The sequence below is a fragment of the Vipera ursinii genome, assembly GCF_947247035.1.
Source record: "Vipera ursinii genome assembly, chromosome: 4".
NCBI lineage: Eukaryota > Metazoa > Chordata > Lepidosauria > Squamata > Viperidae > Vipera > Vipera ursinii.
The window spans coordinates 90,145,514-90,217,602 of record NC_139514.1 but is presented as its reverse complement, the minus strand read 5'-3'; the positions used below and the strand labels follow the sequence as shown (position 1 = coordinate 90,217,602).

General features: G+C 37.7%; 4 protein-coding genes across 4 annotated transcripts in view; 3 read left to right on the top strand and 1 right to left on the bottom strand.

Moving 5' to 3' along the window:
* Positions 1–22,701, top strand: part of CDC16 (cell division cycle 16) — a 23,388-nt gene extending 687 nt beyond the window's left edge. Inside the window, exons 2-18 of the mRNA XM_083361628.1 lie at positions 530–584; positions 1,708–1,805; positions 2,302–2,340; positions 3,021–3,161; positions 3,572–3,731; positions 4,023–4,117; positions 5,491–5,624; positions 7,570–7,649; positions 9,422–9,471; positions 10,797–10,870; positions 11,051–11,176; positions 12,160–12,312; positions 13,307–13,370; positions 18,633–18,694; positions 20,842–20,977; positions 21,377–21,467; positions 21,954–22,701. Of these exons, the coding sequence (XP_083217754.1) occupies positions 530–584; positions 1,708–1,805; positions 2,302–2,340; positions 3,021–3,161; positions 3,572–3,731; positions 4,023–4,117; positions 5,491–5,624; positions 7,570–7,649; positions 9,422–9,471; positions 10,797–10,870; positions 11,051–11,176; positions 12,160–12,312; positions 13,307–13,370; positions 18,633–18,694; positions 20,842–20,977; positions 21,377–21,467; positions 21,954–22,216 (1,821 nt within the window). The 3' untranslated portion in view covers positions 22,217–22,701. The remainder of the gene's footprint in view (positions 1–529; positions 585–1,707; positions 1,806–2,301; positions 2,341–3,020; positions 3,162–3,571; positions 3,732–4,022; positions 4,118–5,490; positions 5,625–7,569; positions 7,650–9,421; positions 9,472–10,796; positions 10,871–11,050; positions 11,177–12,159; positions 12,313–13,306; positions 13,371–18,632; positions 18,695–20,841; positions 20,978–21,376; positions 21,468–21,953) is intronic.
* Positions 22,702–27,041: 4,340 nt separating this feature from the next.
* UPF3A (UPF3A regulator of nonsense mediated mRNA decay) lies at positions 27,042–45,668 on the top strand (the record flags this gene model as incomplete). Its single annotated transcript, XM_083361762.1, has 10 exons — positions 27,042–27,191; positions 28,245–28,351; positions 30,171–30,277; positions 31,493–31,591; positions 31,692–31,802; positions 35,743–35,798; positions 35,890–36,048; positions 37,244–37,401; positions 42,181–42,419; positions 45,471–45,668. 10 exons carry the CDS (start codon positions 27,042–27,044, stop codon positions 45,536–45,538), a joined length of 1,254 nt encoding a protein of 417 aa, XP_083217888.1. The 3' UTR covers positions 45,539–45,668.
* A 3,259-nt stretch (positions 45,669–48,927) lies between these two features.
* LOC310640622 (F-box only protein 36-like) lies at positions 48,928–56,044 on the bottom strand (the record flags this gene model as incomplete). The annotated part of the gene is given in 5 exon segments (XM_083363030.1): positions 48,928–49,092; positions 49,347–49,517; positions 55,426–55,428; positions 55,431–55,538; positions 55,945–56,044. Coding segments are annotated over 5 exon segments (543 nt in total). The 5' UTR covers positions 56,041–56,044.
* A 5,992-nt stretch (positions 56,045–62,036) lies between these two features.
* Positions 62,037–70,531, top strand: CHAMP1 (chromosome alignment maintaining phosphoprotein 1). The gene is made up of 2 exons (XM_083362483.1): positions 62,037–62,198; positions 66,664–70,531. The coding sequence occupies exon 2, from the start codon at positions 66,690–66,692 to the stop codon at positions 69,774–69,776; it is 3,087 nt and encodes a 1,028-aa protein (XP_083218609.1). The 5' UTR covers positions 62,037–62,198; positions 66,664–66,689; the 3' UTR covers positions 69,777–70,531.
* Positions 70,532–72,089: the final 1,558 nt, after the last annotated feature.

Below are 72,089 nucleotides of genomic sequence, written 5' to 3'. Positions count from 1 at the left end.
ATTTGGTTGAAAAGAACATGGTGCAAGACTGAAGATAGCGCTTGTCTCTGTCTTTGTGGATCTAGAATACATTGAAGCATCATTGTTCCAGTACAGGTTTATTAGAAAAATGTCTTCTACATAGCAATAGGTGATCACACGATCCCAGGACACTGCAGCTGTCATAAATGCAGGCCAGTTGCCAAGCATCTGAATTTTGATCACAGGATCAAGGGGATGCTACACTGGTCATGTGAAAAATGATCATAAGTCACTTTTCAGTGCTGTTTTTAACTTTTAACTGTCACTAAACAAATGCTTGTAAATTGAGGACTACCTGTATTTTCATGAAAATTACTTAATAATCTTTAGCCCTATCAAAATTTCTCAGCTTAACCCAACTTTCAGGTTTGCTACAAAACTAAGATGCAGGAAGGAGTGTGGAATTCTGTATAGAGTTTGTTGATTAGAAGATATGTATATACCGTAATATATACATATATATTTATTTACTAATAACAAATTGTAACTGTTTATTTCCCCAAAACAGCAACAGTATCAAAGTGCTCTATTTTGGGCAGATAAAGTAGCATCATTGTCCCATGGTAAGTTGCATATTTTATCTTACATGTGTATGTGTTTTAAAAATACTTTGTACTTTCCTTTTAATTTTCCCTTACTATATACTCTATGGGTTGGCTATTTTAAGTGGGAAAGTTGAGAACTGATGAGCTATACAGGTAGTCCTCACAAATAATTTGAAATTATGACAGTACTAAAAATAAATTTATGATCTATTTATGACTTTCATAACATCCCTCAGTCATGTGATTGCCCTTACAATCCATATATGTTGTCCTATGCCGGGCCTCTGGTTTTTTTTGTGTGTTTTTTTTGTTTGTTTTCTTCCCTTGCAGAGCAGAGAAATTGAAGAGAAAAGATACTGTAAGAAAATAAGCTGTTTACTCTTCTATACATCAAAAGCAATGTGGTTGTATTGGCAGCCTGGGGTGCTAGGAGATTTCAAGAGAATAAACTGTTAGTTCTTCTACACCAGGCATGTCAAACTCGTGATGTCATGTGACATAATGCGACGTATCATGACTTTTTCCCCATTGCAGCAATGGGGTGAGCACGGTTTTGGTGTGACGCATCCAGCCCACTGGCTGGCAGTTTTACATGCCTGTTATACACATTAAAAGCAATGTGATCATGCCGGCAATGGGAAAAGGTCAGGCAAGGGGAAATTGCTTACTTAAAAAAAAAAACATCCCCCAGAGTGGAGAGATTGGAGATTTCCATCTGGAAAGCTCTGTTGCGATCATGTGATTTCCCACTTAGTGAATGCCTTAGCTGTGTAATTGCTTGTCACAAGTAGGGTTGTTAAGTGAGGACTACTTGCATAATACGTGTTCTTGTAAGTGTTAGATGCCTTGTCACTATATCACATACAGTCAGTATAGCTGCTTTGTCTGGATGCCCTGGCTTTTGATACTCAGATCACACAGAATACCTAGTTTGCTTTCATATGGTTGCAGTGTTCATGCAGATGCATGTGAATTTCAATGCTAAGAATTTATAAATGAGCTCAATTTGTATGCAATAGAAATGTTGTGAATAAAACAATCAGTGTGTATTGTATTGTGAATTAATAGTAATGTGCAAATAAAATACAACTGATAAGCTATATGTAATATTGTTTTTATATGCCTTTATGATTATTTTTAGAAGATCCACAAGATATTTATTGGTTGGCTCAATGTCTTTACCTTACATCACAATATCACAGGGCAGCACATGCTCTTAGGTCAAGAAAATTAGATAAGGTAAGTAACCACGGACATACTTGTAGTAATTCAGCTTAAATTTATTTATTTTATAGCATGTGTGAGAACTCTTTCTTTCCTGGTTAGAATATATTTGCTGGGAGCAGTGTGTTAAAAGTCAGATGCCAGGAACAGAAAAGCTGGAGATAAAAATTAGTTCAACCATACCTCCACTTATGCTACCACTGTTATTTCTTTTTCTCTCTTTCCCATAGACATCTTTCTCTTCCACTGGGCTATAATTTTGCATTTGGTAAAAAGTTTCTCATTAATAGAGAATGTATAGGATTCTTTTGGTGTTTTGTTTAAAGCCAGAAAACATCTCTGTAAATGCAAACAGATAGTTCAGTTAAGTTATAGAAAAATTTATAAAATAAAATGAATGTAGAACTGGATAAATTGAATAAATAAGAGATACAAAGGGCATATTGAGCATCGTCCTCTTAATACAGTTCATCTTCAACTGAAAACTAATTAGAGTTTCTATTTTCTTTAGTTACATGAAGCATGTCAATACCTTGCAGCTAGATGTCATGTAAGTAATTAGTGACATACAACACATTTCTAGTAAATTGCCAATGAGAATAAAAAAATTCCCAAATCAAAATTTAAAAATTTGATTTTGTCTATCTTCTACTTTTAAGTAAGCTACAGTTCAGATGATACTTTAAGCATTATAATTTTTCTTAATCTTTTTCTTTTGCAAAGATACAAAACTACAGTAATAAAACTGAATTAATATAAATATTTATATAAACAATTTTATTTATTTTGGTTATTTATTAAATTTGGTTGCAACAAGGCAACACAATTATAGCTATGTGAGTTGGTGTAGAAGCATGAGAATAAATAGCTATCTTCAGTTTATTTCTGAAGATAATTTTTAGAGGAAAATAGAGAAATGGGGAATGGAATTAAAAAGCATGGATAAGATAATTAGAATTCAATGAATGGAACAAGTGAATAGAAATTGAAGCATTGTATACTAGATTATGAGACTGAAGAGATGAGACAAATTAGTATAATGTGGGGTAGGTAGATGTATGAAGGTAGAGTTGTGTTTAAACATATGTATGAATTAGTTAAGCAATACTTCTGGGTAGATGTATGAAGACAGAGTTGTCTTTAAACATAATGTTTGAATTGGTTAAGCAATATTTTCTATGCACTGCTGCTTCAATCACAAATGTTCATACTCTGAGTTTCTCTGTGTAGTATGCTGCAAAAGAATATCAGCAGGCTCTTGATATACTTGATATGGAAGAACCAATCAACAAAAGATTGTTTGAAAAATACTTGAAGGATGAAAGTGCAGTGAAAGACTGTTCTAATGACTGGGAAATTTCACAAACTTCAGTAAGTGTTACTTGGGAGTAAGTTTGGGAGGATTATTAGAAGATCTAACTTTAGCTAGATGAAAATCAAGTAAAAACAAAGTATTTTAGGAATCTCCGTTGTGTCTACATAGACCCATATTTTATTCATACCAACTTCAGTCTGATGTCCTCTGAAAAAACCTTTCCCAACAAAACTGGAGGTCCGTAAGAGGGGGAAAGTAATCTTACAGTAAAAGGATATAAGTGGGTATAATCTTTTTTCTTCCTAATTTAGATAGACAATGAACCAATTTATAAAGCTCTATAAAAAAATCTGTTGAAAGGCACATATTATAAAAAAACAGTGTATTTCTCAAATGTAATTTGGGTTCAAATTCTAATTGAAAACCCGGATTTAGTCTTTGGATTCTAACCATTCTTTCTTATTAGATCAAGAGCTCGATTTGCCTTTTGAGAGGAAAGATCTATGATGCTCTTGACAACAGAACCCTAGCAACGTTCAGCTACAAAGAGGCTTTGAAACTTGACGTTTACTGCTTTGAAGCATTTGACCTTTTAACTTCGCATCATATGTTAACAGCAGAAGAAGGTTTGGACAATATTTTTCTTCTTCACTTAATTAAAAAAAACTTTATATGACATTCTGTGTATCAAATCCATTAGTTAGCATATGCAAACTTCACTAATCTTTTTACAAGATTTAGGTTTTAGGACATTGCCAAGCACTAGGAGAAAGATTTGCCAATAGCTGCTTTTTTGCTGTGTCATAAAACAAATTACTGAGATGGTAATGAAATGTAAAGCCCTTATATATGAAAAGAAAGGACCATCCGGATGCCATATAGTTTTTAAATCTTTATTTACTTCATTTTATTTTAAGAAAAAGAACTACTTGAATCTCTACCTCTTAGAAAACAGTGTACAGAAGAAGAACAAGTATTACTACATTTTCTGTTTGAGAACAAATTAAAAAAGGTAATCTTTTAAAAATAAATGTTACAGATAATCCTTGACTCAATGAGACATTGTTCATATACTAGCTTTTTATATATTTTAAATCAGTTAGAGCCTGCTCTTCTGAAATCATCAATCATAAGGGTTCAAAAGAAAAATGCAGAATGAATATTGAAATTAGAAAACTGAAACTGAGGGCAAATACATATGTCCCAGAAATTAGGGAAAATAAAGATATAAGATAGTATTAAGCTATATTATGGTGACTCAGCATGTGAGGGCTCAAATGATGGAAGCTGATAGGAAAAATGGAGATTTAAATCATTATTAATTCATTATATTTGTATCTAGCCATCAGTGACTCTTAGTAGTTAACAAAATATAAACAATTCAAAACATATGCAGTAAGCATTAAAAAGTAAATAATACTCAAAATTATAACTCCTCAAAAAGGTCCTTGGTGGCTGTCATTATCATCTCTATCAGACATAATCTGGATATGGTAAAAGGTGATCAAAATCCTTTCACATGCAGATCACATAATATCTCTGAGTAAATGAGGCACTTACATAAGATAGGCAGAGATTACTTGAGAGAAACTGATAGAGGCCTTACCAGATCCACTAAATGGGTCATGAAAGTCTCCCAGGATGCTGGGCAGTTAGATGCACCTCTAGATCTTTAGTGTATCCCTGTGGCTCAGTTTCACACATAGGTACTCACATTCCAGATCAGTGTCCCTGATCCCAGAGTGTCCCTGAACATCAAGCCACCCCCACCCCCACTATAGCATTGAGGTTTCTGAAGGACCTGAAACTTGGAATAAATTCAGCTTTCCTTTCTTCCTGTATTAAAAGGGTCATTCTTAGCATCAGATTTAATTCAAAGAAAAGGACAGGAAAAGTATTTCCTTGGCCATAGAAAGGGTTTATTTAGGCAGAGGTCAAAATGGGTGGAAGTGCAAAAAAGTAAACAAAGCTGGGAGTTCAAAGGCAGATTTTATTTTCTCTAATGGTTTTTTTCTAGAATTGTCTAGAGCACAAGGGCCTAAAGAAACAAAAATCTCCGTTTTTAGCAGGCAGTATGGTTGATACTGGATGGGATGAGTAAGGAGATCAAGCATTACCTGTGACAATGCCATTTGAGGGAGATACTAAATGATACTTTCAATAGTTGAACTGTTGAAAGGATCAAATGTGATGAGTAAATGCATCTCAGTAAACATATCCATTGTTGTTTGCAAATGTGTTTTATCTTACTAAGCAAATATCTCTAGAGAAAGCAGACTTTTTGAACTAAGGTGATGATATGAAAATAATCTGTTTTCTCTGATAAATTTTTCTATTCTTCTGAGGTGCTATTTGTTTCTCAACTGAAATTTCTTATGCTTGCAGTATAATAAGCCCAGTGAAACACCGATTCCTGAATCTGTAGATGGTCTTCAGGATAACCTCGATGTAGTAGTGTCTTTAGCAGAAAGGCATTATTATAACTGTGATTTTAAAATGTGCTACAAACTTACTTCTGTGTAAGTATTTGCATTTGTAATAGTAGCATTTATTTGTGATCATTCTTGCATATTTTAGCATTCTTGTGAAATAATGGTTTGTCGTGTTTATTAAAATGGTTAAAAGCTATCTGTTTTAGTTTACAAATACAAAGCAATTAATTATGTGCTTATATTCTTTGCAATGTTGGATTCAGTTAAGGATTTGTAGTGCAGTACAACTAGGGATTATCATGCAAAAAGTTAGAGTAAGTGGAGATACCCTTTCCTTAGCTTCTGGTCTTGGAGAGGAACTTCACCCATGGAGAGTTCCATATGGATAAGGCCACTTGGGGGAGTGTCAGAAGATCTTGAAGGAAACTGCTGCAAAGACAGGCACTTGGCCTATGGCAGTGGTAGGCAACCTTGGCTCTTTTATGACTCGTGGACTTCAACTCCCAGAATTCCTGAGCCAGCATAAAAGAGCCAAGGTTGCCTACCCCTGGCCTATGGCATTCCTGAACTGGAATAGGAATGTTCTCTTCTAAGTCACAGTATTAATGAAAGAATTCTACTGGGACACAGAATCAATCATGTCTGTAATGTCTTGTATTTTTTGTTCTTTTGGGACAGTTGTTCTTAAGTTGTTCGACCCATTTAATTTTTTCTCAGTCTTAAATAATGCCATTCCGCTCACAAAGAAAAGCAGATTCTGCATAAGCATCTTGACAGCAACTGTCCCAAACTGGAGCCTCAACTCACAAACAAGCAATTACTATTTACTCCTTTAACAAGATATGTTGAAATGTCAGCCCTGTAAGGTAGACCAGATTAAGAAACCAATGTCATATAGGCCAATGCTACTTTGTTGTAATAGCTATAGTAACAGAATTTTGCATTTCCCCCTCCCTCACTTTTTCTCCATGTCAACTAAGGAGGGGTCTCTTTGAGAAGTTTAATGAAATTAGTTTCTTGGAATGGGCTCAAACCCTGCTTTCATGGTGATTGCCTTGGAACTGGCTCTTCCTCCTGTCCTTCGTGACCATTCTCTATAGCCTCTACATCAGACATGTCAAACTCGTGACGTCACACAATGTATCGGGACAGTTTTGCCATTGCTGGCAATGGGGTGGGCATGGCTTCTGGATGATGCATCCGGCCCGTGGGCCGGCAGTTTGACACCCCTGCTCTACATGAATTTACCTCCAATTTAAGTACAAACATTTTAGAATGTATCCCTCAACTGGAATCCCAATTCAAGAACAGTGGGTGTTCTAAGGGTAAGGTGCTTCCTTTCCTCATTTATACTGCTGTATAAAGGGACGTGGTGGCTCAATGGGTTAGGACGCTGAGCTTGTCGATCAGAAGATTGGCAGTTTGGCAGGTTGAATCCTGAGTGCCGTGTAGCAGAGTGAGCACCTGTTACTCGTTCCAGCTTCTGCCAACCTAGCAGTTCGAAAGCACGTTAAAAAAAATGCAAGTAGAAAAATAGGGACCACTATGGTGGGAAGGTAACAGCATTCCGTGCACCTTTGGCATCTAGTCATGCCGGCCACATGACCACGGAGACGTCCTCGGACAAGCGCTGGCTCTTCGGCTTTGAAACGGAGATGAGCACCGGCCCCTAGAGTCGGAAACGACTAGCACACGTGTGGGGGAACCTTTACCTTTACCTTTAAATGAGCATACCAGTCGCAGCTATTTGCCTTTAGATAAATGTCATTCTGGCTTTCCAAAGTTTCATAGCTATAGAATCTCTATTCCTGACTAAGGAATTAAGGAAATTTGAATGAAACTGATTATTTGGGTTGGTGTATTTTAAGAAACTGCAGTCGTTTAGGGTTTCCTCTGGATCCTTTGAAGGAAGGCAGGATGCAAAAGTAACAAATTCTATAATTCTACAATCTGAAGTTCAATAACAATGATTTGGTTATACTTGAAGTAACTTTCTAAAAAATTATAAGATCTTATTTGGGCTTATTTGTAGAGTAATGGAAAAGGATCCATTCCATGCCAGTTGTTTACCTGTACATATTGGGACACTTGTGGAGCTGAATAAAGCAAATGGTGAGAAATTGTTTTATGTATGTTGAAAATGAGTAGATTACTTTTAAAGATTCCAGGCATTTCCTTTATTTTTATTTTCCTAATGTTACTTTTATTGTGAATCATGAACAGGCACTTTATATCTAAGGATACAAATAATTCATTATTGAGAACAAAATGGAGGGGGAGAAAAGAGTTTTCAGAGGGGAAGGTGATGTAATTGAATGTAGTAGGCTGGATTCCCAGAAGAAAGGGGCTGCACTGGAGAGGAATAAGAGACAATTCAATCCAGATATTTTGTGTGGAAAAAAGAGACAGCACCTCCCTAATTGTTCTCAGAGTATATAGTAGATGCAGATAGTGGAGGTTTGCCAGGCTTAGTTTGGCAACATTCAGGCTATAGATGTAGAAACAATAAAGAACTCACCTGTCATTCTTAGTTTTGGGGCCTGACAGCTGCCAGGCTGTAAGCATCTTGGCTTGACCTATGCCTGGAGCTAGGCTTGTGAGCTTAGCAGTAATTATAGCTACAAAACACCAAGACAGCACCCAATTCCCACAAATGCAAAGACCTTTGAAGAAAGACAGGAGCTGTATGACACTTTTCAAGACTTTTAACAGCTGAACCTCTGAAACTTGTTTATGTGGCTCAGCCAACTTGCAGAGATATAATGAAGTTAAATCTGTTTCGCTGAGACAACAGCCTACAGGTAGTGCTCAGCTTATGACTACTAGTTCAGCAACCAAATTTATGTTGGTGTGAAATAAGGACAACTTATAACTGGTCTTGATGTTGCAGTAGTTACAGCATCGCTGTGGTCATATGATTGCAATTCAGATGCTTGGCAACTGGCTGGCACTTAAAGATGCAGCACCCTGCAGTCTCATGATCATCATTTGCAGCCTTCTTTTCAATGGGAAGCCAGCAGGAGGTTGCAAATCTCTCTTGTAAGTCACTCCCATTCCTGCCACTTTTTCTACTGAGGAGCCCCTGGGCAGCCAGCTAAGTGGGCCCTGGGTGGGCAGGCAGTATGTTTTCAACAGCCACCCCTTCATTGTACTTCAGCCAATGGGCTGAGAGAGGTTCTGTTTCCTTTCTATTTGTGAGGTAATGATTTCAATATTTAATGATACTAACCCAAGAGTTTGCCTGTAAGATTTAATTATTTTTTCAAATATTGCACCATACTTTTGGGTCTGCATTAAGAACTTTAAAAAAGATACTCCTTTTACAAGAAAAAATGATTTTGTGTTTCATAATTTATAATATGTAACTAAAATGAGTCAATATTGCACCTAATTTTACAGTATTTTAATTCACCGTTTTCTAGGTAAGCATGTAGATTTCAGTGCAAAGTCACCAAGACACTGTAAAATTGTTTCATTTGTATTGGAAAAAAACAAGACTTAAGTTGGTAGAGATGAGACCCGTTCAGACACTTGTTTCTAACAAAAAAGTCGTCATCTTAAAAAATGGAAATTGGAAGTTGATCCAGTAAATGAAAATTATACCTATACTACTTTTTAATTAATATGCAGCTTGCATGTTATCCTGTTAATTAGACTAAAGTAAGTGATGTCTTCGTATGTTTTTGAAACTTAGAAAGTAGGTTTGGAAATTAGATTTTATAGTGTAACTTTCTACCATTTGTTGGATCATTTTATTATTTTAATCATTTAAAAATATTTTAGTCTGGTTTCTTTTCAGTTTACATACTTTTTAAAATCATGATATAATTTCTCTATTGTGTTTGACATAAATCTTGCTGAACATATTCATTCTATTTTTCTAGAACTTTTCTATCTTTCTCATAAACTGGTGGATTTGTATCCAAATAATCCTGTAAGTTATATATTTTTTATTTTTAATAGCACTGCTATAATTTAAACAAAAGATAAGCATTAGACTGTATACAGTGAAATATACAATTTGATATGTCTAGGTGAGGATATTAAAGCTGATTCGTGCACAAACTGTGCAACACTCAAGAAAGTGTCCAATATAAACATTCCAGACATTCAGACACAATTTATGTGAGAAAGTTGCAATAAATATAAATATTTTAATTTGATCAATCTGCCATGATGAGGGACAGCTGTATTATAAATGTGGAAGTGTATATTAGAATAATATTCTTTTTTGTAAAGTCGTAAGGCACACAGGCTTTGGACCCTTGCCATGTAAAGAATTTCTGACTTTGGCATTATATTCTCCCCAGATTTCTCTCTCTCTCTTAGTTTTCTGATTCTGGGAAATTAAACCTTTGTCTCTGATATTTATTCTAAGCTTTGGAGCAAAAATTTGCTCCATTCCATTGTCGTATGAAATATTGTGGTTGCTGAAGTGCAAGGTGATGACAGATTTTCATTAATTAATCAGATGCTGGAGATTTTTTTCCTAAAGGACATTGTTAATAAAAATGCAAGTAATATAATAAAGCAATGCTGAGAAGATCAGAAAAAGAATATTCAAGCATGTAAAAAAGCAGTTATGTTTCCAAGGCCTCAGAAAAATTCTAAGGAAACACAGAATGGAATGGTAGCATAGCTAGGATTCTGGTAGGATATTCTTATTTAAACTAAAGTTACCGATATTACCAAGTTTAATGTAGAATGCATCAGAATGAAAGAGAAGGAGTTATGTTACTTACCAGCATGCTGTCTTAAATACACACAATACTTATAATGTTATTAGAATCCATTCTGCTTTCTGCTTGCTATGTGAAAAAAAGGTTTTCTCAGCAACAAAATGCTATGGATTCAGCACTGCGAAAATAAGGAATTGCCTCAAACAGGAGCAAATTTTCAAGAAAATGTACAGAAAAAAATCACTGGCAACTATGTATGTACTTGTCAGAGCAAGGCTATCAAAATAGTTAACAGAGTAATAATAATGTATTAAATTTGTATGCCACGTGACTCAACAATTTTGAACAGCTCAGTATCAAATAATTACGATAAAATCAATAAAAGATTAAAAGATTAATATAAAACATGACAAGTGAATGAAGGGAGGAGTATTGTATAAACATTTGCATATATGCCTTTTAAAGACACAGAACCATATATGGCTATGCATTTATATATTGTAGTATTAGATTCATGAAGTGTTCGTTTTTCTAATTTATATTTCTGTAATACTCTGTTTAATTTAATTTTGGGTTTTAGGTCTCTTGGTTTGCTGTAGGATGCTATTATCTCATGGTTGGCCATAAAAATGAACATGCCAGAAGATACCTCAGGTAAGTTTTACTTCCTGAGAATTTGAAACTAAGAAGTATATTTGTCATTTCTTTTTAAAAAAAATCTATGTTTTGAAGTATAGCATTTCTATTAAGAATTTAATTATTTATTAAATAGTTATAATATTGCAAGCTTACTAAGCTGTTGTTTTGGAAAATTGTTTTTTCTCTCTGTTTCAGTAAAGCCACTACACTAGAGAGAACATATGGGCCAGCATGGATAGCATATGGACACTCATTTGCAGTTGAGAGTGAGCATGATCAGGCCATGGCTGCGTATTTCACAGCAGCCCAGTTGATGAAGGGGTACGTCACAATTCCAATTCCCAGGGAATAGGAATGCAAGTTCCAATCTGGGTTGATCACCAGGACCAGAAGTTTAATCTTCTGAGCTTTCGGGCTTATGCTAGAGCCCATCCTCAGGGGGCTTCTCTCTATTGGAATATGTTCTTTGGACTATCCTATTAGTCGTATTTATGTGGTGCCCTCTTATTGGTTCATTGGGGTGTTGATGGCTGATGATCGGCTATTGTTTTCTTGTGTTGCCAAGTCCTTGGCTCCCAAGTACCTGATAAGCTAGTGGTAAATCAGTACTCCTGTTGACTGACATTTCCCTGGCTATCTTTGTACCTGCACAGCCAACAATTTTAGCTTGAATGTATACATTGAATGTATGTCCTTGTTCATTGCAATGTGAGGCTACCAATGAGTTTGTCTCCTCATCTGACTGCTCATTTGTGTTCTTGCAATCTGGTGGTTAGCTTCCTCCCCATCTTTCCTACATAGTCACAGGGATAATCCATGCAGAGGATCTGGTAGATTACATTAGAAGTATCTCTCACTTCCAAGCGATCTATGTAGTGCATGATTTGTCCTTCTATGGTAGCCCCTGCAATGCCCACTTGCAGATCTTGGAAGCTATATTCTACTGCATTATCCTGGGACACATATATTTGCCTTCATTCGTGATATCAGTGCAATTTGATAGCAATGTCTTAATGAGGGAATGTTCATATGTAAAGAAAATGGAATTAAAACAGGTTAGCATTTACACTAGGATACATATTAGCCTTGTATAACTGAACTTTGTAACTGTATTTGATGAATTGGTGGATAGAATATATTTTGGGGGGGATATACTTTATAACATGAATCTGTTTTCTGCTTGTAAGATTTATTATGCTTTCATAAAAACATGAAAATTTACAGTATTTTTGATAGTTTTGTGTTGTAGCTGAAAAGCAAATGCATTTTTCTCCCTTTTATCTTAAATATCTTTGTTTTTGCAGTTGCCATTTGCCAATGTTGTACATTGGATTAGAGTATGGATTGACTAACAATTCAAAATTAGCTGAACGCTTTTTCAGTCAAGCTTTAAGTATTGCACCTGAAGATCCTTTTGTTATGCATGAAGTTGGGGTGGTAGCATTTCAGAATGGGGAGTAAGTATATTTTTATGACAGTTTGTACGCATGAAAGTATACTGCTGTATACTGCATATTATTCTGCATACTAGATTAAATTACAGGGCTACAGTAGCAGCATTTATTACTGCTATTATAGTTATTAAACTTAGTATAAGGAACAAAATATGTGCTGACACAGCAATGACTTTTTTCTTTCCATGACTATAAATGTTATTTTTAAAACCTGAGAATTATTTCTCTCAAGTTTAAATAGTCAATATATTCCTGTACTAACCCCTCCCCCCATATTTTCACAAATTGCTGACTTTAGAAAAGCATGTAAATGTGTCAGCTTTTTAAAAGATACTTTTAGTGCTGCATTCTTAATTCATTTCTTCCTCCAAAGGAAAACATAATGTAATTAAAAACAAAAGAAAGAAAATCAAAGACACGTTTATTTCATATGCATTGAAGATACCACAGTGGATAGATTTTGTGTTTAAGACATGGTCATATTTAATGTTTCAGCGCTTCATACACACTTGTTTTTTTGAAAAATAGAAACTGGTCCTCATCAGCCATAATCTTTTCATAAAATCCCAAGGCAGTAAGAGAAACAAAGAAATAAGAAAGTCTGTTAGCATTTTGGATGAAGAGCAACCGTATTAAAAAAGTTTGGTTTACTCTGTCCTATCCATATTTATAAATTATGTATTAATTTATCTGTGAAAGCAATACCCACATTTATTTTTTATTCAAATGTGACTGGAGAGATGTTGACTTCAGCATCTTGGTCTCCTTTCATGCTCATAATAAAAACAGCCTAATTAAGTATGCAATTATTACATTTTCACCAGTGCCTTGGAATATGAACAATGATAGAATGGATTAATACCTATATTTCTGATAAAATGTAATTGAGACATCGTATGTTCCATCCACAAAATAAAATATCCTTTCATTTTTAATTTTTGTAAAAAAAATTGAAAAGACTTAAATATCTATTATGAAGTGCTTTATTTTCTTTCAGCTGGAAAACTTCAGAAAAGTGGTTTCTTGATGCACTAGAAAAGATCAAAGCTATTGGAAATGAGGTATTTAGTTACCTATATTTTTCTTACTAAGACTGTTGGCTACAAGCTAGTGCTGTTTTAAAATATAAATGTAGAACATCTCTTGGGCCCAGTATTCAGCTGATGAAGATTTCAGAATGTACATACATAGTCTTGTAAGTATCGTATCAATCCATAGAGGGCTTTGCAGGTGATAACCAGTACCTTGAATTGGACCTGGAAGCCTATAGGTAGCCAATGAAACTATCAAAAAACAAATATAATGTTACCAAACCTACTTTTTCCTATTAGTAGCCAACTCTCTGCATTTAAGATCAATTGCAGCTTCCAGTTTATTTTCAAGGGTAGAATATGTGATGGGTTGACAATGGCATGAATCACATTCAGATGGTCTTTGTAAACCAAAAATCTCTACAGTTTGCATATCCATCAAAGCTGGGCAAAGATCACTCCCTCAATTACTAGTCTACAAGGACAGATTATTCATCTAGGGTCTGTAATCTGTGCTCTTCAGGCAGAAATCAGGTGTTCAGTTCAGCCCTCCTACTCTACTGAGCCTCCACGCTATCAGCCCCCTCTACCGCAAAGATCCTGCAGGAGAAGGGCAGTGTGGACAACTGTGGGATCTGGCAGGGTGAGAGCTGTGAACCATAAACCCAAAGCTTTAGCTGTGTCCCTGCATAACAGATACAGTGCCCTTGCTGACCTTAACAGGGACATTAAGGAAACAGGTCAAGGTAATTGATGATAACTCAAATAAGCAGGGGACCATGGTCTGAGATGAACTTGTTTTTGACAGGGAGAAGTGCGAATCAGGTATTACACATCAGTCATGCAAGAAAAGAAAGGTACCCAAAAAGAGAAGCCACCTTCTAGTTGGTGACTCAATTATAAGGGATGTAAATTTAGGAAAGGATACAGAGGTTTCAAAAGAGGTCAGGTGTCTTCCAGGTGCTACTGCCAGTAGGGACAAGAAGCGTATTTTCAAAATAGTCAACAATGCCAGCAAAGACTGTGATGTGGATGCCATTGTACATCTTGGCACTAACGATCTGTCCCAAAACGATGTACTCTCTGTGCAGAATGATTTCCAGAGCTTGGGGCAGGAACTCAGCAGAATAGGCTGTAGGCTCACTTTTTCAGAGGTCTTACCAGTGTATAAGGAGCAAAATGGAAAAGGCCAGCGTATAGCAGAATTTAATATGTGGCTAAAGGAGTGGTGTAAAGGAGAAGGCTTTGGTTATATTAGTCACGATGTCTGTAGCTGGTCCAATGAAAAAATGTACAAAAGAGATGGTCTGCATCCATCCAAGAACGGGACTGAGTTACTTGGCAATAAATTCACAGCTTTTCTGGAGGAATATTTAAACTAAACGGGGACAGTGAGTTAACTGATACAGAACATCACTGTCCCCGGCAATCTAAGAAAATAGGGGAACTCAGGCACCACACAAGTTATGTAGCAAGTAAACACAGGGTCAGTCATAAAGGACTCAAATGTCTGTACACCAATGCGCAGAGTATGAACAGTAAGCAGGGTGAACTAGACATTCAGGTAAAAGGGCGGATATGATATTGTTGCCATTACGGAAACATGGTGGGACGAAACCCACAAATGGAACACACAGCTAAAGGGATTTAAATTATTTAAAAGAAACAGACTAAACAAAAGAGGAGGTGGAGTTGCTCTCTATATAAGAAATAACTATCTCTACAGAAATAGAGCACAACAATGATGAAAACTGTAAACTTGAATGCATTTGGGTCAATATAAAAGGAGGGAAAATGACATTGCCATAAGTGTATACTATAGGCCGCCCAACCAAGCAGAGGAAATAGATGAACTTTTTGCTAGTCAGTTAACTAAGATATGTAGGAAGCGCATCACAATCGTAATGGGGGACTTTAATTACCCTGATATCAACTGGGAGACAAATTCTGCACCAAGTGGAAGATCTAACAGATTCCTGACAAACCTAGCAGACAACTTTCTTTCCCAAAAAGTAGAGAAGGGAACTAGGGGATTAGCCATATTGGATTTATTCTCACGAACAGAGATGAAATGATAGAAAGTGTCGAAGCCACAGGAACCTTGGGGGGAAGTGATCATGCAATATTGGAATTCAACATTATGGAAGCACAAGCAATAGAATACAGCCAAACTAGAGTCTTGGACTTTAAAAGAGCTAATTTCAATAAATTTAGAGAGACCTTGGGAAGAATTCCACGGATGAGAATCCTAAAGGGGAAAACAACTCAAGAAGCTTGGGAAATTTTGAAAAGTGAGATAATAAAGGCCCAGTCTAGCACAATACCAACAAAGAAGAAAAATAACAGCTTTCAAAAGAAAGCAGCATGGCTGCATAAAGAACTCTCTGATAAACTGAAAGATAAAAAGGACAAGTGTAAGAAGTAGAAAGAGGGGCACATAACCAAGGCAGAATATCAGCAAACAGCCCGTGCCTGCAAAGATGAAGTGAGGGAAGCTAAGGCTCAAAATGAACTAAGGCTTGCGACCAAAGTCAAAAATAACAAAAAAAGCTTCTTTCAACATATAAGAAACAAGAAAAAAAGTTAAGGAAATGATTGGTCCATTAGTGGGGGAAAGTGGCAAGAAGGTGACAAGCAACAGGGTGAAAGCAGAACTATTTAATTCGTTTTTTGCATCTGTCTTTACACAAAGGGAAAAAACAGTCCAACCTACCAAAACCAGTGCCATAAAAAACAGAATAGAAAGGCAAGTTAAGATAGGCAAGAAAATGGTAAGTGAGCACCTGTCCAGCCTAGACAAGTTCAAATCACCAGGACCAGATGGATTACACCCCAAAGTTCTCAAGGAACTGGCAGACGTGATCTCAGAACCACTGAACTATATTTTTCAAAGATCCTGGAGCACTGGGGAACTACCAGAGGACTGGAAGAGAGCCGATGTAGTTCCCATATTCAAAAAAGGCAAAAAAATAGATCCAGGAAACTACAGACTTATCAGCCTGACCTCAGTACCTGGGAAGATTCTGGAAAAGATAATCAAACAACAAATCAGCGAACATCTTGATGCGAATAAAGTTATCACTAAAAGCCAACATGGGTTTGTCAAAAACAGATCATGCCAGACAAACCTTATTGCATTCTTTGACCAAGTGACAAAACTAGTGGACCAGAGGAATGCTGTAGATATAATTTACTTGGACTTCAGTAAGGCATTTGATAAAGTAAATCACAACCTACTACTTGATAAGATAGAAAAATGTGGGTTAGATAGCATCACCACCAGATGGATTCGTAGTTGGCTGACAGGCCGTACTCAGCGTGTGGTCCTCAATGGAACTGCATCTACATGGAAGGAAGTGTGTAGTGGGGTGCCCCGGGGCTCTGTTCTGGGCCCAGTGCTCTTCAACATCTTCATCAACGATTTGGATGAGGGGATAGATGGGGAACTCATCAAATTTGCAGACGACACCAAGCTGGCAGGAATAGCCAATACTCCAGAAGATAGGCTTAAGATACAGGAGGATCTGGACAGACTCGAACACTGGGCACTATATAACAAAATGAAATTCAATGGTGAAAAAAGTAAGGTTCTACATTTAGGCAGGAAAAATCAAATGCACAGGTATAGTATAGGTGGTACCTTGCTCAATAGTAGTAACTGTGAGAGAGATCTCGGAGTCCTAGTGGACAATCACTTAAATATGAGCCAGCAGTGTGCTGCAGCTGCCAAAAAAGCCAACACAGTGCTAGGCTGCATTAACAGAGGGATAGAATCAAGATCACGTGAAGTACTAATACCACTTCACAATGCCTTGGTAAAGCCACACCTGGAATACTGCATCCAGTTTTGGTCACCACGATGTAAAAAAGATGTCGAGACTCTAGAAAGAGTACAGAGAAGAGCAACAAAGATGATTGGAGTACTGAAGGCTAAAACATATAGGGAACGGTTGCTGGAATTGGGTATGTGTAGTTTAATGAAGAGAAGGGTGAGGGGTGACATGATAGCAGTGTTCCAATATCTCAGGGGCTGCCACAAAGAAGAGGGAGCCAAGCTATTCTCCAAAGCACCTGAGAGCAGGACAAGAACCAACGGATGGAAACTAGTCAAGGAGAGAAGCAACCTAGAACTAAGGAGAAACTTCCTGACAGTGAGAACAACTAACTAGTCGAACAACCTGCCTCCAGAAGTGGTGAATGCTCCAACACTGGAAGGTTTTAAGAAGAGACTGGCCAGCCATTTGTCTGAAATGGTATAGAGTTTCCTGCCTGAGCAGGGCGTTGGACTAGATGACCTCGAAGGTCCCTTTCAACTTCTTCTTCTTCTTCTTCTTCTTCTTCTTCTTCTTATTATTATTATTATTATTATTATTATTATTATGATTATGATTATGATTATGATTATGATTATGATTAATTATTATTAACAACAACCACAATAATAATAATAATTAATAATAATAATAATAATAATATCATCTGCTACTTGAGCAGCAACTATGTATACAGGAAGACCTGAAAAGTAGTGAGCTGCTTCTTAAAAAAGGATGGAACCCTGTCCTGAGCTGAACTAGCGAATCATATCAAGACAAATTTATCACCTACAAATATCCACTCCATTATCAGAATTAACGTGAGCTTGTTCTAACTTATCTAGTCCTCATGGCCTCTAGACACAGGTTAAAATCTCCACAGCATATCTTGCCTAGCCAAAGAGTGGTGATGTACAATTGAGTATCAGTAACATGCTGCTGATACCTTAACCAAAACCAACAAATAAATTCCTACAGCAGTTTTCCTCATCCATATTGCAATACAGGGCTGACAATAGCTGCAGATTCCAATATTTGTGCAAATGGGCATAATCATGGTCAGTATAACTTTTTATTAATTTACTGTTTAAATTTTTATTAGCCAATATTGTCTTTTTCCAGATAATTATATGCTCAAAATAATGCATATTAAACCTCTCAATAAATCTAACCGGAACTTATAACATAGGGAGTTTATTGGTATTCATTGGGGAAAATATCCATCAAGAAACCCCAAATATTCTGGCTCCTGTTATATATTAATGAGAAAGAATTCATAATGAATTATTTATTCATTTATAAAATATTGTATAGTTTGTCATTTTAAAAAGGATTTAATGGCATTAAATCTAATCTATTTCAAGAATTCCTTATACACGCATGGAAATTTTCTGACATACTATAATAATATGTTATCTTATTTAAGTGGGACCTTTCCTCAGAATGATATTTCTTTACATGTGATGTTCTTTTGCTACAGGTGACTGTAGATAAATGGGAACCTTTACTGAATAACTTGGGCCATGTGTGCAGAAAACTGAAGTAAGTCTGTGCATATGGAGATTGAAGGGGGAGAAACTTTTTAACCGGTAGTTATTATTTTAAGTTTATTTTATGTTAGTCTCAGTTCTATAATTTATAAAAATCTTAGCACTGTATAGGTAGACTGGGAAAAAACATCCCAGAAGACGAAGGCAAAGTATTTTTGTATTATAAGACTTGGTGTGGTATAATGGCGAAGTGTTGTTTATTTATTTTTTGTTATTTCAGTTGTTTCCCGTTGGACTAGACTAGGGAGATTGATAGATCTATCTACCTACCTACCTATTTACAGTAGATATAAAAAGTCTACACACTCTTATTAAAATGCCGGTTTTTGAGATTTAAAATAATCAGACCACGATATATCACTTCAGAATTTTTTCCACTTTTAGTATAACATAAGTTGTACAATACAATTGAAAAACAAAGTCAAATCTTTTTTGGAGGGGAATAACAACCTAGCAACCTAGCAGTTCGAAAGCACGTAAAAAATGCAAGTAGAAAAATAGGGACCACTACAGTGGGAAGGTAACAGCGTTCCGTGCGCCTTTGGTGTCTAGTCATGCCGGCCACATGACCACAGAGACCTCCTCGGACAAGCGCTGGCTCTTCGGCTTTGAAACGGAGATGAGCACTTGCCCCTAGAGTTGGAAACGACTAGCATGCATGTGCAGGGGAACCTTTACCTTTTTAACAATAAAGAAACTTACAATAACATAGTTGCATAAGTGTGCCCACCCTTAAACTAATACTTTGTTGAAGTACATTTTGATTTTATGACAACATTCAGTCTTTTGGGGTAAGAGCCTATCAGCATGACACATCTTGTCTTGGGAATCTTTGCCCACTCTTCCTTGCAAAAGAGCTCCAAATCTGTTTGATTGCAAGGGAATCTCCTGTGCACAGCCTTCTTCAGGTCACCCTAACGATTTTCAATTGGATTCAGGTTTGGGCTCTGGCTAGGTCATTCCAAAATTTTGATCTTCTGGTGAAGCCAATTTTTTGTTGATTTGGAGGCATGTTTTGGGCCATTGTCATGTTGAAAGATAAATTCCTCTTCATCTTCAGCATTTTAGCAGAGACCTGAAGATTTGTTCCAAAATGGTTCATAATTCCCTCCACCTTGACTAAAGCCCCAGTTCCAGCTGAAGAAAAGCAGCCCCAAAGCATAATATTGCCATCACCATGCTTCACTGTGGGTATGGTGTACTTTTGGTGATGCTCAGTGTTTATAATGTTTCCAAGATACCTTTTGGAATTATTGCCAAAAGATTCAAACCATAACACATCTTCTCACATGCTTTTGTTAGACCTGATGTAGATTTTTACAAGATGTAACTGGGATTGGATGATTTTCTTTGTAAGAAAAGGCTTCTGTCTTGCAACCCTACTTCACAGTCCAGATATGAAGAATATTCCTACGGCTTCTTTATAATATTGCTGTAGGCCTCTTGGCAACTTCTTGAACCAGTTTTCTTCTTGTTTTTTCATCAATTTGGAAGGACATCCAGTACTTGATAATGTCCTTGTGCCATATTTTCTCCACTTGATGACTGTCTTCTCTGTGTTTCATGGTTTATCCAATTTCTTGGAAATAGTTTTGTACCCTTCTCCTGGCTGATACCTTCCAACAATGGGATCGCTTTGATGCTTTCCAAGCTGTTTATAGACCATGTCTTTTGCTGTGAGAGGCAACTGAGTAAATGTCAAAAAAATCCTACTAGAACAGCTGAACTTTATATGGGGTTGATCAGAATCACTTTAATAGATTGCAAGAATGTACTGACTACTATTAAACATCAGTTTGAATGTGATTGGTTAATTCTGAATATAGCGACTTCCCTACTTATAAGAGGGTGTGCACACTTATGATTGTGTATCCATTATCCATCAAATTTATATGCCAGCTAGCTCACTATCAAGTGACTGAGTAATATTTCTGTATCCTCACCCATAAAAACTCACATCCCGTATAGCCCAGCTTTTTATTGTGGGTGGGAAAAAATGTAGAAGTTGGAATTCCTTGTATTCTGCCTTGAGTTCTTGGAAGAATGCAGAATATATATCATAAGACAGAAATATTACAGGATCCTGCTAATTATATTGTAGTAATTTGTCAAATGCATTATTTATCTTTATTTTAAAAGGAAATATGAAGAAGCTCTTGAATATCATCGTCAAGCTCTGGTCTTGATCCCTCAAAATGCTTCCACATATTCTGCAATTGGATACATACACAGTCTAATGGGAAACTTTGAAAGTGCAATTGATTATTTTCATACAGTATGTGTATATTTTATTCAGTATATATTTATTTGTACAAACAAAAATGTGCATTAAAGAATCACAACTTCAAAGCATAGGATATCAAAATGTTCAGGATTGTCACCACTCCTTTACTTGTTTCCCTTCGCCCATTAACGTTATATTAACATTCCGTTTGTATTCAACATGCTGCTTAGTTCACCTGAGTTGTTTGGTGGGAGGAATGAATTATATCGGATATTTCTAAAAGACCCTGGTCTGTGGCAAATCATGTGAAAAATTCTTCCTAATATGCTGATACCTCTCCCTTGTATGTTATTGATACTATTTTGGCTACAAAGGACAATCATTTAGAGAATTTTAATCTGTTAGATATACTTGAAAAGCTAGGTTTATTTGTTTGTCCTTTTGAAACAGGCCCTTGGTCTTAGGAGGGATGATACGTTTTCAGTTACTATGCTTGGACATTGCATAGAAATGTATATTGGAGATTCTGAAGCCTACATTGGTAAGTTGTTATTTTAGTACTGCTCCTTATATTTGTTCGTGTCTTCCCACACTGGCTGTGGTGGTTACCTCAAAGAAACATGCATGATATGTAGTTATTTAGCATAGTGAATGATTGACCAGACTTAATAATAATAATAAAATGAAGATAAAAATATAATTTAATATATATATTATAATTGTTGTGAAGAATATCATAAGTCACTTCTTGGTACTTTTTTCTTTTCCATTTTCTTGACCTTGTCTTGCACATTGCTTTTTTCTTGCTTTCTCTTTTATTTTTCCTGTTTTGCTGTCTGTGTTACCTTCTACCTTTTTGTTTAAAGTTTTAATAAACATTATATTTGCAAAAACATATTTCCAAGTTGAAATCAAGGTTCCTTCACTACTGATAAACTTCTCAAATCCCTCAACATGCAACAAAGAAAAATGACATGACAAACAGGTCTTAACTATATGAAAAATTAACCTAAGCGATTTCTTTTAGGGACTGCAATTAAGGATAAACTCAGATGCTATGATTTTGATGTGCATACTATGAAGACATTGAAGAACATCATCTCCCCTGCATGGGGTGCATTGGAATTTGATATAGAAAGGCAAACGACAGAAGAAAGCAATATGGCATTGGAAGCACCTCATCAAAGAAAAACCACAGAAGAACCCCCTCCATTAGATGAAACTTTTGAAATTGAAATGAATGAAAGTGACATGATGTTAGAAACATCCATGTCAGACCATAGTACATGACCTTAGAATATTGGTGCAGATTCATCACTGTGCAGAATCATTAAGTAATTTATCATTCATCCCTTTATGACTTTGTTGTTTTATATAACTATGTATACCATGTGGCCATCAGAGAACTGTCTAAGATGGTGACAGTATTCTGTTTATATCAATTTTATTCAAAATAATGTATTTTTAACTTTCACTGCATCGTGGGACTGCTATTAGACAGTGAATGTACAAACAAAAAATCAAATTGGATTACAATATATATGTTTCTGTACCCATGAACTGATAAATTGCTGCTTTGCCTTTTTCCATCTTAATTATGTCAGAATGTCCTGAAAAAAGTAGTTTTGATATTATATTTTATTCTTTAATTCAGAATTAAATTTTTCATTTGATCTCTACATATAATTGTTAAAAATTATCAACTGAATTCATTTTTTTCACTGAATTGTAGGCAAATCGTTTTTACTGTGATAGTAAATGTGCCGCCCATCTAATATTTGTCACTTTCTTTGACTTTATGGTTTCTTGATTATCTTCCTCACCCTGGAGAGATTAGTGGCTAAATAATTCATGTATTTTTTCAGATTTAAGCAATTACTACGATCAAAGATAGCAGTAGGGTTGTAAGTACTGAGTATCGGTAAAGGGGCAAACCACAGAAAAACTCAGAAGTCAAATACAGTTGATTAAAATTTTGAAAGAAGGGATTGAAGAGAAAGAGGTGTTCATGGTCACCCCTGCAGTTACACAGCAAAGTTCCTAGCAAGGCTCGTAAATATGAATTCCTTAACAACTGAGAAGTTATGGGTTGTTGTTGTTAGTTGCAAAGTCGTGTCCGACCCATCGCGACCCTATGGACAATGTTCCTCCAGGCTTTCCTGTCCTCTACCATCTTCTGGAGTCCATTTAAGCTCACGCCTACTGCTTCAGTGACTCCATCCAGCCACCTCATTCTCTGTCATCCCCTTCTTCTATTGCCCTCAATCTTTCCCAGCATTAGGCTCTTCTCCAGTGAGTCCTTCCTCCTCATTAGGTGGCCAAAGTATTTGAGTTTTAGCTTCAGGATCTGGCCTTCTAAAGAGCAGTCAGGGTTGATCTCCTCTAGGACTGACCGGTTTGATCGCCTTGCAGTCCAAGGGACTCGCAGGAGTCTTCTCCAGCACCAGAGTTCAAAGGCCTCAATTCTTTGGCGCTCAGCCTTTCTTATGGTCCAACTTTCACTGCCATAAATTGCAACTGGGAAGACCATACCCTATACTTTTGTTGACAGGGTGATGTCTCTGCTTTTTAGTGTGCTATCTAGATTTGCCATGGCTTTCTTCCCGAGGAGCAAGCGTCTTTTAATTTCTTGACTACAGTCCCCATCTGCAGTGATCTTGGAGCCCAGGAAAATAAAATCTGTCACTACCTCCATTTCTTCCCCATTTATTTGCCAGGAATTGAGAGGGCCGGATGCCATGATCTTGGTTTTCTTAATGTTTAGTTTCAACCCAACTTTTGCACTCTCCTTCTTCACTCGCAACAAGAGACTCTTCAGTTCCTCTTCACTTTCTGCCATTAGAGTGGTATCATCTGCATATCTTAGGTTGTTGATATTTCTTCCAGCAATCTTAATTCCAACTTTTGACTCCTCTAGCCCTGCCTTTCTCATGATGTGCTCTGCATATAAGTTAAATAGGCAAGGCGACAGTATACAGCCTTGCCGGACACCTTTCCCAATTTGGAACCAATCAGTGGTTCCGTGTCCAGTTCTCACTGTTGCTTCTTGGCCCGCATATAGGTTTCTCAAGAGACAAATAAGATGTTCTGGTACTCCCATCTCTTTAAGAACTTGCCACAGTTTGTTATGATCCACACAATCAAAGGCTTTAGCATAGTCAAGGAAGCAGAAGTAGATGTTTTTCTGGAACTCTCTAGCTTTCTCCATGATCCAGCGTATGTTGGCTATTTGATCTCTAGTTCCTCTGCCTCTTGGAAATTCTGCCTGTACTTCTGGTAGTTCTCGATCCACATACTGCTGGAGTCTAGCTTGTAGGATTTTAAGCATAACTTTACTAGCATGAGAAATGAGTGCAATGGTGCGATAGTTTGAACATTCTTTGGCACTGCCTTTCTTTGGAATTGGAATGTAAACTGATCTTTTCCAATCCTGTGGCCACTGTTGAGTTTTCCAAATTTGCTGGCAAATTGATTGTAGCACTTTTACTGCATTGTCTTTTAAGATTTTGAATAGCTCAGCTGGAATACTGTCACCTCCACTAGCTTTGTTGTTGCTCAGCTTTTCTAAGGCCCACTTCACTTCACATTCTAGGATGTCTGGCTCGAGGTCAGTGACCACCTCATTGTGATTATCAGGGACGTTAAGCTCATTCTTGTATAGTTCTTCTGTGTAATTTTGCCATCTCTTCTTAATCTCTTCTGCCTCTGTTAGGTCCCTGCCATTTTGGTCCTTTATCATGCCCATTTTTGCATTAAACGTTCCCTTCATTTCTCCAATTTTCTTGAAAAGATCTCTGGTCCTCCCTATTCTATTGTTTTCTTCTATTTCTTTGCACTGTTCATTTAAGAAGGCATTTTTATCTCTTCTAGCTATTCTCTGGAATTCTGCATTCAATTGGGCTTATCTTTCTTTTTCTCCCTTGCCTTTTGCTTCCCTCCTTTCCTCAGCTATTTGCAAAGCTTCCTCAGACAGCCATTTTGCTTTCTTGCATTTCTTTTTCTTTGGGATGGTTTTGGTTGCTACCTCTTGTACAATGTTGCGAACCTCTGTCCATAGTTCTTCAGGCACCCTGTCTATCAGATCTAATTCCTTAAATCTATTTGTCACCTCTACTGTATATTCAACGGGGATATGATTTAATTCATACCTGACTGGCCTGGTGCTTTTCCCTACTTTCTTCAGTTTAAGCCTAAACTTTGCAACAAGAAGCTCATGGTCTGAGCCACAGTCAGCTCCTGGTCTTGTTTTTACTGACTGTATAGAGCTTCTCCATCTTTGGCTGCAGAGCATATAGTCAATCTGATTTCTGTGTTGACCGTCTGGTGATGTCCATGTGTAGAGCCGTCTCTTGGGTTGTTGGAAAAGAGTGTTTGCTATGACCATCGTATTCTCTTGACAAAATTCTATCAGCCTGTGCCCTGCTTCATTTTGTACTCCAAGGCCAAACTTGCCTGTTATTCCGGTTATCTTTTGGCTTCCTACTTTAGCATTCCAATCTCCCATGATGATAAGGACATCATTTTTTGGTGTTAGTTCTATAAGGTGCTGTAGGGCTTCATAGAACCGGTCAATTTCATCCTCTTCAGCACCGGTGGTTGGGGCATAGACTTGGACTACTGTGATATTGAATGGTTTGCCTTGGATTCGAACTGAGATCATTCTGTCATTTTGAGGATTGTATCCCAGTATTGCTTTTCCTACTCTTTTATTGACTATGAAGGCTACTCCATTTCTTCTGAGGGATTCTTGCCCGCAGTAGTATACCTGATGGTCATCTGAATTAAATTCACCCATTCCTGTCCATTTTAGTTCGCTGATACCTAAGATGTCGATGTTCAGTCTTGTCATCTCTTGTTTGACCACGTCCAGCTTTCCTTGATTCATGGATCTTACATTCCAGGTTCCTATGGAGAAAAAATCTTTACAGCATCGGACTTTCCTTTCACCACCAGACATATCCACAGCTGAGCGTCCTTTCGGCTTTGGCCCAGTCACTTCATTCTTTCTGGCGCTACTAGTACTAGCCCTCTGCTCTTCCCCAGTAGCATATTGGACGCCTTCCGACCTGAGGGGCTCATCTTCCAGCGTCATATCGTTTTGCCTTTTGGTACTGTCCATAGGGTTTTCATGGCAAAGATACTGGAGTGGGTTGCCATTTCCTTCTCCAGTGGATCACGTTTTGTCAGAACTCTCTGCTATGACCTGTCCGTCTTGGGTGGCCCTGCACGGCATAGCTCATAGCTTCATTGAATTACGCAAGCCCCTTCGCCTCGACAAGGCAGTAATCCATGAAGGGGAAGTTATGGGTAGCATAACATATTGAAGCATTTTGTTGTTTCAGGTTGTTTCAGGGCAGTTCACATAAGTAAAGGTACCATTGAAAGCTGTAATATAAATACTGCTAAGCCAGATCCAAATGCTCTTGAGTTCTGGCAACACAAGAATTTCATAATAATTCTGAAATTTAATTTCAACTGTCCTATAGCCATAGTCAAAGAGGGTAGTCTATTATTTAACTGTTTTCCTGCTGTCTGCTGTATTAAACACCATTCTTCATAAAAACAAGGAAAAAAGATCTGCAGATAGGCTGTTGCAAGAAAAAAATGGGATGGAACAGGTGAGTTTGCATTACATTATTTTTTGATTCTTATACTGATCAAACGTGCATACATCCTGAAAACTCAGAGATGGAGGCGGAAGGGAGGGAGACAACCAAAAAAGCACCATTATCTCAATTTCTCCAATAGGGGTTACAAATCGAGAAGAGACTATAAATAGAAATATGGATGGTGCCATGAACTATGAGTACATGATGGGTTATCAGGCGCTTAGAACTAATTGGGCCAATTTCGCAGCCATGAAAGACGACCGGTGCAGCACAGCCGAGATGCCGATTTTCTGAACGAGAGCCTTGGTACGGGCCATCCCTTAGCAACCCCAACCCCTTGCCCGATCCCCTAGCTCTCGCGAGACCCTCTTGGGCACGGGGGCCGCTCTCGCGATGTTTCCCGGCAAAGGTCGGCGGTTGAAAGCGGGTGAAAGGAAGCTGGGCTGAAGCTTTAAAGAGGCGGAGTAACCGTCGGGCTAAGGATCACAAGGCTCTGTCATACAGCCATGGAGGCTGCACATCAGCGAGAATCCCCGCGTCGTGTGTCAGAGACGCCGTCCTCCTCCCCGGGGCCGCCGCCGCCGCCGCCGCCTTCCAACCTGGCGCTGCCGCCGGGCAAGCAACAACGGGAAGAGAAAAGAGCGACGCTGAGTAAAGTGAGACGCCGGCCGGCAAAGGGAAGGGCTGCCCTCCAGCACCAAGGACAGCGTGCTCGAGGAAAGAACGACGGGGGGGGGGAGACTGGGAGGAGCTACCGCACCTGGAGCACAAAGGGGCCTTGGCGAGGGACAAAGCGGGGAAGGTGGGGGAGTACAGGAGACCGCGCCAGGGACTTGCGGAGAGGACGGAGCGATGCTGAAAGGTGCAGTTGGGCTCCGGTTCTCTAGCCTGAGTCCGGCCCCCTCCTGGCCAGAAAAACGGTCTGCTTTGTCTGCCCTGGAGCAAGTAGGACCCTCCTTTCAAATCCTCATCAGGACAGAAGCAACTAGTTCCAGCATCAAGTTCCCTTCGTCCAGTGCGCTCCCACAGGGAGGGTCTCCTCAGGGTGCTGGCAGGTAACACCCAGGGCTAGGGCCTTCTCAGTGGGCGCGTCTGCCCTGTGGAACCAGCTGCCTGCGGAGCTTAAGACTGCCCCCAACCTCTGTTCATTCCGCCGGGACCTGAAGATCTGGCTCTTCGAGCTCTCTGGCCCAGGCTGAGAATTTTTTAATTTTAATTTTAACTGGGTTTTAATTTTCTCAGAGTTCTATTTAATCTTTTTTAATTTGTTTTAACGTTTGTATTGACTTTCTTTTAAATGCCCTGTAAACCGCCCTGAGTCCTTCGGAAAAGGGCGGTATATAAATCTAAATAAATAAATAAATAAACTAGTACAGCCATCGTGATCATCATCCTTGTCCTTTGCCTCATGTACCATAGGGAGGCTAAGATGGGAAAAGAGGTGGCCAGTCAAGTGGGATTAATGCAGTGCCACTCACTTCAAGACAGAATGGTCAGGAATGAGGGACGCTGAGAGACAACACCAGGGCCCAAAGTTGTAATGAGACGGAGACAGCATTGTGCTTCTCAAGAATATTATATAATATAGGAGTATTTCTAATGGGAAGTGTATTTTTCAAAAATTCAGATTAGCAACTGTAAGCTTGTTTTGAGTGTAGTGGCGTGAGTAAAACTTGTATGCTCACAGTTTTACCTGTATTATTTTGCAGGTAGTTATACGCCGGCTTCCTCCTAACTTTACTAAAGAGCAGCTAGAAGAACAACTCCATCCACTTCCAGCTCATGATTATTTTGAATTTTGTTCCTCTGATCCCAGGTGAGTATTTGTATAAACCAAGATAATTGTTTATTTCAAGTTTGTCTGTTACTATTAACATCAATAGGATGCATTTTAAACTAAAATGTTTCTAATACAAAGTATGTATAAAAATTACTGTTCACTAATGACACATTTAATGACACATTTTATACAGAATGTGCTGCTGTAATCATAGCACTAAAACTCAATCAAATTGATTTGGGGAGCTTCACAGCAGGGAGCAGAAATCATGTAGGATTTGGATGTGTTAGGAATATTCTCTCATGCATATTTAAGACATTAAAATGTATTTCTAATGTATTTAAGTAAAAATAGTTTAAGAATGGACAACATTTGACCATATAGCGAGGTTGAGTGGATCTTCTGAGAATTTTATTTATTCATGTATGTATGTATGTGTTTGTTTTTATCCCACCTTAATTATTTTTACAAATAACTCAAGGCAACAAACATATCCAACATACCTTCCTCGTCCTATTTTCCCTACAACAACAACCCTATGAGGTGAGTGACTGGCCCAAGGTCACCCAGCTGGCTTTCATGGCTAAGGTGGCACTAGAATTCACAGTCCCTTGATTTCTATGCTTTTGCTTTAGCTACTAGATCAAACTAGTTCCCATATATATCATCTTCTTATGTGAAGAGTTGCAACTAAATAAAACTAAATCACATCATATATTACTACTTCCTCCTCTAATGAGACTATCAGGCTATTTATAGCCATTTCAGAGACTGGAATGTAAATTTTTTAATCTGGATTTTTAATGGATCATTGTTCTATGATGTGATGTGTTCCTCAAAAAGCAATTGAAACATTCCCAGTTTAGAGAAACCTTCATAATATGAAATAGCACAAATCTTCAGCTTACAGCATTCTGGTTGTTTGATTCTGTCATCATGAGGACCATGATTGTTAGTGCAAATGTATATTTTTTCTCTATGTTACCATAAGAGCATTAAAGTGTGCAAGATTGTAAAAGGCATCAAAAGGAAAGGGAAAAGGCAAAAATTCTGTCCTGATATAAAATCTTAAGTTGTTTGCTCGTTATAGCATATTTATTTTATTTATTTATTTTATTTTATTTTAATTCCATTTATATCCCGCCCTTCTCCGAAGACTCAGGGCGGCTTACAAGCTTAGCAGTAGCCTTCATTCTATGTATATGCCTGCTTGTTAGGGCTTTCACACACACCCCAAGCGGCATTATTACAAAGTCAGCTTATTGCCCCCAACACTATTGTATACCTGTGTTTACAGAGTACGGTAGTAGTAGGCCTTAGTATGGTTTCATTATTTTGGCATACAGTATTGTACAAAACCTGCCATTATGGCTTTAGCACATGAGTCATGATTTAGTATGTTGTACAAACTCAAGCAGTTGCAATCTATTAATAAAAAATCACTCCTTAGTATAAGATGTTACTAGGAAACTGTGGAGTTCATTGGAAACTAGTACCAAAAAGAAGTTTTAGTTTTCATCACTTGATTATTGCTCAGAATCTCTTCTCTTTTAATGGAAGGCCGCTTGATCTAACCTGCCTCCATTGTTTTTTGTTCAATTTACTTGCAGCCAAAATAGGAATAGTGGCTTTCAAACCTTGAAGGTAAAGTCCACAAAAACTAAGTTGGCTGAATAATAGCACACTTGTACAGAGGTTAATGATTATTAAGAATTCATTAGCCATAGCATTTCTGATGGCCTGAATTTTCTTTAAATATATAAATATAATTGTTGCTTTCTTTGAGACATATATTTTTATAATTTTCCTTTTAAAAGTTGCATACAAGTAACTGAAATTCACTCTTGTGTTGCAGTCTTTTCCCCCACCTCTACTCAAGAGCATATATTAATTTTAGAAATCCCGATGACATCCTTCTTTTTAGAGATCGCTTTGATGGCTATGTCTTCATTGACAATAAAGGTAACTGAAAAATTACTGTGGCAAGAATCCATAAAAATTTTTGGAGTTATAAAAAGTTGCATGGAGCTAAAGAAACACTGAGGTTTGTGCTTCCTCAAAAATTTCAATCATAATGTAATACTTCATATTTTTGAATGCTATACTAAGAGCTTCAGACAATTCCTACCTATGTAACCTCCAAAACCCATAGGATGTTTGATTGTACAGGTAGTCCTCAGCTTACAACTACAATAGAGCCCCAAATTTATCTTGCTAAGTGAAAAATTTGTTGTGTGTTTTGCCCCATTTTACGACTTTTCTTACCACATTTGTTAGGTACATTGTTAAATTAGTAACAGGTTGTTACTAATCTGGCTTCCCCATTGACTTTGTTAGAAGGTTGCAAAAGGGGATTGCATTACCCTAGGACACTGTAACCATCATAAATATGAACCAGTTGTCAGGCATCTGAATGTAAATCCGAATGACCATGGGGATGCTGCAAGAGTGTGAAAAATGGTCATAAGTCACTTTTTTTCAGTGCTGTTGTAACTTCAAACGGTCACTAAATGAACTATAAGTCAAAAAATACCTGTAGTACAAGTATAGAAGCACAGATTGGACCTGTGGATCCACAGTAGATCTCACTGATAACTATCCACTGAATTCTTGAAAGCAAAATTCTATTTAAATGTTTTTGGGGGGTTTTGTTGCATTCTTTTCCAATACTTAAAGCTTTGGCTGTATGATTGAAAGTGAGGTCAAGTGAACTAGAACATACAGTATATATCTTACATAAAAGTTAGTTCCTTTGTGGTGGACTGCTACAAAGATTGCTTTGTACTTTGAGGGGAGACTACCAGGACTACCAGAGGTCTAATCTAAATTCCACAATAGAAAAATCACTTCAGAAAAGGGTAATGACAAACTATTCCCATTCAGCTGCTTAAAAAAAGGACCTTCCTGGATGTCATTGGAATAAAGCTTGACTTGAAGAAAACTTCTTTCAAGCAATATGAAGGAGATCCTGACGTGATCAGTTACTGTAAATCTGGTGGATGCATGGAAGTTTGCTCTTGTGTACTGATTTCCTTTTCTGGTTTGATGTTATGTGTAATAAGCTTGGGTCAGAAAAAATAGGATAAACCATTTTGATTCTGACATTTGTTCTCAAAAGAATTTCAGTTTTAAAATTAATTATCCTTTATAATTCTGTTCCTTTGTGAATTTTTAAAGGTTTGGAATATCCTGCTGTGGTTGAATTTGCACCATTCCAAAAGATTTCTAAAAAGAAACTAAAGAAGAAAGATGCAAAATCTGGAAGCATAGAAGATGGTACATTTGGTTGTTGATGGTAGAAACAGTTTCCCAACTTACTTACTGTAATTTAAGATAAACTTCTTTTGCAATACTTTGTTTTCTATATTTTTCACAGATCCAGAATATAGAAAATTTTTAGAAAGTTATTGCGCTGAAGAAGAAAAAATATGTGCCAACCCTGAAACGCTTCTGGGAGAAATTGAGGCAAAAACAAGAGAACTCATTGGTTTGTTAAGCTGATTTTTTTCCATTCAGTAATTAAAAGCTCTTCTGATTAGGTGTTCATGCTTTTACCTTATGATCGATCATGGCAGCTTTTCTAAAGGACATTACACTACGTGCAGAGAACATATTGATGAATTTGGGGAACTATCCATATAAATATTTTATGGCTAGTCTGGGAAATATATTAAATAGTATTTAAATCCTGAATGAATCTAATAGCGATACACTTAAATACACACAATTTTTATGAATTGGGGATTCAGAGGCCACTGTAATTGTGTTTTTGATATTTGAATAAATGCCATCAATTAAGTAGTATTTTTTCCAATGAGCTTTGTTATTGCATGCTTTATTGTTTTCCTAAAATAAATTACTAGCACAATTACATTGTGGTATTTCGGTGCAATCTTCCTTTTTTGTATAAATGTTAAGATTCATAAAAAAGATATTAACATGAAGTTAACCCATAATTAAAATAAGTTAGGGGAAAAAAGTAAAAATAGCCTTTGGACAATAATGTCCACATACAATTCACAAATATAATAATAATAATAAAGTTGGAAGGAACCTTGGAGGTCATCTAGTCCAACCCCTGCTCAGGCAGAAAACCCTATAACATTTCAGACAAATGGCTGTCCAATCTCTTCTTAAAAACCTCCAGTGTTGGAGCAGGAGGCAGTTTGTTCCTTGTTCTAACTGTCAGGAGGTTTCTCCTTAGTTCTAGGTTGCCTTGCCTTCAGGTGCTTTGAAGAATAACTTGACTTGCTCTTTGTGGCAACCCCTGAGATATTGGAACACTGCTATCATGTCACCCCTCACCCTTCTCTTCATTAAACTACACATACCCAATTCCAGCAACCGTTCCTTATATGTTTTAGCCTCCTGTCCCCTAATCATCTTTGTTGCTCTTCTATGTACTCTTTCTAGAGCAGGGATCAGCAACCTGAAACAGTGAAAGAGCCACTCGGAACCAGTTCCCTCACAAAAGGAAAAACTGGGAGCCGCAAAAAAATGTGTGTGCATGCGCGTACATGCGCGCATGCGCAGAACAGGGTTTGAACAGTGGAGCCAAGGCGAGATATTCACCTACCCTGCATATTTGAATTGATTGGTCGAAATTTTTTAGTCCCACTTTTTTTGGGGGGGACTGCACATGGCAGAGGACTGGGAGCCGCAGGAGATGGCTGAAAGAGCCGCATGCGGCTCCGGAGCTGTGGGTTGCAGAACTGTGATCTAGAGTCTCAACAACTTTTTTACATCGTGGTGAACGAAATTGGATGCAGTATTCCAAGTGTGGCCTTACCAAGGCATTGTAAAGTGGTATCAACACTTCACGTGATCTTGATTCTATCCCTCTGTTAATGCAGCCTAGCACTCTGTTGGCTTTTTTGGCAGCTGCAGCACACTGCTGGCTCATATTGAAGTTATTGTCCACTAGGACTCTGAAATCCCTCTCACAGTTACTACTATTGAGCAAGGAACCACTTATACCAGGGGTATCAAACTGCTGGCCCACGGGCCGGATGCGTCATGCCAAAACCATGCCCACCCCATTGCCGGCAATGGAAAAAAAAGTCACGATATGTTGTGACACGTCACATGACATTGAGAGTTTGACACCCCTGACCTATACTAAACCTGTGCATTTGGTTTTTCTTGCCTAAATGTAGAACCTTACTTTTTTCACCATTGAATTGCTAAGGCAAGGAATTATTAATCATTCAGTACTAATTTTAGCATTTTTTAAACTTTTCATATTTTTAGGAAAAAGCTAGCTAGATTATATGAAGTTTCCCTAACATTACTTGCCATGACCCCTTAAAATAATAATTTAATTTATCTGACATCCTTCTCCCATTTTTATGAAATAAATGAATGATTTCATTTTGCCTAGAAGTGGACAAGAAATACATCTACCACTTTTAACAATTAAATTTTAATCTATATATCAAATAAAACCATAAACATGGCAACTTTATAAAATAATAATTTTCATTGTTGCTATACAATAAAGCATTGACATTTTTAAAAATAATTTTAAATGGAAAGATGAGCTTACTTAAATTTACATAATTCCTCAACTCTGAGGGTTTTGGGTTTTTTTGATTGCCAACCTCAGTTCTTGTATCACTTTTATTTTTATGGTAATTATTTTTATTGTGATTAATCTCTTTATAGCAATTACTATAGAATAATATGAACTTGTTGCCAACTTGTCTAGATAGAGTGGGAGTATATTTTAATAGAGATCCAGCTTTGGGTGCACATGCTGTGCAAATTCTGCACCTAAAGCTGGAAACTTTGTTCTTTTCTCTCCATGTTGCTTTAACAAGCTGACAGGCAGAGTGGGAGCAAATTCTCATCTAGAATCAGTAATCTAGCTATGGATGTGCCAGCTAAATGGATTCTCCATGCAAAGCTGGAATCCAGTTTTAGATGAGCAAAATCTGTGTGATTGCGTGTGCAAGCTATCATTGAAATCTCAGCAATGACTTGCTTCAAAGCTGGCTTTCTCCGTACATTGCATGGAGGATATGAAGTACTTTGCAAAAGGTATAGAACTGTCACTCTACTGTATAGATTATTGATTTTTCATTCCCCAAAACAAAAATGGCTAAGATTCCTTTTATCCTTGAGTCATCAGCTCTTTTAAAATTGTTCCTTACTCTCACATTATTTACACCTGAGGTCTGATATTTATCGCCACTCTAATGGTACAGCCAACAAATGCTGATGGATGCATGTAGACCACTCATTGTGGATATATTGGCCTTGAGCAAAGTCCTATTGAGAGTCTTATTTACAAATAGTGAACTAAATATGGAAATTCAATGCCATGTGTCCCTCTAACTTTACATTAACACTCACTGAAGGGGAAGATTGTGAATAAGATGCAGAGATGAGCAAACACTAGCTGTTGGAGGCAGAGTGGAGGCAGGAAGCCAATTGGAAACCATTGGATTGTGCTACTGTTTTAGATAAGTGACTGCCCAAACAAAGCAGAAGCAGGTTCTGGCATTGATCATGTTCTGCATGTGCAATCCAACCCTCCCCAACATTTGCAATTACTGTCAAAACTGCTTGTGACCGCAATCTACCTGGGTTATAATATTTTAAAATTACCTGGTTAATAATATGTTTTATGTTAAAGTACATGTAGCACATTGAGCTTTTAGGAAAGAGTTAAAAAATATAGATTATTGTTTTAACCTGAAATCTCTAAAAAGCAGTCATGTTAATGACATTTAGATATTAAGATAGGTACTATTAATAGCTATCCTTTTGTGATGTCTTATCTTTGAAATGGAACTTTGTCCTCACTAATATATAAAACTATAATGAACTGAAATAAAAATAATTTCCACTTTTCTCCATGGCTGCATATGATTATTATAAGTCTACCAAAGATTTCTTCCTTATTTTTCCCATTGAAATAAAAAAGCAGCATAGACAAGTTAATATTTTCTATATTGTACTCAGCAGTTAACTGTTAATGTTATTAATAGCTATCAGTAGCTATGGCATTACAGAAATTTGAAATATACATTTTGTACAAATATGTACTTCAATAATTTAAACATAAATAAAAGAGGTATAAGCTATAAAAAATTCTCATCCATCAGATCAAAAGTGAAATAAATGTTCTTTGGACTCAAATTATTGAAAATACAAGGAAAAGTACTTGTTGGAAAAAATAAAACTTATTATTAAGACTTCTATATTGGTGTTGCAACTATGAGGCTTACTTTATTGATTTTTAGACTCATTAGCAATATGATAAATGGGAATACAGACAAATGTTTCTTTAATAACCCATAGACCAAATGAAATATTAATTACCTCTTATTAATTATCTTGTTAAAGCTTAAATGTTAACAAATATTATAAAACATGCTTATTTTAGGAATGGAATATACTACATCACATTTTTTGTGTTTTAGCTAGAAGAACCACCCCACTTTTGGAATATATTAAAAATAGAAAATTAGAAAAACAGGTATGTTAGTATTTTGGACTATAGCTTAAATATTGACTTCAGTTTTTTGTAATAGTAATATAAATCAACGTAACCTTTACCAATATTTCAGAGAATTCGAGAAGAGAAAAGGGAAGAAAGAAGGAGAAGAGAATCAGAAAAAAAACGGCTAAGAGAAGATGAGAAACGGAAACGCAGGGAGGAAGAAAGACGCAAAAGAAAAGAAGCTGAGAAACAAAAGAAAATTGCTGAAAAAGAAATAAGAATCAAGGTAATGCAGAAAACAAAAATATATTTTTCAGTATGTTTTCAGTGCTTTTAATGATACTAAGCTTGCAGTATATTAGATTAATTCATGTTTTTGTGAAACATTTTTTAAAATGATAAATTAATTTATACAATATTTCCCTCACAAAAAAAAAAGTGATGTGTAAGTTTTGTCATGGAGGACCATAAATAACATTTATCTTTAAAAATTCAAGTTATTTCCTCCATATGCAAGGTAATTGTGAAGGGGAAACCATTTCCTTCATTACACAGACAGATGTACAAATTATTCATAGGAAACTTGGCACCTCTGATTCGTTTGTATAGTACACTTGATTTATGTTATTTGTTATTATCTATGTCATTAATATACTGTTAACGTTCTACAAATCCTAATGGTGTGTTGAGAATTCAGTAGGATCTGAAATAGCAAGTATCATAGGGCTGGTTTAGCTTGTAAGATGACCTTATTTCAGTGCATTCTTACAATCTCTCTTGTCTACTCCTGTCTCCTCCTTCTGAATGAGTTTTATAGGAGAAGAGTCCCATTATTCAAGACAGAGCTACATTCTAAGATAAATTAATTTAAGGGACTTCATCAGAAAAAAGTTTCCAACTTTGCTTTTCCTTCATCTCAAATGCTTCATTAGAGCCATTTCAGGTGACAGTGGTAGAAAAGTGGCAACTGGAACATTACATTGACTTTTAAAAAGTCATTTATCCTCGCATTCAAGATATTGTTAACATAAATAAAATGTGTACTAGAGAACAAACTGTAGAATTGGATGAGCTTGGCAGTGAGATACAGATGAATCTTAATTTAACCAATTTAAATCCATTGTTTCCAGAAATCTATGGAATTGGCTATCAGAGGGAATAATGAGGAACAATTGAATTAATAGTTACTTAAATCTGACCTGGAGCTGTTTTCCTTGTATGTATGGGGGTCCAGGAGACTATTTGGCAAAAAATACTAAATAGTGACGACATAACAAAGAACTAATTTCACCAAAAGCAATTGATAAAACTCAGTTTTACGTGTGTTTATAAGAAACACATGAAAAAGATCAGTAAAAACACTCAAATAAAAAAGTACCCTCAATTCTCTCCCCCATTCCTCATTTCAGTTATTGTTCACTGCCTTGGTACCTACTTGATAAATATTATAATAACTACATATATATTAAAATATTCCTTAGCTTCTTAAGAAACCTGAAAAGGGGGATGAACAGATTACAGAAAAGCACAGAGAAAAAGAAAAATGTGATATTGAAGACAACAAATGGGAGAAATCACCAGGACATGGGAGTTTAAAATCCAAGCCATTGGAAGTTTCTCTAAAGGAACTTAAGGAAAAGTGAGTATTTCTTTATTGGGCACTTTTGATTATTGCTTTGAGATCTTGTTAATTCTTTTAAACCTGTGGAATTAAATTTTTAATATTACAGAGCAATAATAAATTAATTTAATTCCTACAGTAAATCATTTTGCTGGAGCTGTGTGGTGAGTGGCAATGATAAGCTAACTTTTATTTTCCTGGCCTAGAGACTATATCAGAGAAAAAAAGAGGGAGAGAGAGAGAGAGAGAGAGAGAGAAAGAGAAAGGATGGAGGATGGGTGGATGGATGATGAGAGGTACTAAGATCTTTACAAAATTAAAAGTTGTGCCTGAACATTTGTTCCCTTTTCTCATTTCAGTGTTTTATTTTTTTTCTTATCATTTATTTTAGACTGTAAACTTGAAGGCAGAAATATTTTTATTGATCTGTAAACTGTACTGGGAATTTTCAGCTAAAGCATGAAGTATAATTTTTTAAAATAAACTTAGTTGACTGAAATGAAATTCAGTGGTGAAAAAAGTAAGGTTCTACATTTAGGCAAGAAAAACCAAATGTACAGGTATAGTATAGGTGGTACCTTGCTCAATAGTAGTAACTGTGAGAGGGATCTTGGAGTCCTAGTGGACAATCACTTAAATATGAGCCAGCAGTGTGCTGCAGCTGCCAAAAAAGCCAATACGGTGCTAGGCTGCATTAACAGAGGGATAGAATCAAGATCATGTGAAGTGTTGATACCACTTTACAATGCCTTGGTAAGAATACAGAGAACAACAAAGATGATTTGGGGCTGGAGGCTAAAACATATAAGGAACAGTTGCTGGAGTTGGGTATGTCTAGTTTAATGAACAGAAGGACAAGGAGTGACATGATAGCAGTGTTCCAAAATCTCAGGGGTTGCCACAAAGAGGGAGTCAAGTTATTCTGCAAAGCACCTGAAGGCAAGACAAGGTTGACTCAGCCTTCCATCCTTCCGAGGCAGGTAAAATGAGGACCCAGATTGTTGGGGGCAATAAGCTGACTTTGTAATAATGCCACTTGGGGGGGGGGGCTGAAAGCCCTAATAAGCAGGCATATACATAGAATGAAGGCTATTGCTAAGCACATTGATTTGTGCTTAGATTGTAAGCCGCCCTGAGTCTTCAGAGAAGGGCGGGATATAAATGGGATTAAAAAAAAAAGAAGCAACAGATGGAAGCTGACCAAAGAGAGAAGCAACCTACCGGTAGATCTAAGGAGAAACTTCCTGACAGTTAGAACAATTAATCAGTGGAACAACCTGCCTCCAGAAGCTGTGAATGCTCCAACACTGGAGGTTTTTAAGAAGAGATTGGACAGCCATTTGTCTGAAATGGTAGGGTTTCCTGTCTGAGCAGAGGGTTAGAGTAGAAGACCTCCAAGGCATCTTCCAACTTTATTATTATTATATAACTCATCTCACAGGCATTGGTCTGATTGCTGTAAGACACTTGTAGACACTAAAATTCATGATCTGCATTTAATCTCTTGAATTTTTTTTCTTCCAGCACATTTCCCCTCTCATTCAAATTTTTGCATAGGCATGAAGCAGAAACTGTATTCTGCTGTACTGAAGTACAGAAATATAGCATTCATTCTATTTTGGCAATCTTGGGAAAGTGAGAGAGCAAAATGTTTTTGTTTGTTTGTTTAGCAATATTTCCGGGAAATTAAGAGTACAGATAAGGGAGAAGAATAAGTATGTGTATGATAAACAGTGAAGAAGGCTCTGCATTTGTGAGAAACCAAGCCTTGCCCATTGTTTACTCTTGCTATGTCTTTTGTTAGAATATGGCTCCAATATGCAACTCATAGATGCATGCAGCTCTTGGTAGCAAAAAGATTGCCTCCTCCTTCTATAACACATAGAAGTATAAGTGGATATATGTAGCTTAGAGGCTGCATGTTCATTATTTCTGCAGCTTCTTATTATGTCCTGTTCTATTTGTCCAAACTAGTACGTAGCTGCTTTCTTTTAAGAAACTTCCAATCCTTTACAGCCATCTGGTGCATCTGGAATGTAGATTTTCTCCTATTTGTAATCAAACATAGGCCACATTGGTCTGTATGCACCATGGTAGGCTGGTTTGCATTTTGTCTCATTTCTAAACATGGAAACACATGGCTGCGTCTAATATGTGCTGGCTGTTTTGTCCATGGCTGTATTACAGTAGTGGCCAAAATTGTGGAAACCTTTTGGGAAAAGTGTACAGTAGAAAGGCCACCTTTGGTTAAGTTTCTACCAATTTTTCTTCTAATTACTTAATAATTAGCGCAGGTTCACATCCCACCAGGCTCAAGGTTGACTCAGCCTTCCATCCTTCCGAGGTAGGTAAAATGAGGATCCAGATTGTTGGGGGCAATAAGCTGACTTTGTAATAATGCCGCCTGGGGGGGGCGAAAGCCCTAATAAGCAGGCATATACATAGAATGAAGGCTACTGCTAAGCTTGTAAGCCGCCCTGAGTCTTCGGAGAAGGTCGGGATACAAATGGAATTAAAAATAAAAATAAAATAAAATAATAGGAAGCATGGAGGAAATATCCAGTTTTATAGAACCAAGAATGGCATTTTCCGTACATATTTTAATTAATGTTGAAAGAACTCATTTTTCACTGATATAAAAGTACAGCTATTGAGGAAATATCTAATGTTATTAGAATTCTGTAATGAAAATGCCAAATCTTAACCTCTTTTAAGTAAAACCAGTCTTCTTAAGAAAAAGAAATAAATGTAGCAATGTATTATCTTTCATCTCTCTATCTCAAAACTATTTAACTAGCTTCTTCAGTTTAAAATATATTTATACATTCTATTATAAGAATATGATTATTTAGATATATTTTATTCATTGACTTGCTTTTTTTAAAAAAAATCTAGATTAATTAGTTTACCCTTTCAAATAGCCAGTTATATACGATTCCTTAGTCCCCTTACTATCTGATTCAGTAAATTGTCCCTTTCACTGATAGTTTATAGTGGGACATTATCTTAATTAGGCATAAATGAAGTTAGAAAGTAAGATTTGGGTTCTCCAGAATCATTATTAGGCTTATTGAATCAGAATAGTGCTCACTATTTACTAAAAATATTTAGTATTTACTATTTCCTGTTTACTTCATTGACTATGCTAAAGCCTTTGATTGTGTGGATCATAACAAACTGTGGCAAGTCCTTAAAGAGATGGGTGTACCAGACCATCTTATTTGTCTCTTGAGAAACCTATATGCGGGCCAAGAAGCAACAGTGAGAACTGGACACGGAACCACTGATTGGTTCAAAATTGGGAAAGGAGTCCGGCAAGGCTGTATACTGTCACCTTGCCTATTTAACTTATATGCAGAGCACATCATGAGAAAGGCAGGGCTAGATGAATCAAAAGTTGGAATTAAGATTGCCGGAAGAAACATCAACAACCTAAGATATGCAGATGATACCACTCTAATGGCAGAAAGTGAAGAAGAACTAAAGAGCCTCTTGTTGCGAGTGAAGAAGGAGAGTGCAAAACTTGGGTTGAAACTAAACATAAAGAAAACCAAGATCATGGCATCCGGCCCTCTCAATTCCTGGCAAATAGATGGGGAAGAAATGGAGGTAGTGACAGATTTTATTTTCCTGGGCTCCAAGATCACTGCAGATGGGGACTGTAGCCAAGAAATTAAAAGACGCTTGCTCCTGGGGAGGAAAGCCATGGCAAATCTAGACAGCACACTAAAAAGCAGAGACATCACCCTGTCAACAAAAGTGCATATAGTCAAGGCTATGGTCTTCCCAGTTGCAATGTATGGCAGTGAAAGCTGGACCATAAGAAAGGCTGAGCGCCAAAGAATTGAAGCCTTTGAACTATGGTGCTGGAGAAGACTCCTGCGAGTCCCTTGGACTGCAAGGCGATCAAACCGGTCAGTCCTAGAGGAGATCAACCCTGACTGCTCTTTAGAAGGCCAGATCCTGAAGTTAAAACTCAAATACTTTGGCCACCTAATGAGAAGGAAGGACTCACTGGAGAAGAGCCTAATCCTGGGAAAGATGGAGGGCAATAGAAGAAGGAGACGACAGAGAATGAGGTGGCTGGATGGAGTCACTGAAGCAGTAGGTGTGAGCTTAAATGGACTCCAGAAGATGGTAGAGGACAGGAAGGCCTGGAGGAACGTTGTCCATAGAGTCGCGATGGGTCGGACACAACTTCGTAACTAACAACAACAGAATGGCTCTAGGAAAAATATTGCTTGATCATCGGAATTTTTGTATATTACCTATTAGACTACCACAATTTCTTTTGCTTTTTCTATGTAAGTTCCATAGCTTTTAATATTAGAGGATTAGAAAGAAAAATAAAAAAGTATTACAAAGAAAAGATTTAACCAAATGCTGAAATTCTGGAACGAGCATTTACATTATACATCTTTCTTTTTTATAATTTTCTTTTTCAACTGGATGCAAAATATAAAATTAAACCCAGGTAAGCCTCCTTTTATTATTATTTATTAAATTCATATGCCACTCATCTTGGGGTTCAAGGTGTCTTTGAGCAGCCCACATAATAAAACATATGACTATAAAAATAATTATAAACATAAAAAGAGTTTAAAATTACAAAAAATATGTAGCAAACTAAAAGAAAACAGCACAGGTTTGGAGTGGAAAGGTGGTGGTGCCTTCTCTGTTATTGCACCAGCCATCTCCAGCCAATAACTTCTCCTTTTGTGTCATCTCTAATAATAATATAACCAAATTTACGTTCACTTGATTAATTGTTCACGTTTACTCACCTTTAAAACACAGATCACAAAATGATAGTGATAAAGAACAAAGAGATTCAGAGAGAAGATTTCGTGAAAAAGAACCTGAGAGACAAAGGTATCGGTTGGAAGATGGCCGAAAGCACAGAACTCACTATGAATTTGACAAATATGTGAGACGGAACGAAGATGAGCCGAAGTGGGAGAAAGGGTACAGCCAAGACCGAGGAAAGAAAGTGAACTACAACTACAGCTTCACTGTGGACACAGTAGACAAACTGGGTAAAGAGGACAAGTGTGATGACATGGCATCCAAAAAGGAGCGCATAAGAAATAAGGTTCTTTTATTCATTTAGGATAATCTTTCATTAGTAAAATTACATCAGGGGCACAGATGATTTGCTTTTGACATCTTAGCATGAAACTTTTTAACAACTATGTTGAAATAACATGAAAAAAAATCCACATTTTATAAACCAAAGCAGTTAAGAAACCCTTGCTGCTTATTTACGAGCCCCATTTGAAATAAAATTATTACAAAACCTTTTTCTTATGATGTTTTTTCTTCCTAAAATAAAAAATATATTCACCTGCTTTACACAATTGTCTATTCTCTTAATGAGAACTTATCAGGACCTTATCCACTTCAAAAAATCCTGACCTTATATTCTAATATGCTATTTCTAAAAAGCCTATTAGCCACAGTAGTCTAATAACACTGGTCCTGGTGAATAACAAAGAGCACAAAGCAAATTTACATGAGTGCCAGGGCAAATTATCTTTTTTTAAAAAAGGCACGAGATTTATTTTTCGGAAATGTTTTAAAAGAACACTTACTCTGTAAGAGCCTTATTGTTGATACTTCTGTTTTTAGAACATCGGTATTTTCTGATATGGCACTTTATTCTTTGGCTATATGCAGCTGTAGCAAAAAGAATGCCTTATCCTGATGATGTAGCAGCAACGGCAGTACTATCCATTATGGATTATGCAACCTTTGTCAGTTGCAACCTGATTATAAAAAGTCAATTTATCAGGAATGTGAAGCTTTGCTTTAAACATGTTTTTTGAAAAGCAAATCAGATTCCCAAGAAGTACATTCCCAACACAAGTAAGTGTGTTTTAAATTGTGGATTAATCTTACACCATTGGTTCTAGGATTACATCTGAGTTGTCATTTTTCTCTGCCATTCCATTATGAAGACTGTTAAGTACTGAGCAAAAGGCTACAAGGTGATCATTTCTGTAGCACTCTTATATCCCAATCTCCTTGCTTATTAGCTAGCTAGACAGACCAATATTATTAGCTTGAAAATATTAGCTTAAAAATATTAACTCTTTATGCCAGAAACTATTGTCTCTTTTTTGAATATTATTATATCCATATTTGTATGAATGTAACTAGCAATTGTTCTAATCAGCATGAGTGGGGACTCTAAAATTTTCCATGAGTTAATTTGGTGCTATTTGTCTTACCAATTTTTCTCAGGCTCTGTTTTCTCCAGCATCTTTTTAGTTTGCTTGAATACTTGCCTCTCAGTGGAGAGAAGAAGAAGAGAGAGCGAGAGAGAGAGACACTAATTCGTACTAAATATGAAGTAATAACAGAAAGATCTCTTTATATACAGGTGAAACTCAAAAAATTAGAATATCGTGCAAAAGTTCATTTATTTCAGTAATGCAACTTAAAAGTGGAAACTAATATATGAGATAGACTCATTACATGCAAAGCAAGATAGTTCAAGCCGTGATTTGTTATAATTGTGATGATTATGGCATACAGCTCATGAAAACCCCAAATTCACAATCTCAGAAAATTAGAATATTACATGCAATCAATAAAACAAGGAGTGTAAATAGAACAATGTCGGATCTCTGAAAAGTATAAGCATGCATATGTACTCAGTGCTTGGTTTGGGCCCCTTTTGCAGCAATTACAGCCTCAATGTGGCATGGCATGGAAGCTATCAGCCTGTGGCACTGCTGAGGTGTTATGGAAGACCAGGATGCTTCAATAGCGGCCTTCAGCTCTTCTGCATTGTTCGGTCTCATGTCTCTCATCTTTCTCTTGGCAATGCCCCATAGATTCTCTATAGGGTTCAGGTCAGGCAAGTTTGCTGGCTAATCAAGTACAGTAATCCCACGGTCATTGAACCAGGTTTTGGTGCTTTTGGCAGTGTGGGCAGGTGCCAAGTCCTGCTGGAAAATGAAGTCAGCATCCCCATAAAGCTCGTCTGCGGAAGGAAGCATGAAGTGCTCCAAAATCTCCTGGTAGACGGCTGCGTTGACCCTGGACTTAATGAAGCACAGTGGACCAACATCAGCAGATGACATGGCTCCCCAAATCAACACAGACTGTGGAAACTTCACACTGGACTTCAAGCATCTTGCAGTGTGTGCCTCTCCATTCTTCCTCCAGACTCTGGGTCCTTGGTTTCCAAATGAGATGCAAAAGTTGCTCTCATCAGAAAAGAGGACTTTGGACCACTGAGAAACAGACCAGGTCTGTTTTTCTTTAGCCCAGGTAAGACGCTTCTGATGTTGTTTGTTGTTCAGGAGCAGCTTGACAAGAGGAATACGACATTTGAAGCCCATGTCCAGGATCCGTCTCTGTGTGGTGGCTCTTGATGCACTGACTCCAGTCTCAGTCCACTCCTTGTGAAAGTCCCCAACACTTTTGAATGGCCTTTTCCTGACAATCCTCTCCAGGCTGCGGTCATCCCTGCTGCTTGTGCACCTTTTTCTTCCACACTTTTCCCTTCCACATAACTTTCTATTAATGTGCTTTGATACAGCACTTTGGGAACATCCAACTTCTTTTGCAATTACCTTTTGAGGCTTTCCCTCCTTATGGAGGGTGTTAATGATGGTTTTCTGCACAACTGTCAGGTCAGCAGTCTTCCCCATGATTGTGATTCCTACTGAACCAGACTGAGAGACCATTTAAAGGCTCAGGAACCCTTTGCAGGTGTTATGGCTTAATTAGCTGATTAGAGTGGGACACTTTGAGCCTAGAATATTGCACCTTTTCACAATATTCTAATTTTCTGAGATTGTGGATTTGGGGTTTTCATGAGCTGTACGCCATAATCATCACAATTGTGACAAATCACAGCTTGAACTATCTTGCTTTGCATGTAATGAGTCTATCTCATATATTAGTTTCCCCTTTTAAGTTGCATTACTGAAATAAATGAACTTTTGCACGATATTCTAATTTTTTGAGTTTCACCTGTATTCATTCACTTAGGCTGCATTGAGATCCCCAGTGCAATTAAATAGTTTTATCAGAACTTTTACGTTCTTTCTTTATTCTTTTTTTTTCCTGCACAGGATCGCCCAGCCATGCAGCTGTACCAACCAGGAATTCGCATTCGAACACATATGGGACCTACAAGTAGGTTCTATGACTGTGCTGAAAAAATTTCTCAAGAAGTTTATGACAGAAGGTATGAGGCAGACAACTCAGCTGGTGGTGGTTCGGAGAAGAGTGAAGATGCAGAATAAAATGGACAGAACATTCAGCCTTAAGATTTAATGCCCTACAGAGAACTGAATGTTCTTAGAACTTGGCCGGCATTGCCAAGAAAATTCTAGTAGGCAACCTCATAAGTTTTAAAAGTTTTAAAGTCTGTACGGAGTCTGAACCACATAAAACATCACATAAAGTAAATAAGAATGTGGTCTTTTTTTTTAAAAAAGGAAAGGATTTGTCACCCTTGGAATCAAATTAAAGCAATTCTCTTTTTTCCCCCAAGTATGAGACTATATGCTGTCAGCATATGAAGAAAAAACATTATTTCAAAATGTCTATAGATACATATGTGGTCATCATATGTATTTGTGTTAGGATTAATTTCATACACATCAATAACTTCTTACACATTCATATGTGCATCTCTGCATAATGGGAGTTGTTTTCCTAAAGACACAAAGGGATTTTGATTTGAGACATAGAGAAGTGATTTTTGAGGCAATATTGCTGAAAATTATGCTATATTTTAGAAGGTAGAGTTTGGAAGTTCTAGTAACTCAAAACATATTTTAAATTTCAGTGTTTTGTATAAAACGTTTTGAGAAATTGCTACATCTGCTAAAAAAAAAGGAATATTTAAGATATTTATTTCCAGACATTTTCACTGAAGCATATTTACTGTCTTCTACAAATTACATTAACAGTCCCAAAGGTGCTTTTCAAATGTCTCCATAGACATTTTCACACTCCTACGTTTGTATGTACTTACAAAAAAGTCTTGTACAAACTTTAATTATATTTACAGTATATCTGTGAGTGAGAGAAAGACAATTACAGTACCTTAGATTTTGTCCTGTCAATAGTTTTATCCCAATATGTAATAATTACAGCAACTACAACTTTTAATATGAATCATCAACATGTTTATAGTAAATGCAATGTTTGTATCATTATTGTAGGACAGTGCTTAATCTTCTATAAGATCATGGTTTACAGATAAGATGATGAGGTTTCTGGTAGTTTGCAAGGACATAATGGCACAGCATTCATGTGATTAAAAGGGCTGTTTAAGACTTATTTTTTTCAGGACCTTCTTCCCTGACTTCCAGCCTCATATAGCCACCAACAAAACAGCAACAACTTAAGCAAAATAGTTTTCAGTGGGGAGTATGTGGGCAAAGGAAGGCTCAGCACTAGCTTCAGACCATTTTTTATAGGACTTCAAAGAAAACACAGTTGTGATGTATGGGCCTACCCTATCATATTTAGTCTCTTTTCAGTTTCATAAAATGTTGGGTAAGTGTCAATCTATTTTTAACTTTTTTGAGCAGTATCTCATTCTATTACCTGAAAAAAGGCTGACTTAAATCTGAATATTTAATGCAACATTAGCCTTTCATGAAATGACATTTTAAAATCCTTTTGCCTTTTTTCAATATGTGGGTTTATTAGCTGTTTTTTGTATGTAAATATTTCATGAAATATATTTTTACATGTCATTGATGGAACTATTTTGGGTTATAAATAGATTATACAGCAGAATGTACCGTACTTGCCACAGGTTCCCTCTGGTCATTATGCTATTAGAATATATTGTGATGAGATATATCTTCTCATTTTTGTGAAAAAAATATGTTGTAAGGGCAAGTCAGGAAACCAATAATGTTGATATGCTTTCTGTTTATAAGAAATGCAGGCCTTTGTTAACTATTTTTTAACCTTGTGTTTTGATTTTTTATTACTTATTATCAGCATTTGTTTCAATGTAAATAAAGGACATTTTTTGTTAATTTCAGCCATTGGAAGATTAAACTGAAATCTAGTCATCTAAATATTGGCTCATTTTGTTTGTTTGTTTTTTACTTCTGGTGCAGAAATGCCCTACGTACAGTCACCCACACACTCGTTACCTCCCGTATAGATTACTGCAATGCTCTCTACATGGGGCTGCCCTTGAAGACCACCCGGAGGCTTCAGCTGGTGCAGAGTGCGGCCGTGAGGGTAGTGATGGGAGCACCCTGATACTCCCATATTACACCCCTCCTGCGTGAGCTGCATTGGTTACCGGTTGTCCTCCGGGTGAGATTTAAGGTGCTGGTACTTACCTTTAAAGCCCTACATGGCTTAGGCCCGGGATACTTGCAGGACCATCTGCTGCCAGGAACGACTTCCCATCGCCCAGTACGCTCACACAGAGAAGGCCTCCTCAGGGTACCGTCGGCTAGACAATGTCGGTTGGCGACCCCCAGGGGAAGAGCCTTCTCTGTGGGAGCGCCAGCCCTATGGAACCAGCTCCCCCCTGAGCTTCGGATGGCCCCAGATCTCCAGTCCTTTCGCCGCGGCCTCAAAACACTCCTTTTCCACCTGGCTGACCTGGACTGACAGGGATTTTAATTATGTTTTTAATTTTTAACTCTAATTTTTTATTTATTTTAATTTTTATTTATTCTACAGGGGCCTTTAATTTTAATTTTTATTTTAACTTCTGTATTTATTATACGTTGTTGTTAGCCGCCCTGAGTCCTTCGAGAGATAGGGCGGCATATAAGTCCCAATGAATCAATCAATCAATCAATCAATTAATAAATAAAATATGGGAAATAATTTATAGACTGATGAAGATGTCAATTGGCAGTTTATGTAATTTCTTGTTTTCGGAATAGTTGTTCTCCCTTCTAACCAGGGGAGATGATACAACCTTTGTATGCTGAGTTGTCCTGCTTTAGTACATAATGTTTCTGTTTAAAGTATTGATCATAATGAGGGGTCCTTAGTGCTCTCTGAGCTTGATTGTTTTCTTGCAGATGTTTCATTACCCAAGCTAGATAACATCATCACTAGCACTGATGATGTTGCCTAGTTTGGGTAATGAAATGTCTGCAAGAAAAGAAGCAAGCTCAGAGAACATTAAGGACCCCTTATGTCAACCCTGAGCTACAAATATTCTCCTTTATTAATTGAGCATAATTTTTTTTAAAAAAGTATTAATTATAAACTTTTGAAGTCATCCTTATTTAACTGGGAAAATCATTTCTCATTTAACTGGGAAATAAACACAATAGGTTATCATTTTAGAGTATGAAACTGCACCTCCCAGAATTCCAAACCAACACAGCCAAAGGATAAAAAAATCTAAGTTATAATACAAGCATCTGAAAAGAGGAAATGATGTATCTTGAGGAGCATATACAATAGAAGAAAGAAGAAGAAAGAAGCAGAAGCCACAGATGCTATGAAACATTTATGGCCCAGTAATGTTATGCAGTCTGAATATTAGTCTTTATTAAGAAGAAGATATAATATAAACTCGACATTTTAGAAGAATGTGGTGTGCCTTCTCTGCATCTGTGTCAGATAGCCTTTTCTTTGATGAAAATTCCTTTCCCTTTCATAAGCTGGAAATTTGGCTGACTGTAGATCAAGAGTAAATTTATCTTGCAATTTTTTTATTCTTTCCCAAAATTCATCGGTGTTACACAGCTGAAAGATAAATATCTGCAATGCTTATTATATTCTACATATGAGTAAATCAAATTATCATCTTAATCAAAATAGATTTTTCTACCTCATCTCCATTGGATTCTTAATTTTTTTATATATCTCAAAGCTAAGTGTTTTCTCTTTATACATAGTAGTGTGTTAGTTGACTTATAACCTCTGTATCACACCATATAAATTATAGACTATATATTATGACAATTATTTAAAACAGCAAATAGAATGAAAGTTGTTACCTGCTGAAACCTTTTGCAGGTTTTTGAGAACTGTTTAATATCCTCCATATTAAGAAATGACATGATATGAACAATCAGATTTTCAGGCATTCGAACTAAGAAATCGTAGTGACCTTGACACAAGTTGAGAGTGTAATTCAGCATGTTTTTCCCAAAAATGCTTTGAACGTGCTCTGAATGAAGTAAGTAGAGGGGGGGAAACTTTTAGCACATGTGCTGTAAGAATAAACACTACTGAGGTTGTGTATTATGGTTACAGCAATATAATGCAGATTCATACTCTAACAATAAAGGTCATTGCAAAACACTGGTCACCTCATAAATTGTAGAGATAGTTGCTAGATGGGACTACAACTGTACTACGTTGTTTTTTTCAATTTTGATATATTAGCCTTCCCAATTAAACATCTACATCTGAGGAGAAATAATTTGGAAAAACAAGCTATAAAGAATAAAAAGAGAAAAACCTTTACTGTACTAAAAGAAGATGGTTGTATTTACTTAAGAGTCAGATTCATGGAACACAATGTGGCTTCTTTTTGAATGGAGAGGGTTCTGCTAGCAGTGATTGGAATTATTATTATTTGAGTTTGAGCCAACCTGAAATTAGTGATATAAATTGAATACTATTAGTGGGGAGGGAGTTAATTGTGAAGGAACAAGAATTCTGGAGAGACTAGGGTATAAGCCTTTTAAAGAATTAGATAGTAGAGCTGAATTTTATGACTTTTATCTTTCAGTTGTGTCCTTTATGATTAGCATGACAAAATCTTGGTTTGTCACTTTAAAGTGAAAGCAACTTACAAACAAAACTATAATTTTAAATGGAAAGGAAAAAGTTGGAGACCTGGCAAATTACATTAATTACAACTGTTTGTAAGAATTCTATTGTTACATAAAATCTTGTTTATATTCAATTGATCTTCTGAGTAGATGAGATGGAATCTACCTTTTCTATGTCTTATCTATGTTTTACCAATACTTTATAAAAAATGGTGTGAAAGATGACAGGGTCAGTCTTTACTATAAATACTCTAATAAATTTATGATTTATTATAGCAAAGAAATGTAAAGTATATTTAGTTACATATACATACCACAAGCATATTTCAAGCAGATACTGAGGTGGAGACCTATCTTTTTAAATAGGTTTTTGACACCTAGTCAATAACTGATATTTTTATTGATAGTTTTAGTGTTGGATATGGTTATTCAACAGGGCATTTTTGTGTCAACACTTTATTGTACACAGACCAGTGTAGAATAAAATATTGGTGATATAAAAATTAAATAAAAATAAACATGTCAGATTGTCAAGCTTCATTTAGATTGATATGAACTAGAAGGCTTGAAGGCAGAGCAAGGACATAGCTCTTGATAAAAAACATTTATTCTAGATACTAGAAAAGCCATTAATAACCTAGAAAAGAATCTCTTGCTATTCCATTCTTTTGGATAACCTTATATCCTAGTATTTTGAGAGAATATTCATAGTACAGATTTGCAAAAAGTATCCCTTCGGGAAATAATTTTCTGGTGAGTTCTAAAATGCTCCATTCCTCTTCAGAATACTGCTGTACTCACATCGTCCTGTCACACTAAATAAAGTAGCATTCCCAGGTTGTAAAGAAGTTGCCATATGTTTATGTATGCTTAGGTGTATTTGGAAATAGATCCTCACAAATTAAGAACCACTTGCTTCAAAGTCCAGAGAAAACTTCAGTGTGTACAAACCCCTTTGAAATAATATATACCTTCTGAAATAGTATGAGATAAAGTTATGCAATAACATACTATGGAAGAGCATGTGCCCCCAATGATGTCTCTATGGATTATAACCAATGCTTCTCAATGTACAAGTCGGCTGCTTCAACCCGTTTGGCAGTTTTGCCATCAGATGGTTTAATACAATTGTTTGCTTGCAGAACATCAAATTGTTACTAGAAATTATATTTGTGTAAATCTGCCAGAACAAAACTTATTTATTTATTCAGATATTATTTAGATATATAAATACCAAATTCAGATAGTACCAAAGCCACCCAAGATACATGAATATATAAGTAAGAAAGCATATTAGCACTAAGTAAAAAGTAATGTGCCTTGATCTTGATGAAAGAGAATGCTAATTCTGGATTACCTGGGTAATTCACATGAAAGTTTTCTTCTTGTCCTTAGATAATTATGACGAAAGCATTTCTTGTACATAAGCGATACAGATATACATACAGCAGTACTTTGCATTCTTGAGAGTTTTTTAAATTCCATATATAAATGAATTTGTCCTGAAGTATAATTATGATATTTATCATGAAAGATTCAGGACCTTGCTTCAGTATATGTACTTAAGATATTTGCAATAATGAAAAGATTTCTCTATAGCAACCATCCCCATGCAGGTGTGGCACCAGTCATTAAGTACATAAGCAGAAGAGCTGATTCTATATAAGAATAAGTGCTCCAGAAACAAAGAGATAGAAAGAAATTAAATGAACTCTATGGAAAAAACCTACTAACTGTTTGCACTGTACTTCATTAATGTCAAGTAGTTCTTTGGACGAAATAAGGCTTGCTAATATACTGTATAAAGGTAAAGGTAAAGATTCCCCCGCACATGCGTGCTAGTCGTTTCCAACTCTACGGGCCGGTGCTCATCTCTGTTTCAAAGCCGAAGAGCCAGTGTTTGTCCGAGGACGTCTCCGTGGTCATGTGGCCGGCATGACTAGACGCCAAAAGTGCACGGAACGCTGTTACCTTCCCACCATAGTGGTCCCTATTTTTCTACTTGCATTTTTACGTGCTTTCGAACTGCTAGTGTTCTGAACCAGCCCTCTTCTCGCAACCCCTATTCAAAAAGAAGAGTCTGGAGAGCGTCCAAGGCTAAAAGGCTTCTGCCAAGATTTAATTACGCAGTTAACAAAAACACTAGAGCTTGTCTTCTCAAGCGGAAAAGTTGCTTTCAGCAACCAGCCCCTCCCCAAACACTCCTTTTATAGAGAGCTCAGGGCGTGGTCTCCCTGTGCCTCCTCCCGAGGAGTCTCACAGCCTTTCTTTGTTTGTTCCTGCTCGACTGCCTCCTGCATCGGGCGTCCTTGAACAGGGCCAGCTGTGGGTCATCTTCCTCCGCACTCTCGGGCTCACGCAGCTGAGAAGAGGTCCCCGGCTGAGGACTCTGCAAAGCCTCCAAATCATCATCAGCCGGTTCGTTTCCCTCCTCCCCCACATCTGAGTCCTCCGATACATCGGAGCCGGCTGTCGGACCCACAGGCTGGCCCTGAGTCACAACAGCTAGGTTGGCAGAAGCTGGGATGAGTAACAGGTGCTCACTCTGCTACCCGGCACTCAGGATTTGACCCGCCAAACTGCCGATCTTCTGATCGACAAGCTCAGCATCCTAACCCACTGAGCCACCGCGTCCCTCTAATATACTGTATATATTCTGTCATTACTTTTTTAAAAAAATATTTAATAAGATTTATATCATGGCCATCTTGCTATAGTGGCTTTGGGTAGCTAATAACAGATGAAAACATCCTATCTATACACTGCTAAAACTCAAAACAGTGCTTTGTAGGGCAACAGTTTTTGAACCTAGGCACCTCAAATGGGCTAACTTACAAAATGTCTCCAAAATCCAGGACCTGTGATGCCCAAAGGGATGAAACCTAGGAGAGTTGTGGCTGCTTTAACGCTGTTGGGCCACTGCTGTGGTCATGTGATCATTTTCAACATGCTGTGACAGTTTCCCAGCCACTCTCAGAATTTCTCATTCCTTCCCCCACCCAGCAGCAGCTTCTTATCTGACTGTTGAAAAGGAAGGGGGGAAGGGAGGGAGGGAAGGCAGGAGAGAGGGAGAAACAGGAAAAAAGAACACTACCACTCATTATTACTGCCCCATGCCACCATCAGGATGCCATCTTTGACTCATGTGGCACCTCTTGCACACTCCCAAGCACTCACAGGCATCTGTTACTTCCTTCCGTGCATGCTCCCTGACACACATGCCCTCCCTGACACACAGGGCATCTCCTGCACACCTTCACAACTCCCATGCATTCTATCCAAACTACCTAGCACCTGTCATGCACCTCATACACCCTTACCAACTCATGTAACCCACCCATGTGCCTTCCCTAATTCATGTGACATCTTTTGTGCACACCTGTGCATCTCTCCCAACCTGCAAGGCACTTCCCTATGCACCCCCTCACTCACTCCCCCACTCAGAAGTACCCACTTACCTTCTTTCTGTTCTTGGTTAAGATGGCAACGCCTGGATCAGCTGCGGCTGCATTGGCTCTCGAAGGTGAAAAGTTTTTGGAGGGATATAAGGGATATAGGCCACATGATCAGGAAGATTTTAATGTGTTTGAGCAACATAGTGGGACTAAGCTAACATACAACCGACAATCTTTGCTGGCATGGTGAGTTTTTAGCTGTTTCAGAACTGTTGGTGAGACCGTTAAAAGTCGTTCACGCTGTTTGAAATTGTTCTGCTGGCAACAAGTTCTGACTGCTGGCCCAGCGACAGATTCTATTGCAAATCAGGGCTGTTTCTGAAGGAGGCAGAGCTGGAGAGGTCCCGGAGCTTATGGAGCAAAGGAACTGGATGAGGCTGTTGGTAAGCCCAGAGGATGGGAGAGAGGCTTTTGGAGGAGTTGGAGGCGGCAGGCGCCCCTTTAAGGAAAAGGTGCAAGAAACAGGATCAGAAAAAGGAAAGGAGGCGAGGTTGTCGTGCAGGAATACTAGCTAATTTGAGGGATAATCTACACAGAGCTCCATTTCCATCTGTCCTGTTTGCCATCGTTCGCTCCCTAAAGACTAAAATGGACATTCTGAAGCTTGAGCTGGCCACAAACAAGGAGTGTATATTGGAGGTGGTGACCCTTTGAGAGCTGTATGCAACAAAATTTCATTTTGATGTATGCCGATTGGTATACTTTCAAAATGACAATAAAGCTATTATTATTGTTGTTGTTATGTTGTTGTTATTATTATTAGACTTGCTGGCTTCCTCTCTGATTTTCTCCCTGCAAGCTTCCCACAAGGAAAATAATGGGAAGGTGGGCAGGAATTTGAGGGAGGGAGGGAGGGAAGGAAGGAAGGAAATGATGGAATGATAGGGAGGGAGGAAGGAACAGAAAGGAAAGAAAGAAAGAAAGAAAGAAAGAAAGAAAGAAAGAAAGAAAGAAAGAAAGAAAGAAAGAAAGAAAGAAAGAAAGAAAGGAGGGAGGGAGGGAGGGAGGGAGGGAGGGAGGGAGGGAGGGAGGGAGAGTTTCTGATCCTTCCTGACAGTTTCCCATATTCTCTTTCTCAGTTTAGGTAAGCAAATATCTCTGAAATGATGACCCAATGGGGCCTGAGTTGTCTAGTAATTAAATAAATACTAAAAACAACCAAGACCCAACATTTATAATGGTCACCAAGATAAAAACAGATCTGATAAAGTAATAATGCCTCCCAGTCTCCAACTAACCACCAAACCCCATGCCTGGGACCACATCCAAGTCTTTAAGGTATTTTTGAAAGGTCAGCAGAGTTGGAGCCAATCTTATATAATCTTTTTGTTGTTTCTTATACTACTAAACTAAAACATAAGGCCCCGATTTGCAACTTACATAAAACAGCTTTAGAAGAAATGAGAGTGGTATAAGAAGTGACAAGAAAAGAGATAAGTAGAAATAGTATGCAAAAGATACTGTAGATCTTTATAAGTTCAGATGCTATACTTTATAGAAGAGATGAGTTATGCTGATAAATGCCATTTATATTTGTGTGTACCTTCAGAAGGTAAAATTTCTTTGAGTGATTTATATGGGAGGTTTGCCTATCAATCCTAGCACAACGAAGATCAAATCTTTGTGCTGCAAACAATAACATTAACAAACAATAACGAAGAACCAGTCTGATTGTAATGGCTAAGACATCAGGCTAGAAATCAGGAAAGTGAGTACTAATTTCGTTTAAGGAATGAAGTTCTGCCAAGTGAAGCCTTGACTGTATGCAGTATGACTGTATGTGCATGCATGTATATATATATAGAGAGAGAGAGGTACACAATTATTTTCCCACTTAATACTTGCTATGTAAGTGTTCATCCAATAGAAAATCTCTGTGTGTCTTCTTCAATTCCTTTGGAAAAATCTTTTCTTGATTAGGTCGGTAAGTAATTTGCCATGATCTCCAGATAACCTACAGTGTTGAGAATTTTAAAAAGAGTGCAGTAAGTTATTATCCCTTTCCCATTTTTGTCAATAATCTAAACATAAAGCAAGAAATCGAAAACATCATTTGCAACCATTTGTGTTTGAATTACATTGTGTAGGAAAAGAGAAACATGGCACACGAATGGTGTTATTTGTTTCGGAGTCCATGACTACAATATATATATATACAGACGTAACTCTGGCATATCTGTCAGAATGGCTGTTTGGAACTGCTATCTCTTTTACCTGAGATTTTATTCTCTTAGCTGACTTAACAGACACTTGACTATACAGAAGATTAAAAAGTGCATCTTTCTCATATCTTCACTTTTTTTTTGAAAATATACAATAAAGTTTCTAATTTCAGAATAATAAGATCTATGTCATTTTACCTCAGTTTTTGTGATGGTGAAGTAGTGAAAATCTTTCTGGGGAGCAGGAGCCTGAATCTGAACTTCACAAAGTTTCTCCTGCAGTAGTGAAGACATTCTATGTCCCAAAGTTGCTTCTACACCTTCTGTAGAGCTTGAACTCAGCCTATTTTATATGCTCAAGAAATAAATGACTGGCTTGTGTTTACATTACTGAGACCAGTTTCTTTACCTAAGGAGGGTTCCGGTGAATAGTGTTTTCATCACCAGTTGGGCAATAGTAAAAACAAAAAAGAAAAGCTATGAGTCTGTTTAATGTTTGAATTTTAGAGATGGGGGGGATTTAAGTAATACTATGCAGTAATAATTTCCCTTCCTTCCTTCCTTCCTTCCTTCCTTCCTTCCTTCCTTCCTTCCTTCCTTCCTTCCTTCTTCTTTCTCTCTGCCTTTGAGTCCATCTTGACTCCTGGCAACCTGGATTTGTCAGCTTCCTTGGCATGCAAATTGCCATTGCCTGCTTCCTCTGCTGAGAAACAGTGTTTGGCTCCAGGTTACCCAGTTCTAGAGAAGTTTATTTATTTGTCACATTTGTAGGCCAACTACTCAAAATGACTCTGGGTATGTACAAATTCAAAACATAAGTCAGACAACAACAAAAAATGAAAGGGCCAACAGGAGGTAGCAAACAATGTAACAACAAAAAATTGAACCCCATCATATCCTAGCCTAGCCCAATATCTGGGGAAGAGCCAAGTCTTCAAAACTCATATAAAAGGTCCATTTAATTGGACAAAGATGTACCAAATGTATGCTGAACAGAGATAAAGCAAGCAAGCAGAAAGAAACCAGGGAAAGTTTAAAATCAATCCCCTTCCTTCTCCCCCCAAACCATTTTCCTCGTCACTGGCCATATTCCAGTGACAAAATGGGTATCCTTAGTGGATATAACAGTCTCAAGCTATTAAAACACTTTAGATGAGCAATTTTAGTATTTCTAGAAGCTGCTGTTGACTGCCGTTTCAAAAGGGCATCAGAATAAGCCTAGAGAAGATACTGTGCATTTTAGCAATGTTTCAATTTGACACTTTTAAAAATTGTATTTACTTTGCTTTCTAATTTCATTTTCTATTATTAGGCATTTTGAGGACCTCTTTTGGTGAGAAAGGCCGAATACAAAATTACTAATAACAGTAAGGGTTCTTTCCCCAGATATTATATACAGGTAGTCTTTGACTTACGATCACAATTGAGCCTGTAATTCTGCTTGTGAGTTATGATGATTATAAAGCAGATCACCATGTGATTGCACTCAATTTTATGTGATTTTTGTGATGGTTGTTAATGATGGTTCATTAAGCAAACTCCTTATTTTCCAGAAACCAGAAACAAAAATGTAAATCGTGGTCACGTGAGCATGGGTCACTGCAAACCATCATAAATGTGGTTATGGGACCACAGAGGGGGTCCGGATGTCAGAATTTTCAATCTGGGCTATAGGTAGTTTTTTGGGGGTCTGTTTAAGCAAATGGTCATATATTGAGGACTACCTGTAATCATATTCCAAGGTGAACAGTCTTCTGAAGGACACTTACACATATGAGATTCTGAAGAGAGATCCCACTAGCAGTTACAAGAAAAAGGTCATTGATTTCTTGCAACAACTACTAAAGGACAATACCATCAACCAGCCACCATACTACCATCTTTACCCTGGGGAAGCCACGCCATGCGTATGTGGACTCCCCAAAAACCACAAAGGGACATCACTACCAATTGTTAGCAGCAACAACTTGGTCACCTACAACACTGCAAAATATCTAACTGCCATACTAGCTTTTCTAATTGGTAACACCACTCATCACATCAATAATTCACACGACATCACCAGCAAGATTTGAAAAATAAAACTGGACGCAGATAAGACCATGGTTTCCAATGATGTGACTTCCATTCCAACAACTGAAGCTGACATGGTAGTGGAAAAAACGTCTGCTACAAGACAGCACCCTATGTGACAGAACCAACCTCAGCCCAGACCACATATGTGCCATCCTGGACCTCTGCCTGACCACTACCTATTTTTAATAGAGTGAATGTTTCTACAGACAAAAACATGGCTGCACCATGGGCTCACCTGTGTCTCCCATTGTGGCCAATCTCTACATGGAAGAGATAGAAACCAAAGCCCTAAACTCCTTCACAGGAATTCCACTCACTCACTGGTTTAGGTATGTGGACGATAGTTGAGTCAAGAACAAAACACAGGAATTGGAAGCATTCACAAAACATTTCAACTCAGTGGACAGATACATCAAATTCACACATGAAGATGTTAAGGAAAATAGTCTAGCCTTCCTAGACTGTGCTATATACATTAAGGAAGACAGAAGCCTTAATAGTGAAATTTATAGAAAACCCCCACACAAAGATCAATATTTACATTTTGATTCACACCACCCACTGGAGCACAAAATGGAAGTTATCAGTACAGAGAAAAAGAAATAAAACACATCAAGGAAGCCCTCAGAACATGTGGCTATCTCAAGTGGGCCTTCATCAAATCTCAAAAAAGACCTAGCAAGAACTCCTCCATAACAGATGAAGAAAACAATAAACGAAGCAACGTAGTCATTCCATGTGTTGCAGGAATATCGGAAAAGCTCAGGAGGATCTTCAACCAACACAACATATGTGCACACTTGAAACCCAAGAATACATTAAGGCAAAGGCTAGTCCACCCCAAGGATAAAACACCCAGATACAAACTGAGCAACGTGGTATATGCAGTACAATGCAGTAAGCTATGTGCAGATCTGTACATTGGGGAAACAAAACAACAACTTCATAAACATATGGCACAGCATAGGAGAACAAACCGATCAGGACAAGAGTCAGCAGTCTACAACACATTCCTTTCAACAGTTCCAAGAAGGCTCCACGCTCATTTCCACTATTCAGGTGACCCTGAAGACACAGATAAGCCTCCAGGTAGCATTAACAACTTGCTAAAAGAATGCAAATGAACAGCTGTCTGCAGCAGTATAAATCCTTCCAGTCAAAGATGAAGAACCTTCTTGGATGAGAAGTGAAACGTCTTCAAAGAAAAAAAAAGAAAGTCCAGTTGCCTCATGAAAAAGCATCTTTGGGTTAACTATGACCTGGATGACAGAGAATCTCCATAGACCCGTAATCATACTTTTCATCACACAAGCCAATTCTTAGATAGATGCAGAAAATTAAATGACTAATTAAGATCAGCCCTCAGAAGGAGGCAATGGTAAACCACTTTTGAAAAACCTTGCCAAGATTTTGTTGAAGAATTGTGGAAGGAAAAGTAAACTACTTCTTTAAGGAGCTTTGTTGTTGTTAGCTGCGAAGTCGTGTCCGACTCATCGCGACCCTATGGACAACGTTCCTCCAGGCCTTCCTGTCTTCCACCATCTTCTGGAGTCCATTTAAGGAGCTTAGTACATGAAATTCCCAGTTACAATAAGATACAATTCAATAGAACCCTTGAAAGTTTAAATGGCAACTTTGCAAACCAAATTAGCACTTGACCTGCTAAACAAAATTACCTGAAGAACTTGCTACTAAGTTCACAGGCTCTTTCTTCAAATTAAAGTTTGTTACAGTTAATTCCTTGTAGTTGGCAGCTTCCATTGAAATCAATGGAAGTTTGAAATGTTTAAACTTGGTTCAATCATATCACTAGTTCTCTTCTATGTTGCTGTAGTTAGGATTAGAAATATTTTCTGGAATGGGTAAAGTTTTGGATGAGCACCAGGGAGACACCAACTTCAGCTCCACCCCCAGCCATGGCAACTCACTGTGGGTATGGACTAGTCACTCTCAATCCAACTATCCTAACAGGGAGGTTGTTTCAGGGGGAAAAATGGACAAGGAAATGCTTTGAACATTATCTTGAACTCCAGAAAGAAAGGCAAGACACAAATACACACAAATAGGGTTTTTTTTCTTCCATTCAGTCATATCTAATTCTTGGAGACTGCAGAGACAAGGCTCTTGGTAAGGTTTTTCAGAAGTGGGCTGAAAGAAAGTGACTAGCATAAGGTCATCTGGATAGCTTTGTGTTCAGGGCAGGACCAGAACTCACAGTCTCCCAGTTACACTAATTCCTTCTCTTATATAGTAGAAGAGGACCTGCTTATACTGGATAAGAGAATCAGTTTGGTCTAGTGATTAAGGAACCTGTCCTATAAGTTCAAGTTGCCTTGGCCATGAAAGCCAGCTGGGTGACCTTGAGCCAGTCACTCTCTCAGCCCAATTCACCTCACAGGGTTGTTGTGGGGAAAATAGGAGGAAATTGTGTTGGATGTTTGCCACCTTGAGTTATTTGTAAAAATAATAAAGGTGGGATATAAATAAATCATAGCAGATTTTTAAAAGGAACTTAGATAATTCTCAGGTCCAGACATATGTGACTTTTGCCCTGTGAATAGTGTTTTGTTTACATTGAGACATACTTTCTTTTCTTTTAATGCTTTAAGTTAAAAAAAAGAAAAATCTCTTAATAGGCTTTTCTAATTTCTCAGAACATTTGTACAGTACTTCAGTTCCAGTGTTTCACTATTAATTGTAAAGTTGTCAGCCACTAGAGGTCAGCAGACAATCAGGGGTGTCAAACTGCCAGCCTACAGGCTGGTTGCATCATGCGAAGGTCACACCCACCCCAGCTCCAGCAATGCAAAAAAAAAGTCACGCTACATCGCAACACGTCATGTGATGCGGTGAATTTGACATCCGTGCTTTAGTTAATTAACTTTAAAAAATCTGGCTCATACCTAAAAGTAAAACCAAATTATCCGTAATAATTGTGGCCATGTTAGCTTTACATGCCTTGGGAAATACAACTGAATTAAAAAAAAAATAATGTGCTTGCTTTTATTTTATGTTGAACTTTTACAACTTACAAAGGGACTTTACATGTTGAGGCCTCAGTTCCTTTTAACCACTAGGTAATACTATATAATTTGATTCAAAACTCACTGAGGAGTTATTTGCGCTTTCAGAACCTGAACTGGGAAGTCAAAGCCAAATCTGCATTGTGTAAAATTGTATTGTGTGAAGTTACAAAAGCATGACATTTGAAACAGTAAAAAAATTATTGTGATATAAACTTTAATGGGCTTTCAACATTAATTAGCACCTCATTCATCCAATTTGGGAATAGAGCCAATGAAATAGTGAATTCACATGTTCAATGAAATGTTAAAGTGTCTTGTGTTGGTGGAAGCCTTGTTTAGGATTCTTGGATTCAAATGTATCTAGCTCATGAAGAGTTTCATCAATAATAATCCTTGAGAAAAGTTTATTCATTTTCTTTAATCAATTTTTAAAAGCCTCTAAGTTGATAGTCATTACTCCGACGAGGTGCTCAGTATAATTCTTAAACAACAATAATAGTAGTAGTAGTAGAGTTAGACGGGACCTTGGAGGTCTTCTACTCCAACCCCCTGCTCAGGCAGGAAACCCTATACCAGGGGTAGGCAACCTCGGCTCTTTTATGACTCGTGGACTGCAACTCCCAGAATTCCTGAGTCAGCATAGCTGACTCAGGAATTCTGGGAGTTGAAGTCCACGAGTCATAAAAGAGCCGAGGTTGCCTACCCCTGCCCTATACCAACCATTTCAGACAAATGGTTGTCCAGTCTCTTCTTAAAAACTTCCAGTGTTGGAGCATTCACAACTTCAGGAGGCAAGACGTTCCACTGATTGTTCTAATTGTTAGGAAATTTCTCCTTAGTTCTAGGTTCTCTTTTTGATTACTTTCCATCCATTGCTTCTTGTCCTGCCTTCAAGTACTTTAATTAACCCAACGCTCAGGGTCCCCAGAACACACTGACCCGTGAACATAACCCACGGACTTGAACTGGCACGCTTCGCGGCTTCCCGCGCCACGCGACCCCAGGGCCTCCCACTCGACTAAAAGCGCGCGAGCCCCTTCAACCCTCAGAGGGCGCCATCCTCTTTTTGCCTGGCGCCTGCGCCAAGCTTCACAGTGGGGGAGGGGCTAGCTCCATGCCTCCGTTGGGAATCAAGTGGGCGCCGCTAGCCAATCAACAAGCGGTTCCTCGGTCGCGTCAGCCCTCTTTTTTCTTTGTCCCATCCACTGCGGTCGCCCCCCGCCCCAGCTCCCGCCTCACTTGGTCTGTCGATTCTGTCGCCATTGTCGAGAGGCTGTTCGGTCGGAGCGTTTCTCTCTTTTTCTCTCTCTCTGTCTCTGTCTCCCTCCCGTAAACTATCGTTTTCTCCTGGTAGGTATTTTACCCCTTCTTTTGCCTGGCACCGGGAGGGAGGGAGGGAGGGAGGGTCGGTTAATCTTCTGAGGGAAAGGGAATCGGATAAGAGCGCCTCTGCGAGGCTCGGACTCAGCGTGACTCTTGAGTCTCCCTACACACCCTCCCCCCTCCCCCCCGCGTCCCGCCCTCCTCCATTTTCGTGCTGCCACCACTCCAGGTTTGTCCCCTTCGCCTTTCCGTCCAGGGCGCGTATTGCGCGCAGCTGCTCAGGTTCAGGCGCTTGTTTCCCCCCCACACCCGGTTTTCTTTGTGGGAGTCGCGGGAGCGCTGCCCCTCCCCATCCGGGGCCGTATCGGATTCCTGCCTCTATTCGGCTGAGCTTTTAACCGGATTGATATATTTCCGACACTGGGGACGGGGGGGGGGAAGAGAATGGCGTCAGGTTACAGCGTGTTCTCTTCCAGCGAGTAGAAACCTTTTCCCGAGTTTGGGGGGAATTACAGCTCCCCTCATTCTTCTCGGCGAGCCGTGTTCATGAGCAACACGGAAGCTCTAGTCTAGCATATCTGGAGGGCACAAAGATACAGGCGGCAGCTAACTACGATGCTATGTTATAGACCGCAATCCTGTTAAATTGCTCTTATGCGAAATCACAAATCATCTAGGATTTGTTGTTATATATGGAAAAATCTTTGTCAGCTCTTTTTAAACACACTTATCCATGTGTTTAAAAAGAAATGTTAACAGCGTATCCCACCAGGTTGCCAATAACTGACCTTCCCAGAACTTGCTTTCCAGTCCCTCTTTTAGCCACCAGTATTCTTGATCTCCACCTGTATATCTGCTCAGATTAAAATAACCCCGTTTTATTTCCTGCATGGATCCAGCCTCAAATAGGTAAATTTAAGTAGGGTCTGGACTATTCAAAACTGATTGTTCTGCCCTTGGAACAATTTGTACAGTGAATATTTTGCACCGCCTTAGAAACCAGAAAACTACTAATTCTAGTCCTGTCTTAAGTGCAAAGCCAGGTGGATAACTTTTTCTCTCAGCCCTAAGAAGAAAGCAAGGACAAACCACTAATAAAAAAGGAAATTGCAGGGAGTTTTCTAAATAGACCTTAAGAATGAAGATTGACTCCAAGGTGTGCATACATGTGCACAAAAAATTGCTAGTTCATTTCTTTATGGTTGAGTCTTGAAGATTTGATAAAAATGTTACTTAAATTATTCTTAGTTCTTACTACAGGGATATGTATATTTTTTATTGGTGCAGTGTCAGGAGGTTTGCTTTTGCTATCTGTTGGGACATTTTCATGATTCCCTAGTCTAGTTTATAGGCAAATTTCCTGGCAGTCTCCTGGTGAAGCACTGTGTAGGTATGATCCATAGTATTACGTTTTTTGAGATCAGGATTGTCTAGATCAGGGGTCAGCAACCTTTTTTCTCCTACCTCCCCTGCACAGAGCGCCCTGCTGCCGCTGCTTTTCCCTCCTACCTCCCCAAGATGGAGTGTGCCCTGCCACCACTTTTCCCTCCTACCTCCCCCACGTGGAGCGCCCTGCCACTGTGGCTTTCCCCAGCAGTAAAGGTGGAGTATGGGAGGCAGCGGCAGGACATAGCCCAGGCATGGCCCAGCAGCAAAGCTCGTCCTTCCCACTCAAGAGGCCCCCAGTAGCTCCTCAGATCCATCCGAGTTGAAGAAAGTGGAGGCGCAGCAGAGGGATTGCTCTCAAACGATAAGAGCCGGGTGCGCTGCTTGCTTGTATGCGCCCGCCTTATTGAGAGCAATCCCACTGCTGCATCTATGCTTTCTTCAACTCGGATAGAGCAGAGTGGGGAGGAGAACGAGGAGAAGAGTGGTGAGGCTTTGTGCCAGCTGGCCGGCCAGGTAAGGTGTAGGTCAGGCAATGCTGGCTGGCTTGCTGGCTGGGGGGATCATGGCTACTGGGGGGAATCTGACAAGCCTCATGGCAGCAGAATTGGCAGCTCCCCCCACCTGGCCCATTTCCCCGGCTCTGTGCAAGATGTTTGGCAGAACCACCACCACCCCGTGCCCTCGATTGGACCCAAGTGGCACCTTCTTTCCAGGTCTGACGTGGTCCTCCATCACTTCTGCCGCCACCGTGTGCAGTCTTACAAACAAAAGAAGCTTGTGGGCAGTCCCACAAACTTTTGTTTGTGGGACTAAAAAAAAGTTCAGTCAATTCCAACTGCATGAGATCTTTTTTTTCCATGAGAAGTTGGAATTGAGTGAACTTTTTTTTTTAGGTGGCAGAGGACTGGGAGGGATGAAAGAGCCTCATGTGGTTCCGGAGGTGGGGGTTGCTGACCTCTGGTCTAGATATTACCACTTGGAAATTTCAAAACTTTTATTGCTTATATGAAAAGTTTCCATTCTTCCAAAATCTATTTGCAGTATCAAATATTAATTTTAAGATTAGATATATCTACCAATTTTCATATTGATACAGAGGAATACAGGAGACATGGGGGGTCCTTGTATTCCTCTGTCAATATGGAAAATCTGTTGTCTAAAAAATTGAAAACTTTGGGAAAACGAAATCTTTACTAATTTCATTTTAAATGATTCATAAAGATAATGAAATAAATTATTCTATGCATTGAAATACCCCAACGCAAGAATTAAAATATGAAAGAACAGAGAAACTATTCTCAGCATAGACAAATCTTCAGAATAAATACGACAGAAAGTAGAAAACAGCAATGATTCAGAAAGTTAGTCTGACATATCTTAAATTATAAATGTATTTTCTGAGGCTCTCTTTTAAAAAACCAAGCTTTAAAAAAAATCTCATGGCATAGGATTCAAATCTAAAATATATAACTACTTCATTTACTGCAGTATTGATGTTCAGATACAGTGTTCTGTTTTTAAATGTCTGACTTAAAAAAAATCTAAAAAGTTTGGGTGGGCATTTTTTTTATTACAGATAGTCCTCAACTTATGGCCATAATTGAGCCAGGCAATTATGGTATTAAGTCATCACGTAACACACACCCCATCCACATTTATGAGCTTTTTTGTGTGGTGATTGTTAAGCAAATGCTGCAATCATTAAGCAAACCTATATAGGCTATTTTTTGCTGGAAACCATAGGTAAACACTAGTTGTAAATAGCAATGTACCTGAAAGTGGTCATTGCAGTTGTTCTCTGTAAACTAAACTGTTAAATGCTTTAATCTCTAAATCTCTAAATGGGTGAACAGTGTAAAAGAAACAGTATTTTCTTCTGTAAAGCAAAACATACCTGTATAGAATTCAGATTCTTGACCATTTTGATGTTCTTTTGAATTTAAAGCAATGCTACAGTCAAAGGTCATTTAGTGAACATGAAATGTTTATTAAATGCTGAAATAAGATGATTTATCCAGATCCGATATAGTGTCTGATCTATATAGTGTATAGTGTTCATATAGTGTCAAATTCCATTTGAGTGTACATAAATAATATGAATTATATATTACTTTTCTAAAGAAGCTAAGTATACATTGTATAGTACATTATATATTAATTATTAATGCACAATTTATACATTATATATTATATAGTAAAATAATGCATTGCATATAATTGTATATAATGCAGAAAATAATTTAGGTATTTTGGATTATTTTTAAAATAGTATCAGTAGAATTCATGCAATCCAACTCTCTTATTTTTCCCTTCCCTCTCCATTACACCTCCTGAATCTGCTATATTGTGTTAATAAGCACTATGACGTCCATTCTAATAGAGTTGGATAAGTTTAAAGCAATATAAACATTAAATAAATCATCTGTCTTTTAGGTATAATTACCAATTTTAAAATAAGGACTCAATAAAATATGTTTCACTATTTTAAGTAGAATATAATACTTTTACATATATTTGGAATTGAGCACAATTTGCAAACATAAAATGAATTGTTACATATTCCTCCATCTGGGGTTTGTTTATGGAACATTCCATCAGAATGCTTATATGACCCCTTCCAAAAATAGTATAAAGTATATCGACAGCCAAATTGAGAACGACACTCAGCCTAATTCACAACCCATGTATTTAAATGGATAAAGAACAGTATTAATAATAGCTTCTTTCTTTTCCTTTCTTTTAGTGACTTGTTGGGTCTTCTTTATACAATGTTTATTTTTTAGTCTTTCTACAACAAAATGAGCCATTTGGAACTGGTAAAAACAGCTTAAATTTATTAAAGTATGTTGATGCTTCTGTAAACAGTGCAGAGATTTATATTAAAACTTTGTATAAAGAATGAAGCGGTGAAAATATTAACATTTTCTTCTCTAGCTGGGTTGTGACAGTATAAAATTTAATTGTTATGAACCCATTTTTGTCTTTGGGTGAATTGCCATTCAAAAATCAATTTATATTTTAAAAATTGAGCAACCATTTAAGAGTCAAATTATATTTTAACAATTTATGAACTAATTGTTTGTTTAAAAAACTTTTATTTCAGGTATAGTGCAGTTTGCAGTCCAGAACATGTGTAGTGTTGTGCAATCTGACGGTAGAAAAATGGACATGTTGAAGATTTTGCATAAAACAACAGAAAGCCTAGAATGCGATCACTGTAATTTCAGAGGCTCTGACTATGAGAACATACAAATTCATATGGGTACTATTCACCCTGAATTCTGTGATGAAATGGATACTGCAGGATTGGGGAAACTCATATTTTACCAAAAAAGTGCAAAGTTATTCCACTGCCACAAATGCTTTTTCACCAGCAAAATGTACTGTAATGTCTATTATCATATCACGGCACAGCACTCATTGCCAGAGAAACGGAAGGAAGATCAGAAAGGTATGTTGGAAACTGAATCCCTCAAAAAGCCTGTCTTTGTGGAACCTCAAAAGCCTTCTCAATCTCCTGAAACACAAAAATGTACTGTGTCTCCCGATTCTCAAAAACCTGCTCCCCCTGAATTGCTAAAGTCTGATGTGGGACTACATTCCAAGATACAGAAGCCTACTTCAGCTACATCCATAGAACATCAGAAGTTTCTTTCAGTTGCATGTTTGGAAACACAAAAAACTACTATTGTACCAGAACTTCCAAATCCTATTCCACTTGTGTCCTCAGAATCACTGAAACCACCTCTTTCTGTCACTCAAGAACCACTGAAGCCTGCTTTGTTAGAGACTGCAGAAATGCCGAAATCTCTCCCTGCTTTGTCATCAGAGCAACAGAAACCTGTGTCACCCACATACATTGAAACACAAAAATCCCTCCCTGTTCTAGAATCGGAAAAACCTGCTTCCCTTATATCTTCAGAACCACAGAAACCCATCCAACCTGTATCACCAGAGGCCCAAAAGTCTGCTCATCCTGCATCTCCACCTTTGGTTATGTCTGAAACACAGAAATTTGCTCCATCTTTATCTCCAGAGCCCCGCAGACACTCTCCGACTGTGTCTCCAGAGCCTCGCAGGCACTCTCCAACTGTGTCTCCAGAGCCCCGCAGACATTCACCTGCTGTATCTCCAGAACCCCGCAGGCATTCACCAGCTGTGTCTCCAGAGCTTAAGAAACCTATTGCTGGTCTGTCCACAGAATCTCGTAGGCATATTTCTCAGATAAGGAGACCGGCTTCAGCACTTTCACCTGAACCACGTAAACCTGATCCTCCGCTATCTCCAGATCCCTGGAGACCTGTTCCAGAAACCTGGCGATCTGCTGGTAGTATTTCACATGAGCAGCAGAAATCTATTAATATTTCACCTTGGTCCCCAAAACCACCTACATCAATGTCACTTGAGCCCAGGAAACCTGCTTCAGAATCCCGAAGGCCTGGAAATATGATGTCCTCAGAAACTCAGAAGTTTATGCCGGATACTTGGAAATCTACCTCCATGCCTGAATCTCCAAAATCTAGTCTTGCTTCCTCAGAACCTTGGAAACCCATTTCTTCTGTTTATCCTGAAGGTTGGAAACCTGTTTTGTCTCCTGACACTTGGAGGCCATCACCATCTGTAGCACCACCTGCTCCTCCTCCAATGCCTGCAGAGCTGAGAAAACCTGCCCCCCCTATGTCATCTGATATTTGGAAACAGCCTTTCTTTTCTGAGCAACGTAAGCCGCCTCCTTCTGTGTCTCCTGATCCTTGGAAATTTTCCTCTGAGTCCAGAAAATCTCCTTTCTTTCCAGAAACTCAAAAGACAACCACTTTTGTTTCTTCTGAGTTGCAGAAACGTGCTTTGTTTTCTGAATCCCGAAAACGGGCTCTATTTCCTGAACCCAAAAAGTCTGTTCCTTCTGTTTCTACAGAAACACAAAAACGTTCGTTCTTCCATGAAGCTCACATACCTTTTCCTGAAACCCCCAAACAGGTTGCATTTTCAGAATCTCACAGACCAACTCCTGTCTCCCCAGATGTCGCAAAGCATTCCTTCTTCCCAGATTCTCAGAAACATGCTGTTGTTTCTCCTGAAATTCAGGAGCATTCTCCCTCCTTCTCAGACTCTCAGAAGCCACCTAGTCTCTCACATGAATTGCTGAAGTCTCCTGCAGTGTCTGTGGAAATCCAGAAACGTAGTACTTTTGCTGAACTGCAGAAGACGTCTCCTGATTCCCTCGAGAAACAAAGTTTCTTTGCTGAACCCGCAAAACATTCACTTTCACCTGAGATCCAGAAATCAGTTACTTCAGACCAGAAGCCAGTACAGCACACAGATATCCACAAACCAGTTGAACCAACAGGCATGGAAGTTCACAAAACTATCAATGATTTCAGTCAGCCTAGTGCACCTGTTTTTTCAGACTTGCAGACTCATAATGAATCTGGTAATAAAGAATTCTCCACTGAGCATCCAGAAGGAGAAAATTCATTCAGTAGTTTGTTAATTCCAAAAGAGGAGTTCAAACAACCCAAGGAACCTACAGAAGAAATATATACCTGTCCAAAGAAGAAAGCCAAGAAGGAAAATCCAGAGATTTCTAATACAGACTTAAATAGTAGTGAAAGTGGAAATATTGAAATGGAAACATCAGACGTAAAGGAACAGGAATCCAACAGTGATCAGGAACAATTTGATACAGAGTCTCCTGACCAAAATAAAGAAACTAAAATTGATGTTACTCCTACTCAGCCTCAGTGTGTGTTGCAGTTTACAGAAGAGAAGGAAGCTTTCATCTCAGAAGAAGAGATAGCAAAATATATGAAGCGTGGCAAGGGCAAATACTATTGTAAAATCTGTTGCTGCCGGGCTATGAAAAAGGGAGCTGTTTTGCACCATTTGGTTAATAAACACAATGTGCATAGTCCATACAAATGTGATGTGTGTGGAAAGGCATTTCTTTTGGAATCTCACCTTAAGAATCACGTTGCTGCTCATAGTCAGAGTTTGCTTAAATGTCCACGTTGCAATTTTGAGTCAAATTTTCCTAGAGGGTTTAAGAAACATCTAACCCATTGCCAAAGTCGCCATAGTGAAGAAGTCAATAAAAAACAGTTGGATATTTCTTCTGAGCCAACTAATCAGAACCGGCAGAGTGAAGAAGCTGGTAAGGTGCCAGAGGAGAATGCTGAACCATCAAAAGAATTGCTTAATGAACTGCAAACTGAATGAATTTGGTTTTGAAAATTCAGAAATCTCCAAATGCATTGCAGTGTAGTCACTGATACTGAATTTCAGTGTATAAAACTGTCAGCATATAGTAACCTTAATGGCAACAATTTGATGCATTGTTAAATGCATTTAAGCCACTAATTAAACAGTTTTGTGTTTGCTTAACTGTGTTGCAATGTAACCATTATAATAACCAAAATAGCAGCACAACTGCCAAATTAATAAGCTTGTTCTGGATTGCGCAGAATGTCGTTTTTAAAACAGAAAGGAATAAAAATGGAAAAGTGAAATTCTAGCAATTCATCCAACCAAATCCAATTTTGTATTTTAAGAAGCCTGAAATGATAGGAGAATCCCCAAATGAGATCACTTTAAACCAGGGGTGTCAAACTGCCAGCCTGCGGGCCGGTTGCATCATGCTGAGGCTGCGCCCACCCCAGCTCCGGCAATATGAAAAAAGTCACAATACGTTGCGTCGCGTCATGTGACGCGGTGAGTTTGACACCTATGATTTAAACCTTGCATGAAGTAATCTTGTTTGCCTGCAGTTGTATGTTGTTACAATTTTTAATGTGTACTTGAGTTCCCATTTCAGTGAATTGCTTGCTTAGGTTATTGAAATAGTTAAAAATATCTCACTATTTGAAACACAATATGTGTGAAATAAGTAATGTCAGATGTATTGGAGGTGTATATGTGTTGTCTTGCTTTTAAGGAATGTTTTCTATTTTAACAATAAAAAATAATTTTGTGTATTTGGAATTATTCAATTATATGTGTAGCTGATGTTCCATCAACATTTTTCCATCACTGTTTACAGTTACACAGGGCTGGCTCCTTGATTCAAATTCAGATTCTATACCACATTCAGTTATATCACACATGATCTCCATTTTCTAAATAAGTATCTAATTTCAGAATAAATGGTGTCAGATGCAGCAGCAAGATAAAATTCAAGTACTGAATATATTGCCCTATAATGCTTTTTACGGAGCTGCTAGCTTGTTCAATATGCTTGGGTGGGTGGGTGGGTTGGAATTATTGGGCTGATGTACTTTGAGATGAGAAAGCATTACAACACAATTTTCCATACTTCAGTGCTTGATGTTGCTCTTGGATACATTGAGTTATATCCAAACATATTTTTTTTACTAATAGAGACATTTGTATTTATTTTTTTACATTACAACTTTATAGACAAAAAAATGAAACCAAAGATATTTTACTAGTGAAAAATGTATAGAAGTTAATTGTTAAGATGAACTCATAACTTGCAAAATAATGTTAGTGAGTAACTGATTAGGAATTGCATTTGTCACTTCAAGACCAGTATTTTATTTTTATAGAAAGAGATAATGACATACTCTATAAATGGACGCAGTTAAAGACTGTATGCACTTAGAAGGTTAAAGCCTAAAAATTATATTAGAGCTGTACTTGTACCTAGAGCTACAGCTAACAGCATCACTAGACTTTGAACAATAATTGGATTTTTTAAGAATTCAGAAGTAACCTTAGCTTTCATAGCATTAGCATATTTGTTTCCATGCTGTTTGCCTAAAACTTGCAAATATTTTAAACTAAAAACCATTTCAGAAATCTGTTATGTTTCACTAAGATATGAAATTAGATTTAGAATTTACATAATGAGAATAAAGTAATAATTTATACCAATTCTCAGTTTTTTAAAAAGCTACATTGATTGGCTTTTAAGAATTATTTTGTGAAGGACTTTGGCTCTTATTTTACCCTGCCCAGAGTCACTACATCAGTTAGATGGATAGCATAAAAATTAATCAATTATAAATATGTGTTATATAAAAAGTGATAATTTACTTCTAATGTTTGCTACAAATATCTTTATTCTGCTAGATATCAGTGATATATAATTTCTGGCTTGCATCACAACTAAGTGTTTCTTAATTTGTATAAAATAGAAAAATACTTAAAATACCTAAATTTTAAAATATTTTAAAATACTAGGTGTATGTTAATTGACACATTGACTAAATAATGTGATTGGTTTGGTTTTGATTTAGTGTATTGGAACTTTACCACTGTAATTTGTTAACGGCATAAAGTGTATTAGCTGTTGTATGTAACTGGTTTGTTTTGACTTCTAATAACAATTATCGTTCATTCTGTTAATGTTTTCTATATAACGGGTGGATTCACATTGTACTATTTTATAAATAGTTTACAAATCACAATAGCTGGGTTAATATAATAAGCATGCCCAAACTAACTTCACTATGGCTTATTACCATTAAAACCAATTAATCATGACTTACTGCAGTGAGTGAAACTACTATA

Excerpts from the sequence above, each read along its gene's own strand:
- CHAMP1 (XM_083362483.1), top strand. The coding sequence starts at position 66,690 with ATGTGTAGTGTTGTGCAATCTGACGGTAGAAAAATGGACATGTTGAAG.